General features: G+C 39.5%; 1 protein-coding gene across 1 annotated transcript; it reads left to right on the top strand.

Moving 5' to 3' along the window:
• Window positions 1–37,437: 37,437 nt before the first annotated feature.
• cntnap1 (contactin associated protein 1) lies at window positions 37,438–63,032 on the top strand (the record flags this gene model as incomplete). Its single annotated transcript, XM_053515260.1, has 24 exons — window positions 37,438–37,486; window positions 44,704–44,805; window positions 44,918–45,111; window positions 46,508–46,661; window positions 46,759–46,962; window positions 47,050–47,234; window positions 47,512–47,664; window positions 47,946–48,207; window positions 49,083–49,232; window positions 49,314–49,485; window positions 53,973–54,079; window positions 54,156–54,278; window positions 55,985–56,188; window positions 56,483–56,639; window positions 57,764–57,891; window positions 58,002–58,175; window positions 58,319–58,537; window positions 58,770–59,009; window positions 59,104–59,346; window positions 59,779–59,906; window positions 60,008–60,101; window positions 60,586–60,816; window positions 61,002–61,046; window positions 62,833–63,032. Coding segments are annotated over 24 exons (3,918 nt in total), but the record flags the coding sequence as incomplete, so codon positions are not given.
• Window positions 63,033–72,089: the final 9,057 nt, after the last annotated feature.

The following is a 72,089-nucleotide window of genomic DNA, read 5'->3' as shown; positions in this document are numbered from 1 at the left end:
CGTGAAGCACTTACCCAGGGGCATCCTGGGGGTTTGAAACTCCATATACTGAGGAGCACATTGTACGCTGTGAGGGTTAGTACAGAATATTCCAGGCCTCTTTCGAGTGAATCACCTGTACAAATAAGTGTATATATTTTTAACACATTTGGAAAATGGCATTATGCTCTGGAAACGGCTTGTTCTCAACCAGTATGCTCTACCCCTTCACTTTGCCTGAGCAAAAACCCACAATATGCCTAAAAACCACTGAACAAGAGACACAGTAAAACTAGAATAAACTCTTCCAATATGCAGTCATTTATTACTGATGAATTGCTGAAGCTGGGTGGCTGAGGCACTCATGGAGATATAAATAGTGATATAACTTTTCTTCAGCCAACATTTCTAACTTTTTTTTGTTACTGGTGTTTTTCAACCCAGGAGATCTCATTATAAAGAACAGGACACTAACAAAGGCACTCGTGAAACTCCTCATAATCATTATGAGCCTACTTGTTTATAGCGCTATAACTCAACTTTCAAGCGGCCGACCTCATCTGAAAGCCATGTCATGATGTCATCTTCACTAATGTTAACTCTAGTTAGCATGCTAACTCTAGACAAACTCTATAAGAGACACACCCTTTGAGTTCCAGGGCTGAAGCTTAAACATTAGAGTCCTAACCTTGACTAATAATTAATGATTAATAATTAATCTTACCTAATGCACATTTAACAACAAAACTAATATCACTAAATAAACAACATTTGTGAAACATTTATAATAATGATATTACACATTGATCATGAAGCAGGTTGTTTATACAGTCAGTGCAACATTATATCAAGTTAAATCACATCTTATCAGTTTTAATTTAGTTTTATTATAGCTTCTTAAAAACTATTACCGGTGCTAACTTAAGAATAACGTAGATTAATATATTTATAAGTGGTTTTACATTATCACTTATCTTACAGCAGCTGTATTCTTTCCTAAAACAGTTCCACAACACAACACTGGATTCTGGATTTTTTGGATTCTGCTCTCTCTCTCTAATCAGTACTGCAGACTGAGAGTGTAATTAGTGATTGTTAGCACCTGTGATGCTGAGTACTACAGTACCAGCCAAGAGTTTGGACACAGGATTGGATTTATCTTCTACATTCCAAAGGAGTTTTTTTTTCAAACCTTGAAATAACACACATGGAATTAGGTTATTAAGTAACAGCAACAGTAAGGTGTTATTTCAAGACATAAAGGTCGGATGTTCTGGAACAGTTGTTGCAAGAACAGTATTGTGTCGAGTGCATGTGCAGAACCCATCAAGCTCCATGATGAAACTGTCTCTCATGAAGACCTTCCCAGGAAAGCAAGACCAAAACGTTACCTCTGCTGCAGAGGAGAAGTTCATTTAGAGTTATCACCAATTAACAACCTCAGATTAGATCCGTTATGAAGGATTTACAGAGCAGAAGTAGCAGATACATCTCAATATCAACCGTTTAAAGGAGATTATTGTGTATTTTTGACCATATTATATATTATATTCAGTATTTTGTATTTTTTATATAACAGCATTGTTTTATAGTGTAAAAAGACATAAAAATCCAGAAAATTGAATTTATAGGTGTGTCCAAACCTTTTAATGGTACTGTAAATATAGTTCAACTTCCCAGTGCTGTTATGCTCTATTATCACCACTCGTCGAATCGGATTACTAGGATGCAACTGTAATATGATATGATATTATATGATATGATAAAATAAAATTGCAAAATGTTTGATACTTAGTTTCTAATGAATTTAATAGCCTAACCGATCGTTCTTCAGCTCTAAGTTAAGAAGCTAAGAGGCTACAGACACTGAAACGGCACATTTGGAAAAGAGGTGAAACAAAAAACAAATTAAGCAGCTAGACTGCAATATTTGAGCTGCAACATTAATGAAAACATTTAAGACTTATGCAAGCTTGTTTAAAAAGGAGTATAAAATGAAGTGGTATAACAAAAGGAAACAATGCCTCATACATGTCTATACTATTATTAATATACTGATATGTTTATTGCAAGTAATGCTTTATCAGTGAGGCTACTTATTACTTCCAGACAGTTTAGATATCCTTATCCAGTATGTGCACTGAAACAGACACAAACACAGTATCTATGTGTGTGTACATGTGTGTGTGTGTGCATATGTGTGACAGAGCTGAAGTCCAGACCTTACACACACTGTTCAGAGTCAGTAGGACTGCTCATTAAGGGTTAAGCGGGCGTGGGCGGCCCTCCCCAGGCCTCGCTCTATTTTTAGCCTGTAGACTGTGTGAAAGTACTCCGAACTCACAAACCGCTGCCAAACCTCTGGATCACTGTGTGTGTGGGTGTGTGTGTGCGAGTGTGTGTTTGGAAGACAGAAACAGAGCGACAGATGTTACATCACAGTTAGGATTCAGTGAAGAATTTCACTCACACTACTGGGGAGGTTTGATGGAGAATTTTGGAGCACTTTGGCAGCTGATTAAACTGTTCCATGGAACACAGTATATGAGTGTGTGTGTGTGTGTGTGTGTGTGTTTGCTCAACAAGCTCCTGATTACATTTCAGATGGCACCGGATGTCCAGCATTTCCACAAACTCCCAGCAGGCTGAGTCAAAAGTCCTTGGAGCTGCTTACTGTAAAAATCAAACATTAAGAAAATGATTCCAACTGGGAATATCCAGAATTCTCCATGAGAAAGGAGGATGTCTCTTGTGTGAGTCATTGTGCTTCTGGAATACTTGTTTTCCTCGTGTTTGAAGTGTAAATGTGGTTCTGTTTAAGTGCTTGATCTGACCGTGCTTCCTTTTTGATGAATAAGAGAACAGTTCAATCATTCATCCGTCACACATCATCAGTAAGCACTTTGTCCTGGACATAGTAGATCTGAAGTCTATAGCCGGGAATGCTGGGCGTGAAGTTGGAACAGCATATTCCATCACAGGGCATCATTCACACACTTATTCACACACTCCTCCAGACATTAACATAGCCAGCCTACTTACTGGCACTGGCATGGTTTTTCAAGAGGTGGGATGAAAGCGGAGAACTCAGAATGAACCAAAAAAGTTAAAATTGAAAAGAAAAAAATAAAGTCTGAACAAAACCTTGAGGAACGCAATTGAAGAAATTTTTTTCCCCCAATAATCACAGGGGTCATCTGAAATGTAATACGTTTGATCAATTAATTGTTGCACGTGACATCGAATTGATCTGATCACATCTGAATTAATATGATTTACATTTACCAGATGCCCTTCTCCAGAGCGACTTACTTTTGATCTCATTATACATTTGAGCAGTTGAGGGCCTTGCTCAAGGGCCCAATAGTGGCGACTTGGTGAATAGTGGAGACCATCCAAACTGTAGTCCAATGTAGTGATGGAAAGTTTGACTCATTTTAGTGAATCGGTTCTTTGAATCTCATCCATTCAAAATGAACGAATCTTTTTAAAAATCATTTAGCTTATTTCGTTTTTTTGATCAAAAATCATATATCATATAACCCCAATGTTATCATCCCTGCACTGGCTACCTGTTCAGTTTAGAATTAATTACAAAATAGTATTACTTACATACAAGGCTTTAAATGGTTTAGCTCCCACATACCTAACCAGTCTTTTGATACGCTATAATCCACCACGCTCCTTAAGATCACAAAACTATGGACTTCTGGTAATTCCAAGAATTTTAAAATCTACAAAAGGGGGTAGGGCTTTTTCATATTTAGCTCCAAAGCTTTGGAATAGCCTTCCAGACAGTGTTCGGGGCTCAGACACAGTTTCCCAGTTTAAAAGTAGACTCAAGACGCATCTCTTTAATCTGGCATACGCGTAACTCATCCCATAACTTCATACTTCAGTACATCTATTCTGAATGGCAACTACGCTAATTCTCTCCATCTGTTCTGTACTTTTCTACCCATCCCGAGGCATCTGGAGATTGTACCAGCTTCAGTAGACAAAGGCCAACCCTGTGAGGATCCTGAGGCATCCAGAGAAGGACCTGCTCCAGCTGGATTCTGCCTTATTATGGTTGGAGCTACACATCCTGCTCCTGTGCTCCCAGTGATCCAGACCCCATCTGCCCTCCGCACCTACTGACTCCCTGTGCTGAACTGGACTTCATGTTAATTTAAAGAATTTCTGTTATATTGTACTCTCAGCTGCATAACACACATGGTGTTATATCATCTCTATCTGTTATCACCCAAATGAGGATGGGTTCCCTGTTGAGTCTGGTTCCTCTCAAGGTTTCTTCCTATTGCCATCTCAGGGAGTTTTTCCTTGCCACCGTCGCCGTCACCCTTGGCTTGCTCATCAGAGACATTTCATTCATTTATCTCGTTATTATCTAGACACATTTTTGTCACACATACACAATTTATTATTATTATTAATATTTTATTATTTTATTATTTTATTATTATTATTAAATTTTTTATTTATTTATTTATTTATTTATTTATTATTTCTTTCATCTTTGTGAAGCTGTTTTGAGACAATGACCATTGTTAAAAGCGCTATATAAATAAAATTGAACTGAATTTAACTGAATTAAAAATAAATAAAATGGTGCATTTTCAATAAAAAGACCATCAATACGTCTACATAGACACATTTTGGCTATAGTTCCAGTAATGAAAATATTACAATGCAGTTAAGGACATATTATAATAAACAGAATGAGTATCTCACCTCTCATATCTTCCAGTCTGAGTCATTCGTTCTTTTGAATCTATTGCACTGCATAGCGTCTATGGAAGTCTCGTGACAAAAGAACGAACGACTCAGGACCGAAAAGACTCAAAGGTAACTACTCATTTGTGTTTCTTGTATATACTGTAACATATGGAGGTTTTGTGATGCCTTGCGCATGCGCGCTTAATAGAAAATGAACGAATCACTTTCCGAGATACCCGTTCATCTGAGTCATGTTAAGGATTCGTTCAAAAAAAGAACGAATTGTTCATCACTAGTCCACTGCCTTAACCACTGAGCTACCTCTGCCCCAGCAGGTGTATACAGGTTTATATAGCATTACAGTGTGCTGATAAAATTTTTATTAATTTCTACTATGAATAAAAAAGAAAGCCAAGATTGTAGAGCAAAGATCTTTATTCATGGAGAAAAAAAACATATCGTTCTTAAAAATTATTACATAGTAAATTGTGCCACCGGTGGTGTAATGGTTAGTACTGTGGACTCACACTTTCAGGGTGGGGCAGCGTTCATGTTCTCCCTGTGCTTAGTGGGTGTCCTTATAGGTAACCCACAATCACGACATGAATATTAGGCTAATTGGCATTTCAAAATCGTTCACAGTATGTGAATGACAATCAGGCGTCGAGCTGGCAACCCGACTCCTTAAGTAACTGCCACGGAAAAGACAGATCTCCGGGGTGGGGAGTATCAGTTACCTGAAGTGCCTTGGGCGGATCAAATTACTAAAAAACCTCCCTCTTCCAGGGTGGTCCCATCTTCAGATTTGCATGTTCTCCCCGCTGCTGATGGGTTACCTTTGGGCTAATCGGCATTTCCAAATTGTCCGTGGTGTGTGAATGAGTGTGTGAGCATGTGCATGCCTGTACCATGCCATGGATCAGCCTTTGATAAGCTCCAGGCCTCGTGTGATCCTGTACAGGATAAGCCGTATAGAAAAGAAGCGAGCGAGAGAAACTGTGCCGTTAGAATCCGCTAAAGCTGCAAGTTCGATTTCAAGGTCATTAAAAGTACCAGGTTTAAAAGAATTGATCATCATAAATAAATAAATAAAAACATACATACATACATAAAGGGATGGTGGTTATCTACGATTGTGACATTACGGCAAGTTCGTCCATGCGTGTAAAGAGCAGGTCGCTGTAGTTTGTGGTTGGTGTTTACAAGATGGATTTACATTTTTACTCCGGTGCTGTTTAGATAGAGGAGATCCCTAGCTCTGTTGGCAAAAACCGAAAGCGAACACCAAAAGCGGCAAAACATGTCACGGCAGATTTAAGAAAAACTGCATTTGTTTGATTGCTGGCTGCTGAACTCATCTTTGAAAAAAAAGAGAAAGAAAAAAAAAAGGATCTGAAGATGTGATTCAGGAGCTGTAGAGGGGATAAAGATCAGCTGGGAATGAAGCGGAAAGAAAAACTAAAAGAAGCATAAATCACGGTTGAGACAAATGAAAAGATTGGAGTTGTTATCGAGTTCGAGCATCGGAGTTACGACAATAACCAGGAAGGAGAGGGGCCCACACACACACACACACACACACACACACACACATATGCGTCCGACACAGGCACAAGTCTGATAGGCAGGAAAATGATTCAAACCAGGAAGATCCTGAACTGTTTGTGAGAACTGGCATCTCTGTTCTCTTCGCATTAGGCGGGTAAATGAGGCTCTGTTCGAAAGCTTTAGCTAGGTTTCATCCCGCGACCTTTAGTTGGAGCTCGAGGATTAAAGGAACACTGTGGTGCCTCTCTGATCCACAGCCGTATTGAGTTACTGCGCTGGCCACTAGACAAACACAACTCATCCAGAAAGCCTCAGTGTTCAAGTACACACCCACACAACCCCCCACACACACATTTATCATACTATCATTCTAAGACATCTTCAACAAACCTAATTATTAATTACCGTAACTAATTTGCACTATGCCACGCTTAATGCTAAATCTCAAAAAAGCTCAAGCTAGTCTTAACCTCAACCTCAGGAACCAAAATTTATGATTGTTCCTTCTCTCCTTGAAATAGACGGTGATGACAATGACCAGCCGAATGTCCGTCAAGACTTCCGTCCTTGCAAGGACATTTCGGTCCCCATCAGGATATGAAAACATGCCCCTCGCGCGCATATTCACAGTTCTCACGCATCCTCCGTCTACATCCAGCATCTCGATCCGCCTGCCCACATGCCAGACGAGCCGCATGAGTTTAGTCTACATGCTCGTTTTTGTTTATGTGACAGAGTATGGAACTTCACAGTGTGTGCCAGCGCCCTGTTTCTTTTACGCGCGCGTGTTTACAGATTTCATAAAGGATTATACACTCTGTCATGAAAATCTGCGTCTGGTCGCAAGCGGTCTCCTGGTTCTGTTGCGAAGGTGGAGGGAGCAGCGAGAAGAACAAACACTCAGCTGTTAAACCTGAAATAAACAGCAATTAGCGTCTGGTTTTACGTAGATGTACTATTTAATCGGACTTGACCGTTCCGGTTCTTACAGCGTTTCAAGGTGGGGATCAGCGATTCGAGGTCCTTTGCGTGAGGCACCGAAGTCGTTCGGAAACCCAGGAACTTTGCCACCAACATGGTCTCACAGTTACAAAATTCGAGCCTGTTTGAGTCTGTTGTCGTGAAACATTACGACGGTTTATAGTTAGGGTTAAGAACAAGATTGTAACATTCTCGGGGCTTCTTTTATATTTCCGCCATTAAATTCGTACCAGTTTCTCAAGAAGGTTTCGTTTCTGAAAGAAAACACAGCCAATCGCAGTTCCTGGAATGTAATTCCATGAACATTTTTAACTTGTTTTTCGCAGTGGTTCATGAGATCTGAATTCGAGTTTCTGTTTTCAATTTACTGATTTAAACTGATTCTTGATAAAAACAAGACCAGGCAAGTCTCGTTTCATCGGACTCCCATTGCCTACATAACATTCGTCACACAATATATAAACACTGCCTGGCTAAAAAAAGATGCACGCTCTAAGATTTCATTTGACCACCTTTCATGTGTGAAAATGATTCCTCATGCTCCCAGATCCACTCTTTCACAATCTGAGTCCTGGAATATGGCCGTGCAATCAGGGGAAGACAAACTACAAGGATGTGATGACCTGGTCATTCAGTACATTCAGGTTGTCAGCTGATTTCATTTTATTGTCACATGACGTTGCTGAGCCAATCTTTATACTCACTAGCTACTATTGAAGGCTTTTTTTCTGATGGGTCTCACTAACAAATGGTTTTCTTAGGGGCATAAACCTGTTTAGTTCCCATTCCAGTGAGTTCTCAACACATTCTTTGACACAACGCAAGCGTTTAAATGATCTCTGATCACTATATTTCTTCTTCGGACTTGCCAGTTCAGCACTATCCTTCCAGGTTTTAACGATTCCAGTCATTTCAACAACCTCCTTAGTTGTTTTCTTTGCTTGATGCTGCCCAATAATTTGACCCTTCTGAAACAGTGCCCCACAAGTCTCCATCCTTCATAGGAGAAGTTCTCCAGATATCATTTTGTTCAGTGCCCCGTGTTTAAAAGAGGTGCTGCGGCACTTATAGCTCAAATTTAGCTAACCTAATTTTACTCTTTATGTCTATTAGTTTTAAGGCAAAGTTGGCTTCTTGCAATAAAGCTCAAAGTCTTCTTCACTGTTAGCTAGCTAATACCACCTACACTTAGATCTGATTAACACTGTATAGCTAGCTAAATGCAGAATACCCATTAATGTAAATAAACTCTATAAAAACGTCAGTGTGTAGCTACAAAGGCATTCATGACATATTATTTAACATGACATTCAGGGTAGCTTTACTAAAATTCAATAAGCTAAACAGCAATGGAGTCATTGAGTGGAAATGCCTCTTCTAAACATAGATGCTTCCCAATTAATGATGGTGGGTGTTATGTTTTTCCGACTCTACATTGGTGCAAAAGCGATACACATTCAGTAAAAACTGTCGATCACATTTTTTATTTCCATCTTTTCCCGGACCAATGAGGTGCCATAATTTCTGGTGAGCTGCAGCCTTTTCCAGTTAAGCTATGTGGTCATACCTTTTTACACTGTTGTCAGCTTTCTGTGCATATTTTACTATTTTAAAAAGTAAGCCTTGACCCACAGATGTATTCAAAACGAAACGTTTATTACAGTTTTGCATTTCAATCTTCGAATCTGCATGCATGTTTAACATATGTGACGTTCTGTTGGTTTAGGCGTCAATCGCCAAAGTGTCAAAAAGAATAAAGACATGCTATGTTTTATTATCCGAGTGTTGCTTGAACGTTATTGAAGCTACGCTAAAGCAAACAGCGTGCTGCGACTGGTGCCCTGCAGTCATGGTTATTTGAAACTGTGAAGTGGAACCTGATGACAGCATGAGTCTGGGGTCTGTAGGACACGGAACCGGCGTGCTGTCGGGTTTCTGCTGACCGAGACATCACGCTTAGATAGGTGGAAAAAGTTGTGTTATTTTTGTGATGGCTGATATGATGACAACGGTGAAAATGGTGAATCATAGAGGAAAGTAAAGTATAATGTTGATGCATGACAATCGGCATGGACTTTTTATCCAGTTGTAGAAAGAAAAAGCGAGACGGATATTAAGAAATGAAATTTTTACAGTAGAAGGAAGATAAGTATGTTAGGTTTTGTAGATTGTCAAAAAGTATATGTAAAGAAATTAATATTTATACAAAAACATTTAAAATACTGTAATTTCACCTTATAAGTTTCTCAATGGGATATAATTATTTCCTGATCATTTGTATACAGTTTGTTTTTATTATTTTGTCATATATATATATATATATATATATATATATATATATGCCTTTTGCCTTATGTTATATGATTTTGATTGTTGTCTTGGTTTCGTAAGCTTCCCATTGTTGACAGAAAAAAGTTTTTTTAAATAGTTAAAATCTTAAAGCTAAAAATAAACTGATCACCTTTAATGTAATTATGGCAAGTATGTAAGTACTGTAAAGGTTTCATTATGTTCTGTTCAGCGGTTGATTTTATACACACCCACAGGTTGATGCATGCACCGTACGGTTTTATATAGCCTGGTTTGTAATCTGGCACATAACTGGTCAAACTTCACTTCTACTCAACATTTTGATTTCATTCATGGTGCAGGTTTAACTTCAATCAAATACTTAAGGACTGGGAAAGTTTTATTAAATTCTGTCCAGCCAGTTTTGCATGATGCTGTGACAAAATCTGACTGGACAGACATACAGACATACAGACAGACAAACTGACAGAACATTTTCTGTGGCTGGTTTCGGGTCTAAAACGTAAAGATGTCACTGAAAACGCAAGTTCTGACCAATGTACAGACACAACCTTTCCTTTATTTGAATAGATTTTTGCTAGATTAATTGTAAAATAGGGGCAAAGAATTTTGCCCATAAAAGTGAACAGCAATTTGTAGTAGTCAAACATTTTATACAGTCAGAAATTAAATAAAACTAAAAATAATAATAAATATAAAACCAATAAACAAATAAAAACCATAAAATCTCAGTTTTCTTAATTATATTAAGGTATAATAATGCTGATTGTGGAGTTTTCAGCCAGATTATAAACTGCAGGTCATGCTTAACAAGTATTTGTGGAAGTCATTGCATATTAAAGGGAACCGACATTTCGCTGAAGCCTGGGTGGTTTCTGAACGGGGAAATTTCTCTTTCAGACTCCAGCAGGGTTTTTCACCAAAGCATCAGACGACAGGCAGCTGGTCAGACCATGTGGTCTAGCTATTTATTTGTTTATTTGTCCAATAAACCCAGGGATGGGTGTGTTGTTTTAGCAGCTGTTCGGAGGGCTGAAAGATTCACGGCGGGTCTCAAAAAAATGCGCACAAAGCATATTCCATTGTGTAAGATTGTGTCGAAAGGTGTCAACTGTGTCATAACTCACACACACTTATTGTCTATACCGCTTCATCCTGTATATAACATCATGGGGGGCCTAGAGCTTATCCCAGGAGACTTAGGGCACAAGGGGGGGTACAGGGTGCCAATCTATCGCAGGGCACACACTCATTCACACACTATGGGCAATTTGGGAACATCAATTAACCTTACCTATAAGTCTTTGGACTGTGGGAGGAAACCAGAGTACCTGGAGGAACCCACCGAGCACGGGGAGAACATGCAAACTCCATGCACACAGAGACAGGAATCGACCTTGGCTGGGACTTGAACCCAGACCTTTGAGGTGCACGGCGACGGTGCTAACCAATACACCACCGTGCCACCTTTATTATAGGGTTGCAGGGCGGCCTGGAGTCTATCCCAGGAGGCTTAGGGTACGAGGCGTACCAATCCATCAAATAGGCACACACACTCTCATTCACACACTACAGGCAATTTGGGAACACCTGTGTGATAACTACATGGAAAAAATACACTGTATTGATGAGCAACTATAGAAGTATTGCAGGAAGTTATTGTGCGTAGGCTGTGCTGAAACCACTGAAGTTTCAAGTTCTTCTTTATGTTTCTTTTTTTTCATATATTTCTGTAGGATCTAGTGCTTGACTTGAAAAAGCGTTTTTTATTTATTTTCTTTTTCGTGATCTTTTCCTCTTTTTCTAACTAAACTCCTGGCCACAGACTAACTTTCTCTATCATATGACAGCCACCAACGAGGGGAGGTCAACCCGGCTAACTCGTGCTTTCACCACGACATGTGAAGCCATATTACCACATCTTTTTTTTTCTTTTAAACCTGCTGCATCATGGTGCAAACACAAAACAAACACACTGTTAGGAAACCGCTAGCCATCCTCTCACATATAAATGAGTTGTAAATGACTATGATTGGCTTCTGTTTGTGTGATTGACAGGGAGAGAGAGAGACAGTATGCCCTCCCACCCAGACAGATTTTACATTCTTGCCTCATGGATATCTGTGGCATTGTTAACATTATAATATATATATATTTTTTTGCTTGTTATTATTGAATATATTTCTTTGCCCCGTGATGGCATGGCGCCCCATAGGCTGCAGGCTTCCCACGACCCTGTATAGGATAAGCGCTATAACGAATAGATGCATCGGGAAGACATACTGTAGAAAGAAACACATGGAAAGTCCAAAGGGGTTAACATTTTCTTAACGCAAGACCCAAATATGCTTTTATCTAGATAAAACTTAACAACGGCAGTTTTAAACACAATCCATTTTTATATGCTGTAAAATGTTATATAGCTGATTCATATTTTGAGATATACACTAATGTGTTTTAGTGTCTAAAATATATTTTAAGATGAATTACCAATGTAGATCACGAGTTAAAATAGGCTTAGGCATTAAACTAATAGACATAAACCATACCATAAAATCCCATTATAGGTACTGTGCAGTATATGATGTAATGGCTATTTTAATCAGTTGCCTCAAAGCCACAAAACACACAGCATGCCTCTTGATTATTGTGTTTAAACCATGTGTAACTAATTAAATACTTTTGCATATACATTATGTATAATTATTATATATTATATATGAAAATGATGTTTTTATTTGGAGCATGACCATTATTTATTGCGGAGATTTGATTTATAACCAAAACGACTACAATCCAATCATATAGAGCAATAAAAAATGTGCAATAATAGAAAAAAAAAAGCCTGGGAAGTTTTCTCTTATGAAAATAGTATATACAGTTTGGGAAAAAAAATACCATTTCAAACAACTAGCTGGCTAATCAACTGCTTCATTTAAAGACAATTTGTATGATGTCATTGTTTTGTGATGAACCTTGAAATGTATTTAGAAGTAACCAAACTGGTCAAAATGATTTTTTTTTTCATATCTCTGTCCACTATAAGTACACATTTGAAAAAATAAAAATAATAATTAAAACACACCAGATTTTATTTGTGATATATGTAAGTGCTGAAAATGTTTGTCTTTTATTTTGAATTGTGATTTGTATTTCCGGATGTTCGGTCACATGGGTGGCGCAGGTGGATATTTATCTAATTGTGTTTGTTGTCTAAAGGTGAGAGAGGGGGTGAGTAGTGGGAGCGCTCACTTTCTGTCGACCGTCGTAAGCCGTATGCTGTATTGTTCTTGTATATGTTATACTGTGTTGTTAATAAAAAGGTGAATACAAATGAACGGGAACGCGTCACAGAGGAATTCCTTCTACTTAGCCCCTCAGCGGCTATAGGGTGTCGCTATTACAGAGTCGACAGAAAATTGCTTCGGATATTTGGATTATGGACGCAACTTGGAACGGCTTTACTGGCACAACGTATGTTCATCGCATGGAGCTGTAAAGTGGAGCGGCCGACACACGACGACACGCAGGGCGGCAGAATGAGGTATGTCCGTGGTTTTAATGGATTCTAGCTGCATTGCTGTTAAGGAAGATGCGGTGATAGCCGCTATATTTAATAGGCATTGGATTGAAATGCAGTGTGACTTGCTCTTGCGTGTTACGAGCTCACGTGTGCTGCCCTACTAAGTTCATTCATTCATTGTTGGCGCTGTGTGCGCCGATTGTGCCGTTATACGGGATTGAGTTCAGCGGATTGTTGGTTTTAAGAATGAACTCTGAGGAGACGGAGCACGCTGCTGATAGCAGCAAACGAGAGCATAAGCCCACGGCAAAGGCCATGGCAGCTAAAATTGAAGCCTTACAAAAGGATCGCAAGAGTAAAGTGAATAAAGTAAAGAATATGATTGTGTCCATGAAAGAGTTGATGAAATGCGATTATAAGGAGTCTCAAGTGTCTTCCATGTTGAAAACAATACAACTGTTGATGGATGGTGCACGTGTGTTACACAGAGATGTATTACCTTTGCTTCCTTCTGAGGAACAAACTAAACAGAATGAATGGTTTGATTCAGTTTCCAAACATTACAATGGCTTTGTGAAAGATGTTGAAGACTGGTTAACTGAAACTGGGAAAAGGCGTGATGAAAGTGTTTTAAATGCTGAAATAATGGATGCACATTCTGCTCAAGGAAATGAGAATGAAAATCTTGATGCTGCACCTTCGGATTCTCAAAATTCTAGGATTGCGGAATCAAATACAACCTCTCAGAATATTTGTGACTCTGATATTGCACCCTTTGTTGAAGCTGTGTCCACAACACAAGGTTCTCAGCCTACTGATGTAATTCTACAGAATGAAATGGAACTTGGAGATGAGGTTCAACCAACGGACAGTGTTTCAAATATAAGTAGCAAAGGATCTACTAAAACGTCGTTGTCATCTCATGGATCTCGATTCAGTCGATCTTCCATTTTGTCTACTCGTCTTAAGGCTGAGGCAGACCTGGCTGCCTTAAGGGCCTCTCACCAAATGCTGCAGATGAAACACGCCTTGGAAGAGCAAGAGGAACAGTTAAGGAGAAGGAAGGAAAGATTGGAGTTGGAAATGAAATTGGCAGAGTCAATGGCTAGGGTAAAGGTTTATCAAGATGTGGATACAGAATCGCATGCTTCTGTTAACAATATTGTTTCAAACCCTCGCCATTCTGATGTGGAACCATGTGCCCTTTCAACTAGTATGCAAGCAGCAACACCGTCCTTGCCTACACTAAGGGTTCCAAATCCTTCTCAATCCCAGTCAGTACAACAGCAACAGTCAACAGGATCTAAAACAAAGGTTTCACAGTCTGCAACACTAAACGTACCATCATTTGTTAACCAGAGCGTTGGACCCAGTGTTCAAAATGATGTGAGTAGCCAGAACATACTTAAGCTTATTGATAAGCAAAATGAAATAGCTACCTTGCTGGTAAAACAACATAATCTGTCTTCGCTTCCACCCAGAGAAATCCCCTATTTCGAAGGAGACCCATTGCGTTTTCATGAGTTCATGCGCTCATTTGAAGAAGTTGTAGAAAGGAGAGCAGGTAGTCCAAGAGATTGTCTCCACTTCTTGGAGCAATATACACGTGGACAACCAAAGGAACTTGTTATAAGTTGCCAGCACATGATCCCTTCGCAAGGTTATCTAAGGGCTAAGACCTTGCTTAAGGAAAACTTCGGCAATGAGGTAAAAATAGCTTCATCATATATGGAAAAGGCTCTTTCTTGGAAGATTATAAAATCTGAAGACGCTAGGGCTCTACAAGATTATGGTCTTTTCTTAAGGAGTTGTTGTAATGCTATGGTTGATGTTCACTATATGAATGAGTTGAATCTCACTTCTAATATGCAAGTTATCCTTTCAAAGCTTCCCTATAAATTAAAGGATAAATGGAGAGCTGTTGCATATGATCTTAAGGAGCAAGGCCACAATCAAATCACCTTCTCTGATATAGTGGATTTCGTCGAGAGACAAGTAAAAATTCTCACAGATCCGGTGTTTGGCAACATTCAGGAAACTTCACCTGCTGGAGGTAGAAAGGCGAATACTAGAACGATCTTGGCAAAACCCAGAAGCAGTTTTGCAACCACTATTACTGCTGCACCAGAGGTAAAGGATCATGGTAAGAGATCTACAAATAGAATTTGTCTCTTTTGTGATGGAGAACACTTGTTGGACGAATGTCATAAACTCGTCAAGAGGAATCATAGAGAAAAGATGAAATTCTTGAAAACAAAAGGAATTTGCTTTAGCTGTTTGAACACAGGACATATTAGTAGGAACTGCAAGAGGAGAAGTATTTGTAATGTATGTAATCTTAAACACCCAAGTCTTTTGCACATTCATCCTTATGTGAAGGAAGACTCTTTGGACAAGAAAAGGTATGAATTAAAACCAGCAGTCTCTCTTCAATCTAGTGGTGTTACTGGGGCTGGTAAAGACGTCTGTGCATTGTCTATTGTTCCAGTTTGTGTTAAATCAAAAAGGGGTACCAATGTTGTAAAGACATATGCATTTCTTGACTCTGGGAGTTCTGCTTCATTTTGTACGGAGAGCTTGATGAACAAGCTTAATCTTACTGGAAGGAAAGTGAATATTCTGCTCAGGACTATGAGTCAGGATAAATCGGTTGGTAGCTATGTTCTGAAGGATCTGGAAGTTTCTGGGCTGAAGCAAGAGTATTACTGTGCCTTGCCAGAGGTGTACACTCAAAGGAACATGCCAGTGACCACAGCAAACATTGCTTCCCAAAAAGATCTTGAACGTTGGCCACATTTGAGTCACATATGCTTGCCAACAATAAATGCCAACATTGAGCTTTTAATTGGAACTAATGTTCCAGAAGCATTGGAGCCTTGGCAGGTCATACGTAGTCAAGATAATGGCCCATACGCCATACGGACAATGCTTGGCTGGACAGTTAACGGACCTCTCAAGGGAGTGAGTATAAATGAAGATACTGATGATAATGCTGAAAGGCTTTCTGTGACTGTGAATAGGACTGCTGTACTGAAGTTGGAGGAATTATGGAAACAGCAGTTTAAGGCTGATTTTCCCGAGACTGTACATGAGGAACAGATAGCAATGTCAAAGGAAGACCATCAATTTATGGACTTCATGTCTCATTCAGCAAAACTGATCAATGGTCATTATAGCATTGGTCTACCATTTAGAAATGCTGAAGTGGTCATGCCAATGAATAGGAGAGTTGCGGAACAACGTGCCTTAAGTCTTCAAAGAAGGTTTAAGTTGAATAGTTCCTTTCATGCAAATTATACAGCCTTCATGGAGGATGTTATTCAAAAGGGTTATGCAGAAAGGGTACCCATGGCAGAATTGGAGAGATGTGATGGACGTCTGTGGTATATACCCCATCATGGGGTATATCATCCCAAAAAACAGAAAATTCGAGTTGTGTTCGATTGTGGAGCTTCTTTTCAGGGTGCAACCTTGAATAGTATGCTCCTACCAGGTCCCGACTTAACCAACTCACTCTCAAGTGTCCTTGTACGATTTAGACTTGAGCCTGTTGCCATGATGGCTGACATCGAAGCCATGTTCTATCAAGTCAGAGTTCATCCAGAAGACTCTGATGTCTTGAGATTTTTGTGGTGGCCAGAAGGTAACATAAATCACAGTCTGGAAGAATACAGAATGCTGGTCCATCTGTTTGGTGCGACATCCTCACCAAGTTGTTCAAGTTTTGCCTTGAGGAAATGTGCGACAGATCAAAGGAATCTATTTGACTCCAAGACACTGGATGTTGTCTTTGATAATTTCTATGTGGATGATTGTCTTGTTTCAGTTCCTTCAGAATCAGATGCTGTGCAGTTGTACAAAGATTTAACTAGTATGTTAGCCAATGGAGGGTTTAAATTGACCAAATGGATGAGTAACAACCGTGTTGTATTGACCGCTATACCCGAAAAGGACAGAGAGACAAAGGTAAGGGATTTGGATTTTGATTATGATGCTCTACCTCTGGAAAGAGCTTTGGGAGTGCAATGGTGTGCTGAATCCGATGCCTTTCAGTTTAAAGTTATAGTTAAAGACAGACCTCTTACTAGAAGAGGGATTCTCTCAGTGGTTAGTTCCATTTATGATCCTCTAGGATTTCTGTCACCTGTGATATTGTCTGCCAAAAGAATATTACAAGATCTCTGTAGAGAAGGAATAGGATGGGACAATGTTATTCCTTCTGTATATGTTCAACGTTGGATGAACTGGCTGGATAGTCTTCATCGTCTGGAGAGTTTTGAGGTCAAAAGATGTGTGAAGCCTGATGGGTTTGGAGAAGTAATGTCTGCTCAAATGCATCATTTCTCAGATGCCAGCGAGCAAGGATATGGTGTGGTATCCTATTTGTTGCTTTATAATGAGCAATTACTGGCACACTCTACTCTTCTGGTAAGCAAGGCAAGAGTTACACCTTTAAAGCCCATCACAATCCCTCGTCTGGAACTTACAGCCGCTACACTGGCTAGCCGCATTGACAAAATCTGGATGAAAGAACTTAAGATGCCTTTTCAGGATTCAGTTTTTTGGACGGACAGTACTTCAGTACTTAAATATATTCGAAATAAGACCTCAAGATTTAAGTGCTATGTGGCTAACAGAGTGTCCGAAATTTTAGGTGTTTCAGATGAAAAACAGTGGAGATACGTAAGTTCTTCAGAAAATCCTGCAGATTTGGCTTCTAGAGGAATAAATGTGGATACATTCTTGAAGAACGAGTTGTGGATTTCTGGTCCCAAGTTCCTTGTTCAACCAGCAGAAGAATGGCCAAAGGATCCAACAGACAGAGACTTAACGTTGTCTCACGATCCCGAGATCAAAAGGATCGCTCTGGTAAATAGGGTTCATCTTAAGGAAAAACTTGATCCGATATCACAATTTATCAATTATTTCTCCACTTGGATCCGATTAAAGAAAGCTGTAGCATGGATACTACGTTTGAGAAAAATTTTGATGGATCTTAGCAAGGAAAGGAAGAGGCTGCAGGCTGCCTTTGCTTATTGCATAGATCCATATCTACAGAAGATGACTATTGATAAGGAAATGCAGATGTTTAAATCTTCTGTGTGTAAAGACTTGCTTTCAGTGGAAGAACTGGAAAAGGCTGAAATAGAAATCATTCGATTCTGTCATAAGAAGGAATTCGCTGAGGAGCTAACAAGTCTTGGAAGGGAGGGAGTAGTTAAGCGAAACAGTCCGCTCTATAGCCTCAATCCTATATTACAATCTGATATTGTCAAGGTTGGTGGACGTCTTGGTAAAGCATTGATATCTGAAGAATCAAAACACCCGATTATATTGGCTAAAGAGTGGCATATTTCTAATTTGATTTTGCGTCAAATTCATGAAGAGGTGGGACATAATGGACGGAATTACATGCTGGCTGCCCTTCGACAACGGTATTGGATCCCTGGAGCTAGTGGAGCCATAAGGAGAATTCTTGCAAAATGTGTAGTGTGCAGAAGATTCCATGGAATTCCTGGCCATCAACAAATGGCTGATTTACCTCAAGATCGAGTTTCACCAGACAAACCACCCTTTACATGCGTTGGTGTTGATTGTTTTGGCCCCTTTGAGATCAAACGAGGGAGAACAACTATAAAGCGCTATGGAGTCATCTTTACATGTCTGGCCATTAGAGCCGTTCATATTGAAACAACTGCATCATTAGACACGGACTCATTCATTCATGCATTAAGGCGTTTCATTGCTCGACGAGGACAAGTAACTGAAATACGTTCAGATAATGGCACAAATTTTGTTGGAGGTGAACGTGTTCTACAGGAAGCAATACAAAATTGGAATCATAGGCAGATCAATGATGTTCTTCTTCAAAAGAAGATAAAATGGATCTTCAATCCTCCAACTGGTTCTCACCATGGAGGGATCTGGGAAAGGCTCATCAGGTCAATAAAGAAAATTCTGAATTCTATTTTGCGAGGACAAAACTTGGATGAAGAGGGCCTTTGTACATTCTTGTGTGAAGTAGAATCTATACTTAATAATCGACCCATAACCAGAACTTCTTTGGATCCCAATGATTTGGAGGCCTTAACACCTAATCATCTCCTCCTACTTAAGACGGAACTTGCATTGCCACCTGGGTTGTTCGTGAAAGAAGATTTGTATACCCGTCGAAGATGGCGACAAATTCAATACTTGTCTAATATATTTTGGAAAAGATGGATAGGTGAATATTTACCTCTACTACAGGAACGGCAAAAGTGGAAGGTTAAGACGCGTAATTTTCAGTTGGGAGATGTTGTACTGGTGGTGGATGATAATGCACCTAGAAATTCTTGGATCATGGGCAAGATCATTGAGACGACACAAGACAAGAAAGGTCTTGTACGACAGGTTAAAATCAAAACTAGAAGTACTTGCCTGACCAGACCAATTACAAAAATTTGTCGTCTTCTTGAAGCTGAAGAATCTACAGACTAATTTTGACAGTTACCTTTGAGAGCTCTCAACCGACTTATTTATTTATTTATTTATTTTTTTTTTTTTTGACCGTTTGACTTAGACTTGGACTTTATTGTGCACTAATGATCGATCAACTTAACTGACTTAGACTAGACTTAGACATTACCTTTACACAGCTATGAGGATGGAACATACAAAATTTGAACTTTCAGGACATTTATACATGCACACATATGTTTAATTCTTTAAAATGTATTATGAGTGAATTATTATGTGAATGTCATTGCTTGCAATTGCTTGTGTTGATTATTACAGGTTAGTGTGTAATAATCAGGGGCTGGAATGTAAGTGCTGAAAATGTTTGTCTTTTATTTTGAATTGTGATTTGTATTTCCGGATGTTCGGTCACATGGGTGGCGCAGGTGGATATTTATCTAATTGTGTTTGTTGTCTAAAGGTGAGAGAGGGGGTGAGTAGTGGGAGCGCTCACTTTCTGTCGACCGTCGTAAGCCGTATGCTGTATTGTTCTTGTATATGTTATACTGTGTTGTTAATAAAAAGGTGAATACAAATGAACGGGAACGCGTCACAGAGGAATTCCTTCTACTTAGCCCCTCAGCGGCTATAGGGTGTCGCTATTACAATATAGAAAACATTTTTTTTAATAAACCCAACATTTTAGCTTGTACGTTCTGCTCTATACTGCACATCAGGGTGCTACCTGAGTCCCTGCTATATACATCACATCACGGTGCTACCCACGTATCTCTCATCTGTTAGCTTCATGCTGTGCTCTGTGACTCTCGTTATTACATATTTGGCCATTACAGACAGACTCGGTTTCATTGTCACTTTCATGCACTCTTTGCACTGACAATCACTTTGCCACATATAAAATTGCACAGGATGGTCGCACTGCAAATAAGTTCAATTTATTGATTAGTTTCCCTTATTTAATTTGTGATTTATATACCTTATTTATAGGCTTCTTATACTGTATGTTTACGTTTTGTTCTTAGCATTGCATTATCTATCTATCTATCTATCTATCTATCTATCTATCTATCGGTCTGTCTGTCTGTCTATCTGTCTGTCTGTCTGTCTGTCTATCTATCTATCTATCTATCTATCTATCTATCTATCTGTCTGTCTGTCTGTCTGTCTGTCTGTCTGTCTATCTGTCTGTCTGTCTATCTATCTATCTATCTATCTATCTATCTATCTATCTATCGGTCTGTCTGTCTGTCTGTCTATCTATCTATCTATCTATCTATCTATCTATCGGTCTGTCTGTCTGTCTGTCTGTCTACACAGCATTTCCCGAACTCTAAATACTTTTATTCATATTTAGCATTTTCATATTTCACAAGTCACATTTTCAACAGAAGGTTGCATAATTGGGATTTTCTGGAGAACACAGGAAGCAGAAAACACGTTCTATCATGCCGCTGATGAACTCAATCTAAACGTACAACCCTGTTACTCAAATTATAGACAGAAAGTTACAAAATTAATTACATAATATATAATAAAAATATATATATAATATGTATACGCTGCATATGCTCCCTATTTAAGAGCGAAATGCAGCATTGCCGGCAACGACAGCCTATGAGATAATGCTCCATGAAATGAGAAAAGCATTATTTTTAACAGTTTAATTCAGGTTTGCTTGGATTCGGTCGATTTTGAACTTGAACTAGAAAGAATTATGAGTTAATTGGTGTGGTAGAGATAATCCAGAACACTCCATGCAATGTTCATTTGCAGCTGTCAGGATTAAAACAAAGTGTGAATTCTCTCTCGTTTCCCAAAAAAAAAAAAAAAAAACATGTTTACGTTGTTGAAAAAAAATATTTGTCCCAAATATTACTTCATCTAATCAGAACCAGCCATTCAGTGGGTGTTTAGCGATCTGGCTCGAGGGTCCAGCTGTGGTTTTTTAGTGGTTCTGGGAAGTAAAGCAGGCACAAGCGCAGAGTCGATTATAAATTAACCAAATCCAGGCTCTTGTTTGTGAAATCTCGACTGCGTATCTTTAAAAACATCTCCAGCCCTTAATAAGTTATTGCAGGTGTAGCCACAAGCTTCAGCACCGTTCCCGAGGCTCAGCCTGCGTCTGCTTGGGTTTGTTTACGTTTAGCTCTCGATACACGCCATTAACCGAGAAGCCACGTCATTAGGCGTGCGTTTCACACAGTGACCCGGTTTTCCTTGACGTTCTCACAGAAATGTGGTGGGTTGTTGTGTAGCAGAGCAACCCTTCATCTGTGAGACTCTTTGCTTTGGAGACTGAGCGGTAAGTGATGACTCAGTGATGCGCCGTAATGTTTTTCTCCCCCTCGCGCACGCACGTGCCTTTTTACGGAAAATACTCAGACAGGATCGTATGATACACGCTCATCCGCACTGAGACGTGCTGATAAGGACCTGAGACGGAGAGATAAATCCACACAATGGACAATTGAGTTAGGGACAAGCGTCCATGGAAGTTGGAATTCCAGGAGAATAATGTGTACAGTAAGAATTCCAACGCAAGGAGGAGTTGTACAGTGACTTACGAAGCACTTTGTAAAATGCATGGCTGTTGATGTGATGCTTTTTGTTAGGAGACATTAAAGGACGGAACCTCATGTGTTGGAACTTTGCAGAGGTGGAAAAAGTGCACAAAGTGTTTAGTTAAGTAAAAGTAGAGGCACCCTAGGTACAATATTGCCATATCATTTCTGTGATAAGTGGAATAAAACGCTCCAGAGCGTGCACTCACTCGCTTTATCCTGTATTCAGGGTCACAGGGGGCCTTGAGCCTATCCCAGGAGACTTAGGGCATGGCGCAGGGTACACCCTGGACAGGGTGCCAATCCATCACAGGGCACACACACATACACTCGCTCATTCACACACTATGGGAAATGTGGGAACGCCAACTAATCTGCAAGTCTTTGGACGGTGGGAGGAAACCAGAGTACCAGGAGGAAACCCACCAAGTACAGGGAGAACATGCAAACTCCATGCACACAGAGACGGGAATCGAACCGGAACCCTGGAGGTGCACGGCGACAGTGCTAACCACTGCATCTGCCATGAGGTGTTCCTTCCTTGTTGCGCTGATGATAAAACGACACATTAACAGCAATCTGAATAAAATCGTATATAACAATTAATAATTCATTTCAATATAGACTTGGTCTGGAGAAAAAAGTGGCTTTAATACATCCCAGTCATGAACCCACCGTCTGTTTCAACAACTCGCAATACCCATAATTCATCACAGCCTTTAAACATTTCTAACATGAACTCTAAGTTCCTTCAATACTATTGATTGCTCTCACTTACTTCTCATCAGTTCAGAAGTGTATACAGAGACTCTTCATGTTAGTTGAGTGTGAAATTTTTTATATATATATTTACACCTAGTCTTGCTGGTAGTTATGCTTATTGCCCTTTACTTTGATTTGAGTTTTTACATTGACCTTGACCTCTGATATCGTGTTTGACCCCATGCCTATGCCTGACTTTGATTTTGTCCAGTTTTGTCTGAACATTTCTTTATTATACTGACAATCATTAGTTTAATTTTCTGTAGAACTGTATATTGAGCCAGGGGATGTTTTTTTTTTATTTTCTCTTTGATGTTTGTAAATTTGTAAACACTTTAACCATGAAATAACATCACAACCTTTTGGAAGAGGTATATATACAGTATATATATATATATATATATATATATATATATATATATATATATATATATATATATATATTTTATTTTTTTTCTTAGTGCATTAAAGGGTTAATGTACTTGAAGTTTTATGTACCTGTATGTTTTAATCACAAATTTTAACAACTGCCCCTAGACTTCCATTACAATTACTTTATAGACCATCTGTTTGTTTGTTTTTTAACTCAGAAATGGAATGGAAACCTGGTGATTTCTGCCAAGTAAGAGATGGATGGACAAAAAAAAAAGAAAAAAAAGATGAAAAAGATTTTATAGTAATGGTGACTCTAGGAACATCTGCACATTTATGTGATTATCTTGATCCTGGGAAATTAATAGATAGCATGAAGTGAACTGATAAACCAGCATGTGCTTGAAGTTAACTCAATCTGTCTCTGTTGATCATTCAAAAAGACCCATTAGTCATTTCTGCTGTGAGTCAGGGCTGCCACCTAGTGGCTGGTTTTCCTGAGAAGTGCAAAGATCAACATAGAGAAACCAAATATACTGGGTGTCCCAAGCTGAAAAAACCCCCAACCCTTTTCAATTTCTGTACCACCTGTCACTCATGCCTTTTGAAATTATCCTCACTTACCTCTCTTTAAATCACCAGTGACCATACAGTATGTGTGAGGCAGGAACATGTCCCTGAAAGAATGCCAGGTCTTCACAAGACACACAACACAAACTAATTTAGCATAGCCAGTGCACCTACTACCATGTGTTTGGAGATCAAAGGATAAAAAGAAAAAACTTGACATACGGTGTGACCCAGGCTTAGAATAATACCAGGTTAATATCCTTGTCTTTGGGAGGAAACCAGAGTACACGGAGAGAACCCACCAAGCATGAGGAGAACATGCAAACTTCATGGACACAGACCCTTGGGAGGAATCCAACCCAGATCTTGGAGGTGCAAGGCGTCAGTGCTAACCACTAGATTGAAATATTTACAAATAATTTGTAAAACAAACAAACAAACAAAATCCTTTTGTTAATGCTTGTGGATTGTTTTTTGCCTTCACTTGTCCTCTTGGACAGGAGAGCACATCAATGCTGATGATCACCTTCAACCTGTGTTAAAAAGTCTTAAATCTTGATGGGTGTGGTCTCTTCTTAGATAGCCCCGCCCCCAGGCCATGAGGGCTAAGATCGAAATGCTATGACCTTAAAAGCCACTAAATCTCATAAACAACATTTTTTTGTTTGTTTTGATTGAATTGTTTTGCTTTGGTTGAGTCTTGATGTAGCCATAGTTGTGAAATAAAATGATAAATAAAGTCTTGAATTCATAGAGCTGATTCATAAATCCAAGAAGGAGGCTTAATAGCCTGCGAGTTTGGCTGCAGGGTCGGATATGACTCTGCCTTCTGGCCAACTGTTGTGATAAATAGGTGAAAAATGCGCTGAACGTTTGAAAGCCTGTGTGCTGGACCGAACATCAAAGGACTGTAAAGGCGACAGAGTGTTTCAGTGCCAGGCTTGAGCTTTGATTACAAAAAGAAAAAACGACACACGACACAGGGCCAGGAATCGGTTATGCTCCGACGTGACGTAAATCAACTCACTGGCTTCTTTACATCCGCTTATGTTCCTCTCACAAGCTGACATTTTCAGTGTGGCTAACAGGACATAAATCACATAATCGTTTCTTCGGAAAATAAAAGACTAGAATCCTGACACGAATTGACGTCAGTGTGACAGAAACCATGCAAGTTTCAGTTCCTCTTAAAAGTTTTTAATGTATCAAATTTCACACCAGTGGATGGATGGAGAACCGTGTAATTGCTTCTTATTATAATGCCAGAGACAGGTGGTGTGTGTGTGTGTGTGTGTGTGTGTGTGTGTCTGGCCTGGAGTAAAGCCATGCATCAAATAAATACTATGTGTTTTAGTCATGCTGTAGCATTGAGCTCATTTCAGTGAAGTTGTGGAAATATGTTGAATATAATCACAGCGTCATTTGTACAGTTAAAGACGTATTCGGCTTGTTTTTAACCTTAAAGAATTACATTTGATAGCTGTGTTTTTAAACCATCACCCTCTCACTCATTCTCCATACCCTCTACAGGAATGCAGGAGGCCTGGGCCCGTATTCACAAAGCTTCTTAAGCTTAAAAGTTGCTCCCAATGATGAAATTCTAAGAAAATTCTAAGAATTATGACATTTTCTTAAAATTTCCCCTAAATTTAGGACTAAATCTTATTAAAAATAAAAATGATTTTAGCCCTAAAAACAGCTCCTAAGGTAAAAATGGTTAAAAGTAGAGAGGACGACTTTTAAGAGGCTTAAGAGTTTCTATAGTAGAGGACCAAATGGTGGAAAGAAGAAATATTCTCCAAACACTGAATATAAAGCTAAAAGTAAACACACCTCCTTACTAAGATAAAGGTTTTAGTACTTTCCCTCTTCACAGTTGCTCTAAGAAGTTTCCTAACTCACTTTTAGTCTAGGACTCCCAGCTAGGACCTTTTAAGCTGAGAACCTTAGGAGCTCTCTGAGAGAATTCTAAGAAGCTTTGGGAATACGGGCCCAGGAGTCTGTCCCACACCAGGAACAGGGTGACAGTCCATCGCAGAGCACAAGTACACACCATGGGCAATTAAAAAACCCAAATTAGACTCAAGCACAGGGAGAACATGCAAACTCCACACACAGACCTGAGACAGGAATTGAACCCTCAACCTCGGAGGTGCAAGGCCACAGGGTTAACCACTACACCACTGTGCTGCTGTTTATTCAGGAATAGTGTCTATGAATAAAACATTTATTTAGTTAAAACAATTTGTGTGACAAGTCACCCACAATGTGTTAAAATTACTATATACAGTATACAGAATGGCTACTGAGCCATTTTGCTTGAAACCATCATGCGATCTCTATACATGATGATGTATTGGGTAGCACTGTTGACTTGCACCTCTGGGGTCCGGGTTCGATTCCTTCCTCGGGGTCTGAGTGTGGGGGGGGTCAGAAACGTGCAGATTAGACTAATTGGCGTTCCCAAATTTCCCATAGTGTGTGTGCCTTGGAATGGGATGGCACCCTGTCCAGGGTGTACCCTGCCTCGTTCCCTAAGTCTCCTGGGATAGACTTCTGGCCCCCCTGACCCTGAATACAGGATAAAGCGGTATAGACAGTGAGTCCCTCTAATCTGGAACTTCTAAATAAAATATAGAACCATGTTTTCTATGAAATTACTAAATTTATTTATATAAGCAGGGAAAAATAATACTTAACTATAGTAATTTAGGACTAATAGATTTATCATGTATATAAACAAAGCCGTACTCTGATGCTGTAAATTTTAGGTACCTTGATGCCAGAATGGAGAAGAAGCGGTGATCATATTCATATCTTACTATTAATTAATTCAAACCACCTTCTAACATCAAGTGAGCTATTCCGCACATGAAACAAAAGTCTTTTAGAACAAAAGAGAACACGCACGATTCTGATTGGTTCATCCTGTTCCTCATAAAAACTGTCTGGCGGTCGATAAAATGTACAGTGGTGTGAAAAACTATTTGCCCCTTCCTGATTTCTTATTCTTTTGCATTTTTGCCACACTTAAATGTTTCTGCTCATCAAAAACCGTTAACTATTAGTCAAAGATAACATAATTGAACACAAAATGCATTTTTTAAATGAAGGTTTATGTTATTAAAGGGAGAAAAAAAACTCCAAATCTACATGGCCCTGTGTGAAAAAGTGATTGCCCCCCTTGTTAAAAAATAACTTAACTGTGGTTTATCACACCTGAGTTCAATTTCTGTAGTCACCCCCAGGCCTGATTACTGCCACACCTGTTTCAATCAAGAAATCACTTAAATAGGAGCTACCTGACACAGAGAAGTAGACCAAAAGCACCTCAAAAGCTAGACATCATGCCAAGATCCAAAGAAATTCAGGAACAAATGAGAACGAGTCTGGTACAGGTTATAAAGCCATTGCTAAAGCTTTGGGACTTCAGCGAACCACAGTGAGAGCCATTATCCACAAATGGCAAAAACATGGAACAGTGGTGAACCTTCCCAGGAGTGGCCGGCCGACCAAAATTACCCCAAGAGCGCAGAGACAACTCATCCGAGAGGCCACAAAAGACCCCAGGAAAACATCTAAATAACTGCAGGCCTCACTTGCCTCAATTAAGGTCAGTGTTCACGACTCCACCATAAGAAAGAGACTGGGCAAAAACGGCCTGCATGGCAGATTTCCAAGGCGCAAACCACTTTTAAGCAAAAATAACATTAAGGCTCGTCTCAATTTTGCTAAAAAACATCTCAATGATTGCCAAGACTTTTGGGAAAATACCTTGTGGACCGACGAGACAAAAGTTGAACTTTTTGGATGGTGCGTGTCCCGTTACATCTGGCGTGAAAGTAACACAGCATTTCAGAAAAAGAACATCATACCAACAGTAAAATATGGTGGTGGTAGTGTGATGGTCTGGGGTTGTTTTGCTGCTTCAGGACCTGGAAGGCTTGCTGTGATAGATGGAACCATGAATTCTACTGTCTACCAAAAAATCCTGAAGGAGAATGTCCGGCCATCTGTTCGTCAACTCAAGCTGAAGCGATCTTGGGTGCTGCAGCAGGACAATGACCCAAAACTCACCAGCAAATCCACCTCTGAATGGCTGAAGAAAAACAAAATAAAGACTTTGGAGTGGCCTAGTCAAAGCCCTGACCTGAATCCTATTGAGATGTTGTGGCATGACCTTAAAAAGGCAGTTCATGCTAGAAAACCCTCAAATAAAGCTGAATTACAACAATTCTGCAAAGATGAGTGGGCCAAAATTCCTCCAGGGCGCTGTAAAAGACTCGTTGTAAGTTATCGCAAACGCTTGATTGCGGTTATTGCTGCTAAGGGTGGCCCAACCAGTTATTAGGTTCAGGGGGCAATTACTTTTTCACACAGAGCCATGTAGGTTTGAATTTGTTTTCTCCCTTAATAATAAAAACCATCATTTAAAAACTGCATTTTGTGTTTACTTTTGTTATCTTTGACTAATAGTTAAATGTGTTTGATGATCAGAAACATTTTGTGTGACAAACATGCAAAAGAATAAGAAATCAGGAAGGGAGCAAATAGTTTTTCACACCACTGTAGGTAAGAAAAGCGTTTGTTTGACATTGAGGTGGTTGAAGTGGTGGAACTTTTGCAATGATGCCTGTGTCGAACTAATATGAATGTCATTATAATGCAGTTAAGGTTACCTGCCACATCATCATCCGGGTTGCATGTGTGTTAGGTTTACCATCGAACAAATAAATAATCCTTTAGAACTGTCAAAAAATATTCCACAAGGTTTTAAACCTGAACATCTTGATGGCTGAGCTAGACAAGCATCTTTTTGCTAGTCTGTTCGAAACCGTGATAAAATGCCTGTGTTCCCCCGAAGAATAAAACCCTTGTGCTGGATTCTGAATGCAGTAATACGCTACTAGATTTCTTCATTGTTTCATCATGCCATGGAGATCATTTGTGCAACTAATTGTAAAGGGAAGCGAGGTAGCCATAAAGCTGGTTTAATCAGGAGGAGATATTGCTCTTTTGAATGCAGCAAACCATGACTTCTTCTTCTTCGTCTTCTTCTTTCTCTATCAGCCATGTGGCAGCGGTGCAGCACATGTAAGCGTGTAGATCCTGATGAGCAGCTCACCACCAGTCTGTGAAAGAAAATGTGTAATTCCTTGATTTTTTAAACCTGGAATGATTGTTGGTGGCAGGTGGGCTGGTGTGAGTATTTCTCCAAAAGCTGGTCTGAGATTTTTACATAGAAATGTGTAATAATAAAGAAATACCAGTGCTCCTTCTGACGGAAATTATGGTCGTTACTTCTGCTCAGGGAGAAAGTCAGTAGCAGCATGCAGTGCATACATACATACTGGACGTATACTGTACACAGGCTGGTTAAAAAAAAGTTGCTTTCATTTAAGATTTAATTTGATCACTTTTAGCTTCACTTAATGCTATTATGTGGCAGTCAGTGGATGTGTGGAAATGGTTCCTCATACTCCCAGAACCACTCTTTCACCACCTGAGTCCTGGAATATGTCCGTACCATCAGGGAAGAAAAACTCCATAGCTGTGATAACCTGGTGATTCAGTACATTCAGGTCATCAGCTGACTTTACTTTTTTGCCACATGACGTTGCTGAGTCTAGACCTGAGCGACTGAAGCAACCCCAGATCATAACACTGTCTCCAGAGGTTTGTACAGTGGACACTATGCATGATTCAGGGTTCCTGAATGTTCCTGCCCTTCCTGCCCTGACAGGGCTTTCAGGGCTGAAATTCCCACAAACAGTTTTGCACCTGAGTCTCCAATGATGAAAGTGGACTTCATATTAACTTTGTAGGTCTGTATGAGGATGGGTTACCTTCCTGTTGAGTTTGTTTCATTTCTTCCTATTGTCATTTTAGCAATTTTTCCTTGCCACTGTCACCCTTGGCTTGCTCATCAGGACACAGTGGCAGTTAGCACTGTTGCCTTGCAGCTCCAGGTCCTGGGTTTGATTCTTGGCCAGGCTCGATTCCCGTCTCTGTGTGTATGGAGTTTGCATGTTCTCCCCGTGCTTGGTGGGTTTCCTCTGGGTACTCTGTTTTCCTCCTACAGTCCAAAGATATGCAGGTTAGGCATTCCCAATTGGGAATTGGCATTTCCAAATTGCCCATAGTGTGTGAGTGAGTGTCTGTGTGTTTGTGCCCTGCAATGGATGGGTATACCATGCCTGGGATAGGCTTCAGGCCCCAGGATGAAGCGTTATAGACATTTACATTTACATTTACATTTAGGCATTTGGCAGACGATCTTATCCAGAGCGACTTACAAAAAGTGCTTTAAAGTCTACATCATTGGATACATACTTACACTGGGTTAACTAGGTTAATAACTAAGTGCCATTAGTCCAATACAACTGGGAAGAGTTTTTTTTTTTTTTTTGGGGGGGGGGGGGGGGGTTAGTTCAAGTACTGGAGAAACAGATGAGTCTTGAGACGTCGTTTAAAGATAGTCAAAGTCTCAGCTGTACGGACATCTAGAGGAAGTTCATTCCACCACCTAGGTGCCAGAACAGAAAAGAGCCTGGATGAATGCCGCCCTCGATCCCTGAGAGATGGTGGAATGAGGCGAGCAGTGCTGGAGGATCGGAGGGAACGTGGTGCAGTGCGTGGTGTGATTAGAGCAGAGAGGTAAGTGGGTGCTGGGCCATTTTTAGCTTTGTAGGCAAGCATCAGCGTTTTGAATTTAATGCGGGCAGCTTTAGGTTAAAAACTACGTGCTGCTGCATTCTGGATCAGTTGCAGAGGACGGATCGTGGACAGAGGCAGGCCTGCCAGGAGTGAGTTGCAGTAGTCCAGTCTTGAAATAACAAGGGACTGAACAAGCACCTGAGTAGCCTGTGAAGAAAGAAATGGGCGAATTCTTCTGATATTGTAAAGAAGAAATCTACAAGAGCGAGTAAGGTTAGCGATGTGTGGGGAAAATGACAAATGATTGTCCGCGGTTACCCCAAGATTGCGGGCAGTGGTTGAAGGAGTGATTTGGTTGTTGTCCAGGGATATCACAAGGTCTTGACATGGGGATGAGTCACAAGGGATAAACAACAGTTTTGTTTTACTGAGATTGAGCTTCAGCTGATGAACAGCCATCCAGGATGAGATGTTTGCCTGACATGCTGAGATCCGGGTGGAAACCTGAGTGTCAGAGGGAGGAAAGGAGAGAGTAAGTTGGGTGTCATCTGCATAACAATGGTATGACAATCCATGCGATTATATGACCTTACCAAGAGACCGGGTCTAGAGGGAGAACAGAAGAGGACCAAGTACTGAGCCCTGCGGGACACCAGTAGAGAGTCTACGTGGGGCAGACGATGAGTGTGTGAGTGAGAATTTATATATGAAAATATTGAATGATTTTGTACATAATTATGCAGATATGATAAACATATATAACAAAATTGGTACAGCATATAATATGGTTCCTAAGACTTTTGCACAGTATTATATATATATATATATATATATATATATATATATATATATATATATATATATATACAGTGTATATGTGTATATAACAAATAAAAAGTTGGCAGATAAAAGCAGGAAAGAGAGAATGCAGAACTTGTATATAAGATTAAAACCATAAATCATGTGATTGCATTCAGAATTTTATTTATTGAATTTATAGAATTATTTTTTTTTCAAAGAAGTGACAATGTCTTTATGAAATAAGATAAATCCCTTAAACCCAACCCACTCTCTCTTTATTGGAATATGGAGGAATATATGAGCTGTGGCTTATGAAGCTTAAAAAGCTTCAACTTGAACTGATTAAAACGCTGTACAAATCCAAGCTGGATGCCAAGTCTCGCCCTGCGCCCATGCCACACACTCTGTCTGCCCTACAAACCCACTTCTTAAAGCCAAATCTGTTTATATAATATGGTCATGGACAAACTAAACACTTTCTGCTGCTCTTTTTATGCAACGTTGGAACACAGTCGGAGATGCCGTCATAAGAAAATTCAGGTCTACTACTACTACTACTACTATAATCATGTGCATAGGTCAAGTAGGTTCTAATCCTGATTCTGGTTGAACAGATGGAGGTCATTACTGCTATTATTATACAGTCTAATATTAGTTGTAAGAATTCCTAGGATTCCTGTGATGCTACTTAGTCCAGCAGGTGTACCAATCTGTCACTGAATCTGATTTTTCTTTCCAGCCAGTATGTGATGTATAGAGTGAAGGTTCATATCCACAATGGATTGTTTATTGTTCATGCAGCCTTTTTTGCAACCCTTTGCACTGATGTCATCTCCACAGCACACACACACACAGCATTAGCTGATAAAACACCCACACAGAAGTGATGTGCACACATTAAACACCACAGCCTCTTCGGGAAACAGAGATGACTTTGGCCCTTCTTATAAGCAGTGTCAGCACTTACAGTCCAATCTACTCTGCCAAGCACAAATTATATGTAGATTTCTTATAACTTTACATTCTTTCTATTAATTGTGACAGGAAATAGGTGGGAGTGGACCTCCTGAAATTCACCATGAAGTTGTAGAAACAATGGTATGCCAGTCTATTATCCATGAAATGACGGATTTAAACACCTTTCCTCAGTGCTTCATCATGCAGTCTGGGCAGCTGATGGATTCGGACACCTCCGTCAACTGTATGATAAAGCACTGATGGAATTAAATCAGTCCCCTTGTCCTCAGTTGAGGGCAATCTTAATGCTTCATCATACCAAGACATCTTGGACAATGCTATGCTCCCAACTATATGGCAACAGTTTGGGGAAGACCCTTTTCTAATCCAACATGACTGTGCTCCAGTGCACAAAGCAAATACTATAAAGACAGGGTTTGAGGGGTTCCATGGTGTGGAAGAACTTGACAGGCCCCCACAGACTCCTGACCTCAACTCGACCGAGCACCTTTTGGATAAACTGGAAATGAGATTGAGAGCCAGGCCTTCTCGTGACCTCATAAATGCTCTACAGAACGAATGAGCACGAATTCCCACAGAAACACTCCAAAATATTGTGGACAGTCTTCCAAGAACAGTGGAAGCTGTTATAGCTGCAAAAAGGGGACAAACTGCATATTGCAGTATATGTATTTGGATTCAATGTCATAACATGTAGGTTTGGCTAAATACTTTTGTCCAGATAGACAGACAGACAGATATATACCATACATGCATACAGTACATACATACATACATACATACACTAAACAAAAATATAAATGCAACACTTTTATTTTTGCTTTCATTTTTCATGAGCAGATATGTAACATTTTCTACATACACAAAAGACCCATTACTCTCAAATATTGTTCACAGGTAAATCTGTGTTAGTGAGCACTTCTCCTCTGCCGAGATAAAACATCTCACATTACAGGTGTGGCATATCAAGGTGCTGATACCTAACATGCAAACTCTGATACAGGAGCTGTGCTATAGATAGATAGTAAGATAGATAGACATACAGACAGACAGACAGACATACAGATAGATAGATAGATAGATAGATAGATAGATAGATAGATAGATGTTTAGATAGATATATAGATAGATAGATAGTTTACTTTGTGTGAAATTTTACTGAAGACTAACACTTAATTCAGCACACAGACAGACAGATAGATAGATTGATAGATAGATAGATAGATAGATATATAGATAGATATAGCTAGATAGATAGATGGATAAATAGATGGATAAATAGATAGATAGATAGATAGATAGATAGATGGATAAATAGATAGATAGATAGATAGACAGATAGATAGATGGATAGATAGATGGATAAATAGATAGATAGATAGATAGATAGACAGGCAGACAGATAGATAGATAGATAGACAGATGTATAGATAGATATATAAATAAATAGATAGATAGTTTACTTTGTGTGAAATTTTACTGAAGACTAACAGTTAATTCAGCACACAGACAGAAAGACAGACAGACAGATAGATAGATATATAGATAGATAGATAGATAGATAGATAGAAAGATATACATACATAGGTAAACTTTATGTTAAAGTTCACTGAAGACTAACAGTTAATTCAGCAGACAGACAGACAGATAAATAAATGTATATTATTTTATTCTCTGTGTGTGTGTGTGTGTGTGTGTGTGTGTTTTAACACAGCTCCGGGTTTGCACAGCTCTGTGCTCTGCTCGGTTCCCTCCACTTCCCCAGCCCTGGTGTTACACTGTACAGTGTACTGTATTACAGTGTGACTGTGCGCGCGCTCCCGCTAAGTCGCAGCATCAGCAGCGTGGACGCGGCCGGCCGGCGCAGCACCTGGAGGAGCGCGAGGTGAAGTAACTTCCCGAGAAAGCGGAGCGGCGTGAAGAGACCCGACCCCCGCTCCGGACCCGCTGTCATCCCCCGGGGAGGTGTGGGCACACTGATGATCTGATCGGCGGGGAACCCGACCCCCAGTGCAGCAGGAGAGGAAGAAGAAGAAGAAGAAGATGATGATGATGATGATGGAGCTCAGAAACCTGCGGTTCCTCCTTCCTGGCCTTCTGCTGTTAGTCGCGCTGCATCGCTGCTCAGCACGTAAGATTATCTTAAAGCTTTCTAAACGCGGGGCACGGCTTAGAGGAGAGGAAGATGCTTGAAAAAAGAAATGCTTGACAAGAATTACATAATTATATATAAATACAAGTGGAATATTCATTTTCATTAATGCAAAAAAAGTTAATGTCTTTTATTTTAATATATGATAATGGTTTTGCTAAAAAGTATATATAGGGAGAGAGAGCGCGCGCGAGAGAACTGTCCTGCGGTGGGGCGCGCGCGGTGCTCTTTTCTGCATTGCGGTGCTTCCTCGCGACCGCACGCAACTTTACTCAGAGCGCATCCTACACCAGGAAGGACACTGTGCATTCATGCAAACAAATAAACAGCTACCTCCAGCCCTAAAACATGCAAAATCACAAATATGGTCCGTTTTATATATTTTTCAAGCTTTTATATAATTGCGTGTTAATGCCGAGCGCGCGGCATCACCTGTCCTCTGTCCGCTCGTGCGTGTGCATGACGTGCAATGCAGAGGGATATGCTCACTGCAAACTTTGCATGCACAGTAATGCTAGAAACGGTGCAGATAGCTGTAATTTAGCACTGACATCATGATGGCAGTGTCATTTTTTAAGTGCGTGTGTGTGTCAGTGTGAGGTGTGTAGGGGAGTGGCGTTATGACATACATCACAGCAGTGCCTGGTCAATGTCAGAATGTCATTTACTGTCATTCACATTTTCATAACGCCTATCACAAGACCTGGAAACACCCTGGGTTTGATGCCAACCCATTGCATTTTACACACACACACACACACACACACACAGAGCCCATCCATCCATCCATCCATCCATCTAGGAACCTCTGTAGTCCAAATAGGAACCATTATATTTTTTCTCATTTTTATGGCCGTTGTAATCAAACTCCAATCACTTACTCATCATCTATACAGCTTAATCCTGTTTACAGGATTCCAGGGGGCCTGGAGCCTAATCCAGGGGACTTAGGGCACAAGGCGGGGTACACCCTCGGGTGCATGGGGTGCGAATCCATTGCAGATCCCAAACACACGCTCATCCACATACTAATTTGTGATTACCAGAGTTGCCTAATCTGCATGTCTTTGGACTGTGGGAGAAAACCAAAGTACCCAGAGGAAACCCACCAAGCACCGGGGAAAACATGCAAACTCCATACACACAGACCCTGAAGCAGGAATTGAACCCAGACCCTGGAGGTGCAAGGCAACAGTGCTTACCACCAAGCCACTGTGCCACCATACACAATGAGCAATTTTGAAATGTCATTAAGCGTACAGTTCATGTCTGTGGAAACCTGGAGGAAACACAATACAAAGAGGGGGAACAAGTTAATTTGTTCATGTCTCATTCATTCCATTCATCAAAAAGAGGACTTTATCCTGTTCCTGTTTGTGATGAATCTCAGGGAACACTGGGCAAACTCATTTACAACATAGGGGCCATTTAGAGCAGACAGTCTACCTGAAAATACAGTTTGTTTTTGGAAGGAAACCTAAAAACCCAGGAAAGAACATGCAAAAAGTAACCCAAGCTCAGGAATGAACCATTGACTCTGGAGCTTAGTGAAGGTTTTTTTTCTTCTTCTCATAAATATCCATAATTTTATTGTGAATGAATACTTAAATAATTTCTATTCACTAGTTGTTGAAATTTTGTTTATAACTCTTCTCTCTTTCTTAACCTGAACTTAAGAAATATAAATAGTCATAAAGATAATAAACATTATATATGAAAGAGTCATGTGGGTTTAGATTAATCTGGATTCTTAACTATAGACTTTATCAGAAACATAATAAACGTCTACATAACAAACTCTTGCGCAGCAATATTTGAACTGTGTACAGCACCACTTGTTTAGGGTTAATATAATCATCATTGATTTCTTATAGCTGTTTGCCTGTCTAGCTGATCATTCAAACTGAATGAGGCAAAAACTAGTCAGCCTGTAAATAAGATCAGCTTGGACCTAATGTGTCCTGTAAGTGGAAAGTTCAGTAATAAGAATCGATATGGCTCTAATCCATCCATGCAGGAACCTCTGTAGTCCAACTAGGGATCGTGGAGGCCAATGGTGGCAGTTGTATTTATTCCCATTTCTGTGACTATGGTAGGATATCCGCTCAATATGGCTCTAATAAGTAGTAAAAGTACACTACTGGAAATATCATTCCTGAAATGAATTTAGGTAGAAGTGGGTTAATGAAAAGCATTTACAATTAAAGGGATTCCTGGCTACAAAATGTTGTAAAGAGTAAAATGTGAACATAAAGTGACTTATGTATGTGGAGTTACATTTTTTCGGTCGGGTTGAGTAGATCATCTAACGGAGTGAAATGAGATGAAAGAAATGGACATCTGCAGCTGTGTTTTGAAGTCTAATGACCTTGGGACAAAATCTGGTAGATTCGGCCTGGAGGTTTTGCAGTACATACTGTATCTGTATAGCGCTTCAAATATCCTGACATACTGTATATATGTGTGGCTAAATTGTCCTGTTGTGAACCCTATTTATTTGCCCCTGAAGACCATTAATAGTAGAAAACACCTATATGTAGAAACGACAGCACTGCCAACGTGCCATGTCAATCCTGGTTCTGACAGTTCCTCAGCCTCAGCTACATCACTCCAGATCATAATAATAATCATAATTATAATCAACTGCAGATGTTCACAGGACTGAACCATCCCAGAAAACCAAGATCAAAACTGACCTCAGATTAGAGGCGTTATGAAGGATTTACAGAGCAGAAGTAGCAGATACATCTCAATATCAATATCTGTTCAAAGGAGATTATTGTACTGTATGTTTTGCAAGCCTTCAAGTAATGTTTTATGTTTAAAATGTAGAAAGAATTGAAAATCAGGTAATATCAAGGAATTAGAAGGTGTATCCAAACGACAAAATGACAAAATTAAGCACTTATCATGCACACTTACCTAATTGTAAGAAAGCAAAGAAGTTAACAAAATAACACACTTATGCTAAAGATAACAGGTGCAACACACACCTCTAGATATTAGATACCATGTGAAATATTCAGACCGGAAAAAATAATATTTTGTAATTTATACAAAATTTGTTGTCCGTTTCATTTCAGTATGTCATTCCATTACATCATAACTCTGCAAGTTCTTCTATATTGTCCTTTGTATGTTGCATGGTTATACACACTATTGTGGCGTCCCTGCATCCATCATTTTTACTACTATGTTCTGCTATGTTCATGTACTAATATGGTGATTGATCATATGTGAAGACATATCTTTGAAGACAAATATTAGATGATTAAGGTACATGCTTTGCATGAAGCTTAACTAAAGCTTATCATCCTTATGAATTTCTTAGCTTCAGTTCAAAAATAAAAAGGCCATCGTTTCAGACTTATTATAGTTGCTAACATTTGAAAGTGTCGTTCAGTGGAAATAGGAAACCAGTAATGAGATCCATCCATCCAGGGTCCTCTGTATTCCAAGTAGGTACTGCGAAGGCTAATGGTAATTACTATTGTATTTATCTCCATTTTATGTCTATGGTAGGACATTTACATGCGCAGTCACACAACTACGGGCAATTTGGGAACACCGATTAACCTAATCTGCATGTCTTTGGACTGTGGGAGGAAACCCCTCAATCCATTGTAGAGGGATGACACAATATGCTCTCACAGATAAGGTTTCAATCCTGTCATGATTTGTGAAGTTGTAAATCAGGTCAAGTAGCTGTCATTCAAGCACTAGAACATTTCGGGCATTTTGGGTTTTATCTCTTAGATATAACATAAACTTTATGGGCAAATCTACAGGTATGTGGACATCTGACCATTACACCTATATGGGACTGTTTTTGAAACACAAAGAATGTATTTGAATGCTATAGCATTATACAGAACATTGGAACCCAAATTTACAGGTACACCCAGGTATTTGGCAGACGCCCTTATCGAGAGCGACTTTTGTACATTTTTATCTCAGAGGGTTAAGGGCCCTGCTGAAGGGCCCAACAGCAGTAACTTGGTGGTCATGCGGTTTGGACCTGCGACCTTCCAAACCATAGTCCAATGACTTAACCACTGAGCTACCCCTGATCTCTAACGTGGTCCAGCATTACAATGCGCTAGTACACAAAGCGAGTTAAATGAATAAAATAAAAAAAAGTAATTTGTACAGAACACATTATCTATTTCATTCGAGTAACTTAATCCATTACATCATTGCATTGTTGCGAGTTCCTCCGTTTTCATTCACATGTTATGTGTTTACACACAATATTGTGGCATCCAACACTCCACCAGTTATTACACTATTACAGTATGATAATGTTCCCACAATGTTGTACTATAAACCTTTCAAAAGTTTGCATTATAATATAGTTTCCTATACAGCATTATCATCATTTCTGCTGCATTTATTCTCCTTGGTTCATGTGGAAACATCCAAGCAGTCTAATAGCTAAGCAATAGGTTTGGAGGCCTCAACCCTACTGAAGATCTTTGGGATGAACTGGAACCGGAGTCTCCTGTACTGTACAGTACATCTTAACTTTAGTGCCTGGGCTCAGTAATGCTGTTGTAACTGAATGATCATAAATCCCCACAGTCACTATCCAAGATTTAGTGCAAAGCCTTTCTAGAAGAGTGAAGGCTAAAATGGGAACTAAATGGGTGTGGGTGTGATGATGATGATGATGATGATGATGAAGATGAGGTGTCCGCAAACATTTGGCTATGTATTAGTCTACCTTTTATCAAATGTCATGACATTTAATGCTTTCTGCCTTTTATGTTATGGTTTTTATCAGTAGGTAAATCTCAAAAACAAAAAAAAAAACCTCACCAGAACCAACATGGATGATGGTGTTTTTGTTGGTAACAGAGCTGCATCTATTATACGCTCCGTCAGAGGGAAGAAAGGTGTTGGGCCGTGGTGGGAATTAGGGATGTGTTAGTGTGCTGGTCTGTTTGTGTGTGTGTATGTGTTTCTGAGAGATAAAGACCTAAGCAGGGTGTGACATATGAATACATCCGAAGAATGGGTGAGAATCATGGCGTGTGTGTCTGTGCACATGTGTGAAAGGTGATATTTATATATATATATTCATAGATAGAGCCGTTTTTGTCTTTCTATACAGTACACTTCATTCTGGCTGATGCCCTTCTGAATTATTCATAATCATGTCCCAGAAAAAATCCTGATGCAACTGCTAACCTGGCTCACCCATGTGATACTTCCAAAGAAACCATACACCTCTTACATCCTGCCCGTGATAAGCACGCTCGCCTTAAAGAAGCTCTTCTGCGAGTTCATGTGAGGAAGCTAATGTGCTCTGCAGACGCACACTCAAAGAGCAAAAGTGCTGCATCAGCCTGGAACAGCGAGGGTGTGTGCTTGTGTATGTGTGTGTGTGTGTGTGTGTGTGTGTGTGTGTGGTATGTGTGAGCTTGCACATGCTCTGTCAGCACAGTGTAGGATGCAGGATTCTCCTTCACACCAGCTGTTATCCAATCCCCTTGGCTTTGACTGTGAGAGCCGAAGAAATCATGAAGGCAGGACGCATACACAGACACACACACTCACACACACACACACACACACACAGGGAGGGAATGAGATAAGACAGGGAGGCAGGGAGGATGGGAGGGTGAATAATTTTAGAAGCTGAAAAAAAGACGACGCCCTTCTGTGAACTAGGAGAGGCAGAGAAAGGGAGAAAGTGGGGGAGCTTTCTTTTAGTATGCAATTTGTGTGTGTGTGTGTGTGTGTGTGTGTGCGCGCCATACATATTGGTTTGCATAGCATGATAGCTAATATGCTTACAGATCAAGTTACTCCTTCTTGTTTCATGTGCATTTTAAATAGAGTAACGATTCATCCAGCCATCCATAAAGCCACCCGTTCATAAAGTCCTTGAGTCATCTATCCATTCATCCATCCATAAGCCTATCATCCATCCAATTCATTCAGCCATCTATAAAAGCCATCCATTCATAATATCCCTGAGCCAGCCATCTATCCATCCATAAGCCTATCTATCCATCCATCCATAAACCTATGATACATCCCATTCATCCAGCCGTTCATAAAGCCACCCCTTCTTAAAGTCATTGAGCCAGACATTTATCCATCCATTCATCCATCCCTAAGCCTATCCGTCCATCCCATCCATCCATTTAGCCACCCATTTATAAAGGCTTCTGTCAATCCCCCTATCCATCCATCCATCCATCCATCCATCCATCCATCCATCCATCCGTAAAGCTGTCTATAAAGTCACTGATGCATTCATCCACCTATCTATCTGTCTCTCCATAAAGCCATAAATTGGCCCATCCATCCATCCATCCATCCATCCATCCATCCATCCATCCATCTATCCATCCATCCATCCATAAAGTCACCCATACATCTATCCACCCATAAAGCCATCCAGTCCTCCATTCATCTATCTGTCCCTCCATAAATCCATCTATTTGTCTCTTCATCCAACCATCTATCCATATCAACAGTAACAAATTTTTCAATCTGTAGTCTATATGTGATATCCTTCTAAAATGGGCACCTCAATATAACATACATCTGTAATTTGTCTTGCTGCCAGATTCGCTGATTTAGATCACATTTATACCAATCGTAACCAAGAATTTAACAACACTGTGACATGAATAGTGTTATACAAAAATGCCGTGAGATCTGCTTTTCCTGATTTCATGTATGACTTCTGATATCATCTGTAGATTCTAAACTGTGATAAATGAAAGGTTATCAATTAAAAAATCTAAAGCCTTCAAAGAGCCAGTTGGACCACTGAGAAAGACCTGAGAAACGATTCTGCCTTGTAAGCAATGTAGGATAAAAGATGCATATTAATATTCACAAGGTCACCAAGAGTTATTCCATTTTTCAGGTTTAATTAATGATGCTGAGATGATTCCTAAGGACAGACTCCCCATAAATAATTGATTTAGTTTAATACAACAGTAAGTCAACAGCGTGAAGAATTGGTTACCATGGATCAGCTGTGATTCAGCACACATACACATACACACACACACACTCACACACACTGCTGTCCTTTCAGACTGCTGCTGAAGGACATACTCTGGCCTCTCAGGCCTCTGTCATTGTTATATTATTATAATGACACTCGAATATGCATCAGTGGTATTAGGTGGAGATATTTTATGTACAGAGAGCAGATGTTTATAAGTATGCTTGTTCCATTTACTGTTGGTCATTCCATTCATTCAGATTATTTATAGATTGGATCCATCCATCCATCTATCCATTCATCCTACTGATTTTTCGGCTACTTACAAGGAATGTTTTCTGTTTCTCCTCCCACTGCCTCAACTCATTACCTCATTACCACAAAGTGTTGAAGCGTTTCATGTTGTCATGTTGTCACTTTGTTGCTCACATTTGCAAATGCATTTTATGTTGTCTCTTTTGTATAGGACTTAGAATAGGATAGTTTTTAGGATACATCCATTCCATCCATATGTCTGTTTATCCTTTTTCAGTATCCAACATCACATATCCACCTGTCTAGTCAGACATCTTATCCATCTTAGCCAGAACCTGTCCACCCATCCATGTCTCCACCTGTCAGCCATTTTTGTTTGACCCATCCATCATCCATACATCCATTTATTTATATGTCCAGCCACTTTTTCACCACCTGTTTATACTTTGCTATGTATTGCAAACAACTAATGAGCCAGCCATCCATTTATCCATGTCATCCATCCATCCATCCATCCATCCATCCATCCATCCATCCATCCATCCATCCAACCATCCATCAAACTACAAAAAGAATACATATTTCCTTTTCTTTTTTTTACCCATGCATCCATCTATCAGCCATCCATCCATCCATCCATGCATTTGTCTATGTGTCTATTTCTTATTAATCCGTTCCCATGCTTTTCAGCTTTATATGCTTCAGCAGATATACACTTTTCTAGTCACCCATCATTTTTCTGGAAATTTCTTTGCCATCCATCCATCCATCCATCCATTCATCCATCCATCCATCATTTCCTACTTTAATGACTTATTCCCTCTTCGTTTGCAGTTTGTCTGCCAATTTTTACATTTATTCATCAACCCATCCACTCATCCATGTCTCCATCTGTCAGTTCATTTTTCTATTTGATTCCTCTCTGTTCATTCATGAATCGAACCATTCAACCATTCATCCATCCATTCATCCAGTTACTCACCTGCCCATCCATCCATCCATCCATCCATCCATACAGCACCTTAAGCCTTCTTCTGTCTATCCTTTTATTTAATCGATTCCTTTGTCTGTTTTCAGTTGGTCTTCCTTTATCTCTTTATTTAAATTCTCTACCATATTGAGAATAAGGCTGCTAATCAGATATTATGCTGGTTATTCATACATAATAAACGAGTACTGTGGAGTGATGGAAATGAGGGTTGAGTTTATCAGACTCGTCTGCTAAGATTATGTTGAATTGTTGCTGCTTCTAATTGAAACAGGGATTTATACACAGTACAATAAGTTAGGAGAGGATTATACCCTACAGAAATGGCAAAAGGAACAGTTCCTAAATTACTGCACACACATACACAGGCTCCTGTACTGTAATACAGACAAGGGCAGGACATTTGGGTGTTAACATTATTGTCTGTAATACAGATGGATGAAAATGGGGTGAAATGAAAATGGGAATTTGACTGCCTTAGACAAACTTACTAGGGTCCCTGTGTGAGGTGAGGAGTGATTTGTGGTGGAAGTTAGATTCATTTCGGCATGTTATGACAAAAAGTAGGTCGTTTACTTGATGTGGTAATAGCAACATTTCATCACGTCCAGCTTTAATCCTAAGAAGGGTGTGCCACAGCCTGTCTGGATTTATCTTCCTCCATTACTGTCCAGTAAAGGGAAAAGCATTAGCATTCAGTCAGCATTACAGAGCAGTGCAGCTAATGCAGCTCAGGCATCCTAACCAGCAAATAGTCCAACATTCAATTCAATTTTCAATTCAATTCAATTCAATTTTATTTATATAGCGCTTTTAACAATGGTCATTGTCCCAAAGCAGCTTCACAAAAAAAAAATTTAAAGATTTTTTTTTTTTTTTAGAAAAGAAAAGAAAATATTTGGAAGTGTGTATGTGTGAGAAAAATGTGTCTAGATAATGAAATGAATGAATGATGAATGAAACATCATCAAAAGCATTTGTGCAAGACAATCTATGCAAGCAACAGTAAATTGCAAATGAACTCTTATACGTAATAATAATGATCATCTTATTCAGACTATCTGACGGACATAACTGGACCCTTTCTGGACCCCTGGCAGTTTGCTTATAGAGCAAACAGGTCTCTGGATGATGCAGTCAACATGGGACTGCACTTCATCCGGCAACAAGTCACAGACTTCAGTTTGGCTTTAAATATAATAATAACCCCCAGCACTGCTCCAGACCAAACTAAATCAGCTCTTTGTTCCTATCTCTATCTGTCAGTGGATCACCAGCTTTCTGACAGAAAGGCAACAACTTCAAACAGTCACACCATCAACACTGCTGGCCCCAGGGATACGTTTATTCCCCATTGCCCTTCTCCTGCTATAACAATAACTGCACCTCTACAGAGCCCACTTTCAAGCTCCTGAAATTTGCGGACAACACTACAGTCATCAGCCTCATCCAGAATGGTGCCAAGTCTGCATATAGATGTCATTCTGGTTCCTGGGCACCACCATTCCTCATGACCTGAAGTGGGACAATACCATTGACTCCATTGTTAAAAAGGCCCAACAGAGGTTATATTGCTATCGTTGAATATTGTCCTGTGCACGTCAATAACTGTCTGGTTTGGCTCAGCTACAAAATCAGACATCAGAAGGTTATAAAATGGTTTGCACTGCTGAAAGGATTATTGGTGCTCCCCTGCCCATCCGTTAAGAACTGTATATAACCAGAGAGTGAGAAAAAAGTGCTCATAATATCACTTTGGACCCCTCACATCCAAGCCATCTTCTTCTTGAACTTTTGCTGATTGATCGGCGCTATAGAGCACCAGGACATTCAGGCACAAGAACAGTTTCATCCACCAGGGAATCTACCTCATGAACAGTTAAATGTTTTCCCCACTGTGCATCAAAAATATGTGCAATATCCATCCATCCATCCATCCATCCATCCATCCATTCATCTATCCATATTTATCCACTATAATGTGGATATAATTATCCACTAATGTTATCAAGTTTATTTTTCAATTCAGCAATTGATGTCTAATGCCATGTCAATGTTTTAATCTCTTGTAATATTTTCTATCTCTCTCTCTCTTTCTCTCTCTCTCTCTCTTTTCAGGACCATGTTTAGACCCAATTATTTCACCACTCTATGCCTCCTCTTTTTGGGCCTCCTCCAGATACAATTTTCTGTACTCTGCTCATTTTGCCAAACTCCATGGTAAGTTGCCACATTAGAAGCTAATTACATTATGTACCCCACATCTTGCCAATAGCATGTGTGAGCCAAAAAGTGAAATAGCATGATACATTTAACCTATATGTGTCTTTAGGGAGCAGTGGCTGGTCTCCAGCCCCTGGGGATGCACAGCCATGGCTACAAATTAATCTGGGTAGAAAGTATCGCATTGTCGCGATTGCTACACAGGGTACCTTCAACTCTCACGACTGGGTGACCAAGTACATGCTCCTCTATGGAGACCGGTTTGATGCATGGACTCCTTACACAATGAAAGGAGGAAACATGGTAAGTCAAAATTTGTTAATGTTCATTTTTTTGTGTGTAACAGAGTTGGAGACTTTTGTCATCTTAAATGGTATTATAGGGTGCAGTGGGCCTGAAGGTTTTCCTTACAACTATATACAGTAGTTGCTCATAGCTATTTGGCTTTGCTTAAGATTAGACCCAAGGCACTACACAAAATTTGTTGTGGTGCCTTTGTAATTGTTACAAATGGACCCTTAGGTTAAGATAATGATTTCCCCCCTATTATGTTCAAGCTTATAATTAACATATCATAATCAGTTTGCATTGTGATTTTACACCAAAATATAACAGTTTCCCTTCACTTGAACTAGGGGGCTTAGGATAAAACTGTTTCAGCATAACAGTGCTCCTATGCATAAAGCAAACTCCACGAAGACGTGATGTGTTACGTTTGGAGTGGACAAACTTGAGAGCACAAAACCCTAACTAAACTAAACCCCACTGAACACCTTTGGGATGAACTGGAACTTCACCCCAGACCTCCTTCCCTAACATCTGTGCTTTCTGGAAAGCCTTCTCAGAACAGTGGTGGTTATAACACCAATAGAGGAACACACCTGAAATGGGATGTTTAAAAAAAACATATGAGTGTGATGGCTAGGTGTTGGTCAACATTTGGCCATATAGTGTATCTACTATAAACTGGTATTTACAGTGAAGACCTCTACATGGGCCCTCAGTTGCTTTTCTCAAAGGCTGGAACTGAGAGGATAAGAGTTAGGATTAGAGTATACTACAAGTCAAAAGTTTGGACTTGCTTTCCAGAGATGGTCTTCATGAGAGCCAGCTTCTTCATGGCCAGGGATAGCTCAGTGCCTTGGGCATTGGTCTACTGAACAGAAGTATCAGGTTCAAAGCCCCGCATCACCAAGTTGCCTCTGTTGGGCCCTTAAGGTTAAATTTATTGTAAGTTGCTCTCTTTAAGGGCGTCTGCCGTAAATGCTTGAAGCGTTTTGCAAATGCACTTGACAATACTGCTTTTGCAAGAACTACTGTATTCCAAAACAGCTGACCCCTGTGTCTTATAAGATTATCAGACTGTCGTTGTTACTTAATTACATAATGCCATATGTGTTATTTAATAGTTTTGAAAAATCCAGTATTGTTCTAGAAGGTAGAAAATAAATCCTAAAAACTTTTAACTGATGTGTCCCAACTTTGGAACTGGTACAGTACTGAACAGTAAGTTTTGATATATAGTCCATTTGGACCCAGATCTCTTTTGCAGACAAACTATTCTTCACCTTTATATTTGATGTCTTTCATTCGATGAAATACAAATGCATCACCAACAATACATGCAATGCATCACCAGGTTTGTTGTAAACCATATGTTTGTTCAAGAAATAAGCAGTCCTCCCTTTTTCTCTCTCAGACATTGCCTGGAAACTGGAACTACTACCAGGTGAAGAGAAATGTCTTTCATTATGCTTTTACCGCTAAACACCTTCGCCTCCTACCTATGGGCTGGAACACAGAAAATGGTGGAAAGATTGGTGTACGGCTCGAGGTCTATGGCTGTCCTTATGGTAAAGGGGGCTACATGGCTACAAAAGATGACATTCAGTGATTCAATGTAGTTTTTGATATTGATTTCTTCTATCTGATTGCCTTTCTGGCTTCTAGACTCATACGTGATGTATTTTGAGGGAGACGACATGGTGGCATATTCGTTCCCTGGCGGGAGTGTAAGAACCTTGCAAGACCACTATGCTTTGAACTTTAAGACGCTTGAGAAAGATGGTGTGCTACTGTACAGCGAGGGCATCCAGGGAGATTCAATCATGCTTGAGCTGAAAACTGGACGACTCTACCTGCATATCAGTCTGGGTAAATAAAGAGACGATGGCAACAGGCATATGTACTGTATATGAGTTTTATAATCTTTTGTGATGATTTTACTGCCTGCTCTTACAGGAGGCAGCACAGTGCACAAAGTGGACGGCATGACCACATTGAGGCTGGGGAATCTTCTAGACACACAGCACTGGCACTATGTGACCATAAAACGGTACGGCCGAGAGCTCAACTTCACTCTGGACAGCCAGACTGAGAGAGTCATCCTCAATGGAGAGTTTAAATACCTGGACCTAGACAAGCAGGTGGGTTCACAGCCACATCAATAGGAAAACAAAACAGAAGTACATTATCGGAACCTTGAAAAACCAGACACAATATGTAAACTAGCTAACTAAGAGGCCTAGTTAGCTGGCTAGCAGGGACAAGACAGGACAGATTGACCTAACATAAATTACAACATAAATGAACAAAAACTAACTAGCTAAGGAAAGACTATCTACAGGGTTTTTTCAGGGTTTGTTTAAATAAGTGTCACTAGTACTTGAACTAGGCTAATTTTTTTATCCATTTTGTCTTCAGATATATGTTGGCGGTGTGATCGAAAAAGACTCACCTCATCTCCCAGGTAAATTCAACTTCCGCGGCTGCTTGGAGAACGTCTTCATCAATGGAGTCAACGTCATTTACAAGACCCAGTACCAAGATCCTGATGTACGCTTCGCTCCCAAAAAGGTACTATTCTATACCAGTATGTACTTATCTCAAAGTCATTAATGATACAATTGAGCTACCTTAGATGGTGATTTATCCTCCCAAACTGGCAGGATATGGATTTTTATGTCATTTAGAAGACTACCTTATCCAGAGCGACTAACATTTTGTCTCATTAAACCCCTGAGAAGTTGAGGGTTAAGGGCTTTTCCCAACGGGCCCAACAGTGGCAACTTGGTGGTGCTGGGGTGACTAACTGTTAAATCATGTCCCATGTTTTAAACACATTTCTTTATTCATAGAAAAAGATGCATTACACATGCCGTGACCTCCTTTGGAGACCCATGTCCTTCGCGGGGCCCAACAACTACCTCCAGGTGCATGGGTTCTTCCGAAAGAGCCGACTGGCGGTCAAGTTCAAGTTCCGGTCTTGGGATTACACTGGATTGTTAATGTTCACCAGGTTTGCGGATGATCTGGGCTCTCTGGAGCTTGGATTGAGTGAGGGACAGGTTAACATCACTCTCACACAGCCAGGGAACAAGAGACTCCGCTTTGCTGCAGGTAACATTCACATTTGACCACTGATCGTTCAAACATGCGAGGCCCCAGTTTCCAATTAACTGTCATAATTTAAAGCCTCTAAGGAGACTCTTTATGAGACAAATCATGCTAGTTGTTTTTGTCAGTGTGTAAACTTTAGTAGGTTACATATTTTATAATTGTTGGAGGTTTTTGGCTTTGTGTTTGCGGTTTGTGTGGGACTAAAAAAAAAGACTTGAGAATGCACCTAGAGGTTGGATTTCTCTACAGAACATTCGGGGTTGAGAAGCATTGGTATAAAAAAAGGTATTTCTTTGGCTGAGCTGTGAGCTATCCAAGATTAACAGCAGGTCTACTCAGGATGGGTTATACCGCCTAAGGATATACTTATATCAAAGCTGAACTATTTAGGGCATTAAAGCAAGACACTAAAGTTTATCTACTACTTGCCAGACACTGTAAATACAGTAGAATAAGACTGGAGTAATGTACTTTGACATTATTTTTCTGGTAAGGATATTGACAGTAAGGCAGTCAGCTAGCAAGTGTCTCATCAGGTTAGCAAGTTATTATTTTCTTTTTTCTGTTGGAGATGCTCCTAACTAGGTTCCTAAATGCAGTTTTTTGGTTTTAAAGTTCTAGGCTCAAATGCTAATCAGAATATTTTGATAAAAAAGAATCCATTAAAAAAAGATTCACATTGCTATGGTACCAAAGTTATGCTTGCAAACTATATGTCTAAAGAATTGTATGGACCTAACAGAGAACCTTGTTGGACGTTTAGGGAAAAAAAAATCTCTAAAAGTTAAAATCAAATAAAATGGGTGTGTCCATCACCAACCACTAATAAACCGTCACTCCACTGTCAACACTCATTCAGTGTTGTTTCTCCTTAGGATATCGTTTAAACGATGGCTTCTGGCACACAGTGGATCTTGCTGCCAGAGACAACTTGCTCTCGGTCACCATTGACGAGGATGAGAGCTCGCCTTTGAAGATCACCAACCCGTTCGCGATTCGCACTGGAAACACCTACTTCTTTGGCGGTAAGTCATGACAGTAACATATATGCATTTTAATGAGCTAGCAGCGCATAAGTCAAATGACTGGTCTTGATTTTGGCTTAGGCTGTCCTAAGACCAACAATACGGCACGCTGCGTGACCAAGCTGGCACGCTTTCACGGATGCATGCAGCAGATCTTCATCGATGACGAGCCTGTGGACATAGACGTGATGCTGCAGAGAAAATGGGGCCGATACACGGAACTACTTCTGGGGACATGCTCGATCACTGACAGGTTTGTGTGTGTGCAGACTAAGAACAATGTACTATCTGAACAATGTACTTTCAGCTATGCGTTTCTGAAAGCTGCTGGCAGAGGTGCTGGCTCACTTCAGAGAGCAATAATAACGAAAGTAATAGCATCCATCACTTAGAAGCAACACCTTTAGGACAAAACACATTTATATTCTGTGTAAACAACAAAGAGCTCCAAGTCTGTTCCTGATATTATGTGTAGGCTATGACTAAATGGCATCTAAGAAAAAGTAATAATCTTGTAGATGTTTGCCACACACTGGGGATTATACCAAAAAAAAAAATCATGTGAGAATGCATGTGATAAAACATACACTACCCTGCCAAAAAAAAGTGGCAGACATTAATATTTCATTGGACCACCTTTAGCTTTGATTACGGTCTATATTTATTATGGCATTGTGTTAACAACCTCGTCCAATAACAGATAGCAAGAATTTTTGTGCAGTCATACTGTAAATTTGATATCTTTAAGTTAATACGAATTAATAGAATTATCGAGTGACTGATGTCACAAGTCCTTAAAGAACAACTATCTGCACCAGTCGAGGCCAGAACCATCAAGTCAAGTGGATCAATCTCCAGTCACCACATGCATCCCAAGCAGACCACATGAAGCCTCCATGCATCGAGATCTTTAGTCAGAAGTCCAGTGGAGCACCGGGACCCTCAGTTTTACTGGATTACTGGCACCTCAGGTGTGTGTTGTGTGGCTCAACAGAAAGAAAGACAGAGAGAGAGAGAAGAGGAAAGAAGAGAAGAGAAGGAGAGATAACGGTTATGTATTGTCACAGTCACATAATGCATAAGGTGCAGAGTGCAAGCAGGGACTAACTATGACAGCATAAATAAAAGGGAGAGCCAGACGGAAACACAGACATGAGGGCTGCCTGAGATGTAAAGCAACCAGTCACTCTACCATAAACAAACCTGAGTGGCCAATGAGAGTGGGAAAGACGTCCATGAACCTGGTCTTTTACCCAAGGCAAATGCCTAAATAAGTAGGTTTTTAGCCTAGACGTGAACACGGAGTCTGTGTCAGAGTTCCGAATATTAATTGGAAGGCTATTCCATAACCTTGGGCTTTGTTAGAAAAAGCTCTGCCCCCTGCGGTGGTTTTCGTAATACACAATGCTAACAAGCAGGATGCATCCTAGCAGTTTACCTAGATGCTGCGGAGTGAGATCATTTAATGCTTTATAGGTCAAAGGTAGTGTTTTAAAATCGATGTGAAATTTCACTGGGAACCAATACAGTATGGATAAGATAGGAGTAATGTGCTTATATCTTGTGGTTCTAGTGAGGTCTCCCGCTGCTGTGACTGGACTAACTGGAGGTTGTTTATACACAGAGATACTGTGTGATCAAAAATCTTACTTCTAGCTACATGGTGACCAAGTACCAGAACTTCTGTTTTGTCAGGATTAATTAGAAGGAAGTTAACAAACATCCAGTCTATTATGCCACTGAACCATTGTTTAACTTTTTTAAGTTGGCTTTTCTTATCTGGTTTTGCTGAGACATACAATTGTGGGTCAACAGAATAACAACACAAAAAAGAATACCATGCTTACTAATTATGTTGACTAGAGGAAGCAGGTAAGAAAAAAATAGCAGTGGACCTAAAACTGAACCCTGTGGAACACCAAACTCCTATTGAGAACATGCAGAATAGTCCCTATTTAAATCTACAAACAGATAATGATCAGTCAAATAGGTAATAAAATTGTCAAATCTAAGCCAGGATAGGGCTGTTCCCTTCCTACTACAGTTTCTAACCTACAGTACGAAGAAAAATATTATGATCAATCATGTCAAAAGCTGCACTAAGGTCAAGTAACACAAGCCTTTTATTTTTAGAAAAATACCTACTGCTGAGTGAGGAGTTAACTATTTTTAACAGGGGGTTCCGTTAGGGGTTCTGTTATTGCTGGTACCATTTGCTCGAGAAAATGTGTAGGTATAGGATCTAATACACAGGTTAATGACTTTGCAAAAGAGATAAGTGAAATTAGGATAAATTCAGTACATTCAGGTCATCAGCTAACTTTATTTTTTGATACATAATGTTGTTAAGCCTATACCAGAGCAACCCCAGATCATAACACTGCCTTCAGAGGCTTGTACAGTGACCACTAGGCATGATGGATGCATCGCTTTATGTGCTTCCCTTCTTTGACACATACTGTACAGTACATTGACACACACATTGCTCTGAATAGGGTCAATCTGGACTCATCAGGTTATATGACCCTTTTCCATTATTTCAAAAGTCCAGTCTTTATGCTCCCAGCAAACCAAAGTCTTTTTTTCTGATGACTCTTACTAACAAGTGGCTTTCTTATGGACACACAGCAGTTTATTCCCAAATCCAGTTCTCATCACATGGTTGGAAATGCTCTCACTTTCACTAATAAACATAGCTCTGATTTATACTGTGCATTTTACCCAAGCAATTTCCCTCTGGGATTAATAAAGTTATTTGAATCTTGAATCTTGAATTTTTCCTTGATTAGGCAACTTCACCAAGCGTTTAAGTGATCTCTGTTGATGATGTTCATTCATGATTCTTTTCTGACCGCACATGAAGTCGCTGGTTCAGCACTATCCTTCTCAGTTTTAATAATGTGTTGGACAGTTCTTAACTTAATTTCTAGTCATTTCAGGTGAAAAATACTCTGTCGGTTTCTTTGCTTGATTCAGCACAAGAAAAACTGTCCCTTTTAAAACAGTAACATCTTTTCCATGACCACGGGATAAGTATGTTTTCTGACAAAATTGTCTAAGAAATGAGAACCTACTCAATGCATCAGTTATGATTAAAGGTTTGTTGCCAGCTGGAACATATTAATCATTGCACTAGTTATGCAATCAAAGGATCTTACATATTTGCTTGATTTGCTTAAATCCGGTAAAAAAGTCACTATATCAATTCTGTTTTCTCTGTATGTACTATATAAGCTATAAAATTACTCATATGTACTGTATGGCTCTTAGACAGGGTCATTCTAACTGTTTGTTGAGTCAGATCATCTGGCTCTCCAATAGGCTCATCTGACTTCAGTTGAATAATTTGGCTTCCAAAATGCAAATCGTTGTTATTTTTCTTAAATAATTATTTGACCCTGTGATTCTTTTCCTTCTTTAAGTCATAATTGAACATATTCTAGTAAACCAAACATTACACCGAATGTTTTCAAAACATGTTTTTAATCATTGTTAAATAAACATGGAACGATACAGTGAACGTACATACAGTACAGTAAGCATCCCTGCATTTTGTCTCCTTTATGGAGCTATTTATATGGACAATTATTTCTAATGATACACTGAAGATGTCTTCAGCAAGCACAGTGTAGCAGATCCATCCTTTTTAATTTAAACAGCTGTGATCCTGACACACACACACACACACATGAACACCCATTCATGCAGACGTTAAAAGACGGTTTTCATGAAAGCAGCTTGATTAAATGCCACTGCAAGAAGGAAAGTATTTGCCTACACACACACACACACACACACACACACACACACACACACCACAGCTGATTTGAACATGCCTAATTGAGCTGACTCATTCCTGAACATCTCTAGAGGCACATTCTCAGCATAACAGTGTCACTGACGTGGTGGTGGTACTGATTGTGGAAATTCCACAATGCACAGGATATAAGTAATCCTCACCTCATTAACTCACTTTATATCCATATTAATCACCTGGATATATAAAATATACAGCATAATTAGTTTCTTATGTTTTTTCCTACTTACAGGTGCATGTATTGGTGAGATAAACAGTTTCCTTTTTTTTTTGTGAACTGCTGACAATATTTCTCTTAAATTTATAATATAAAACTATTGTTACTTAAAGTGCATATTTAAAGGAAATGACATCATCACAACACATCAAACGAACCCAAGATCATGCAGTATTTGCAGAGCTTTGATGAGTCCAAAAAACAAACAAAATGCAAATAATTTGTAAACAAATTATGTTAATGCTTTGGCTAAATAAAAGTAAGAAATCAGTGTTTGGTGGAAAAACCCCAATTTGCAATTATAGCTTTCATGCGTTTTGGCTCTCCACCAGTTTTTCACATTGCTGTTGGGTAATTTTATATCACTCAAAGCCAACAGCTCAGCTTTGCTCGATGGTTTGTGACCATCCATCTTCCTCTTGATGATATTCCAGAAATTTTCTAGAGTAAATTGCAGTGGTCTCTTATTAGAATTTTTTTTTTAAAGATAGATCAGTAATTCTTGTTGTGCTTCATAGTAATTAAAGAAAACTCTCCAGCGTCCTTCGTTCACCTTACGGAGGACTGTATATCAGTTTTCATGCTGCTTAAAAGCATCGATGTGCAAATATAGCCTCGGGACACAGCTCCGGATATAAATCATTGACTTTCCGTTCTGTCCCGAGCGCGCTGCCGTGTGGTTGATTTACGAGTTGGTGTTTTACAGGTGCTCTCCAAACCCATGTGAACACGAGGGCAGGTGTATTCAGTCCTGGAATGACTTCCTGTGTGTTTGCAACAACACCGGCTACAAAGGGGAGGTGTGCCATAACTGTAAGTGTTCCAGTCAAAACATGAAAATGCTCTCGTATTCTATTTGTCTGTCCTCATGATGTCCTCCTGTTCTCAGCCGTCTATAGGGAGTCGTGTGAGGCATACAGACTGAACGGAAAGTACTGGTCAGGCAACTACACCATAGATCCGGACCTGAGTGGGCCACTCAAACCTTTCACCGTTTACTGCAAGATGAAGTGTAAGACCACTTTTTTTTTGAGTTGCATTCCATTTAGTTGCTAAAAAGTGACAAACCTTGGAGTATTTAGGATACCAACAAGTAGAGCATAATACTAATCACATCAGGTCAGATCAACTGGACAATGCTAGACTATGAAGTGTACAGAATGAACAATGCAATACTGGCTTTAAGAGCTTGATGTGCAGCACAGCTTTTGGGTCCAGTGGTTGATTCTGCACTATGGTTACAGCCTAAGCCAAGTTTCTCCAGTGGGTTTCCTTTGGGTTTTCTCCCTCCTCATACAAATGTGCCAATCTGAATGACTTAATGTGGTTGTGAATGAGTGTGTAAGATATTTTATGGTGGACCATGCTCAAGCCAGTTTTTTCTGGGATTGGCTCCAGATCCATCATGGCCTTGTAAAGGAGAAAGCAGTTGCTAAAGATAAATGGATGAATGAATAATACACAAGGGTCAGAACTGAGATGCAGGTAGTCTAAATTTAGGATGGGTGGACCAGTGAGTAGCATTAGGAGCAGATCATTGCATTACAGTAGATCAGACTCTCAAAGTTAGACTAAATCCCACATATGTGTATCTTTATAGGTATTATACTGAATATTCTCGTTACACGTGGTGCAACATAATACCGTCGAAGAACCTTGCTAATATTTGTTGTTCATTTTGAAGATAAAAAAATTTAATATTGTTTTAATAGTTGATGTCATAAATACATTTAGTAGGTTCTTTCTCTATTATTAACCTATATGAGCCCAGACCCATTTCTTTCTTAATGTACATTATGGGCCATATAACACAGATCACATGGAACCCATTTTGAAAGACGTCACATGGCATTTTCTGCTGACAATTTTAGGGTTGTTTTACATCAATTTGTTCAGGAAATGCATCCAGAATATAAAACATGAGATGTTATTAAATCATCAGAATCGTTAAATAGGATGTACCACACTTTAAGCAACAAAACCAACCTTTTTTGCCACACAGAGAGTGGTTGCTCAGGTGGCTCAGACTCTAGGGTGTTGATTTGAGGATCTGGGTTTGAGCCCTGCTGTCGGTGGGTTGCGACACCCCTTACTACCCAGCCCCTGCATGCAGTGCCAGTCCCCAAGCCTGTTTAAAAAAAAATGGGTTAGGAAGGACATATGGCATAAAACCTGTGCCAAGTTGTGTGCAGATCAGGTAGTCTGTGTACCTTGATTAGGCGATTAAAAGACGTTTTTGTCAATTGTGCTACTCCAGCACACCACCATTATCTTTCAATACTACAGTATTTGATTTAATATCCATTTTGCATAAACAATTTATTCCCACTTAATTGATGTTCTAAAGATGTCCGTGCACTCAGTCTATTTTACGTGTGAAGTGTATTTTGCGATGCTGTTGTTAGCTAAATGAGACAGCTCAAGCAATTAAGCAAACTCATTTTCTATGGAAGGCTGTGTAATGAGCTAATCAAGTGCTCGAAGACTAAACACGTGTCGGTTTGCTCACGCCATTCAAAGGAGTCATGCTTAGTCATTTTTCAAATGCTTATCTGTTTCATTTCATGCACTATTTCATATTTTAATGTTGGTCACATTATTAAAATGTCTTTATGAAAAAAGTCTCAGCAGACTTATCTTTATTTAATATCTATATGCAGTATGTGGATTTTTTTGAAAGACATTCCTTCGCTTATTTATTACGTTTTTGTTCGTCAGTAAATAGAGCCTGGACGATTATCGAGCACAACCGCCTGGAGAGAACCAAAGTGACCGGCTCCAGCTTGGAACGGCCTTATATAGGGGATGTCCAGTACGTGAACGCCTCATGGGACGAGGTCACAGCTTTAGCCAACACGTCACTATATTGCGAACAGTGGATCGAGTTTTCTTGTTACAAGTCCCGCCTTCTAAACACTCCATGTAAGTATGTGAAAGTATACATCAACAAAGCAAGTGTTTAGTTGCAGGGTTAGGGTTAGGGTTAATGTTCCTAATGTGATTTTAACTGACCAAACAAATTTGTGCTGTAGTTAGTTATAGTTGTTTAAAATTATACTATGATGGTTATCTATGTAGTCTCTTAAACCAACGTTGTGAAAACGGCTAACATTATTTTAAAAAAACAAATTAGATAAGAATTTTAACATACGGGGCGGATAAAATACTGCTCCATTAGTACCACTCTGCTTCCTAACATCCCGTGTCCTGTTTCAGATGGAAGGCCTTACACATTTTGGATTGGTCGGCATAACCAGAGTCATGAATACTGGGGTGGCTCTTTCGCCGAGAGTGGGAAATGCGGCTGCGCTATCAATCAAACCTGCACCGACTCCAAGTTCTGGTGCAACTGTGATGCGGATTATCGGCAATGGTGAGAGACAGAAAGAGGTAGAGGCATGAGTGATGATATGAATGAATAAGTGAGTGTAACAATACAGAAGAATCATCATACATTAGCAAAACATGCATGATGAAGATTAAGGACTTGTACTTTGATAACACACCATTTAAGGGAAGCTAATGTAAAAACATTTTTTTTGTCAATTTTAAATATGCAGATGGATCCCCAGTATGTGTGTGTGTGTGTGCTGTTTTTCCTTTTTTCCTTTTTCTTCTGGTTGGGTCTTAAACAAGCCAAATAGATCCCCCCCAAACTCCCACCCCCCACCCCATGTGACCATATTTATCAAGACTCTGATCAGCTCCACCCAGCTTTGCCATCCCTCTGGGCAGCATTATTAAGGGCCTACAAAAGGCAAGATTGGTCAGCTAAGAAAGGCTAGGTTACACATTAGCCATTAATGGCTAACTGCTAATACATAAATAAGCCTTCTTAAGCTCTTAGCTGGGCTTAAACCTATATACCGCACAAGGTACAGTAGGATATAGCCTGGACAGGTTGCCAATCCACAGCAGGGCACACACACAAACACAAGCTCAGTCACACAGTACAGGCAATTTGGGAACGCCAATTAGCCTAATCTGCATGTCTTTGGACTGTGGGAGAAAACCAGAGAAACCCACCAAGCACGGGGAGAATGTGCATGAACAAATCATAAGCAGCCTCCGAGGTGGAAATCAAACGACAGTGTTAACCACTAAGCCACCATGCACTGTCATCATACAGTATACTGACACTCTTATATGCACACAATAGACCAAAATCTTTTACCCCCCTTGTATTGGGGAAAAAGCCTAAAAATGGCTGAAAATAAATTGGGGGTCACTATGTTCTGATTGGCTAGTAAAATACCCCTCCACAAAGATGCATACAGGGGCAGATTTAGCGACAGCTGAAGAAAATCAGGCATGCCAGAATGATGGATCCGTGTTGGAACAATAACCTGGAACAATAACAATCATAGCCATATTTTGGAAACGTTTGTATACTATATGCATTATAGTTCCACTTAAATTGTATTTTGGGATGAAGAGTATTTGCAAGGGCTTGTTGGTCATCACACATGCTAATTACCCGGTTTGTTTGTTAAACAGGTATGCAGATAAGGGGTACTTGATGTTCCGGGACCATCTGCCTGTCAGGAGAGTTGTAGTCGGGGACACAATCCGCCCCGGCTCAGAGGCTCAGTTCAGCCTCGGACCACTGCGTTGTTCCGGAGACAGTGAGTAACAAGTGGTGTATAATTATGTATTATGTTTCTTGCCAGATTATTTCAAATGACTTTGCCGGCATTTCTGAAGACTATTTAGTGCTCGTGTCTTTCTCTTACAGGGAGCATCTGGAATACGGTAGCCATTACCAAGCCCACTTATATGGCATTCCCCACCTTTAAACCTGGCACCAGTGCTGACATCACCTTCCACTTTAGGACCTACCGCACCAACGGGGTTTTCCTGGAAAACTCTGATGACCATTTACGCAACTTCATCAGGATTGAGCTAAACTGTGAGGTTTAAAATATGAAAAACAATTAAACATTTTTTTGAAAATAATTATAACGATATAAAAATGCATATCTGTAGGAGCTTCATATCCAAGAGCACAGATTCACAGCTCTTAATCTTCATCTCTTATTCTTTTTCTTTCAGCCACTACTGAGGTGGTGTTCATCTTCATGGTAGGTGACGGGATTAGGAATGTGACCCTGCGCACCACCAAACCTCTCAACGATAATGAGTGGCACTACGTGGAGGCTGAGATTAATGTCAAAATGGCACGACTCAAAGTGGACTTCTATCCTCCGGCTATTCACAAGTTCCCTGGCCAAACCTACATCACCATGCAGTTCACTCAACCCCTGCTCGTAGGTACGAATGCACGTTATTTAGTTTAACAGAGGTACATTTAGAAAAGCATTAGTTCGCCCACTGTGATGCGGTTTGTGCAGAAGATTCTATTCCAGAGTGAACTGTAATCAAAACTGAATAAAAAACTTGAAATGCAGTAACATTCAGAACTGCAGAGGTGGTCAGGATATTTCAAATGGTTTCCAGGCATTTAGTCTCCAAAGACTTATTTTGATTTATGCAATGTTTGCAGGTGCTGCAAATCACACTCTCAGGCCCTTCTTGGGTTGCATGCGTGGCCTGAGAATGAACGGTGTCCCCGTGGATCTGGAGGGGAAGGTAGACGAGCGAACTGGGATTCGGAGAAACTGCACTGGAGCGTGTCTTAACGCCTCCATCCCCTGCAGAAATGGAGGGCAGTGCATCGACGGCTACGCCTCGTACTCCTGCGACTGCAACAACACAGCCTTCGATGGATACTACTGCCAATTAGGTGAGTCCTTCACTTTTTTCCACAGCTTGTCGTCACAGAGGAACCCATCTAAGAACAAACTCACTTGTATACTGTAACTCTTGTCTGGTCTCAGATATAGGAGCATTCTTTGACGTGGGTGCTTGGCTGCGCTACGACATCCGTACAGAGCCCATTTCAGAGGATGCCTGGTGGGCAAACTTCTGGATTGAGCCGCACTGGCACAACTTCACGCTGGGCTACAACACCACCACTGATGACATCGAGTTCAGCTTCAGCACTCAGCAGACTCCGGCCGTGCTGCTCTACATCAGCTCCTTCCACAAAGACTACATCGCTGTACTGCTCAAGAAAGATGGTACACACTCTCCTATCCAAATTCCAAAAACTACGACCAAAATAATATTGACGGACAGGACTACACCTTCAGGGTCTGGGTTAGGTTCCCGTTTCAGGGTTTGTGTCCATGCATGTTCTCCTTCTGGTTGGAGGTTTTCCTTCAGGTCCTCAGGGTACTCCGGATATATTAAGCTAATTGGCGTTAACAAATTGCCTGTAATGTGTGAATGCATGGTGCATCCCACCACGGTTGTAAAATGGAAATGGAGATAAAGTCACCTTTGGCCTTCATGGTCCCGAGTTGGACTACAGAGGTTGCTAGATGGATGAATAGACAGAACTAATTCAGGCTTGAAATCACACCATCCAACAAGCTCTTAAAATCATTTAACCAATTATCATTTTGATGGGTAAAAGATATTGTCTGTTGATAATGTTGTTTCCTGTCCAGGTACCCTCTCTCTAAGGTATCGTCTGGGTTTGTTAACGCACAAATTTCAGCTGACCACCAGAAACCTGGCTGATGGCTTCCCCCACTTTGTCAACATCACCAGACACAACTACACCGTATGGACCCAGGTATGATTTATGATGCATGGCAAGTATTTAAAAAATGTGTCAGTTTACAGTAAGTCTGTAGCGTCCATATACATGTATGATAAAATGTGGGTGTCTGTCAGGTGGATTACATGGAGCCATGGGTGGAGAGATTAACTCTCGGGGAGATTCCCAGATTTGACTCACCGAAAAGTATATTTCTTGGACGTGTTATGGGTAAGATAACGATTGCTTGTCATATTGTGTTCTTTAAAAGCACTAACACATTTAATCATTAAAGGTGCAATATGGAAAGTGAGAAAACTGTTGGAATAACTATCTCTTAGTACAACAGAGCAACTCTGCATTCTGGAATTTGCTTTTATCTGAAGTGTTCTATCTGAACACACCCCCTCCACCCAAACAGATCACCTACCGTGAAGATGAACACCCCCTCGGTAGTGGCTAAAAGAAAAAGAATAAGGGATGAAGATTAAGAGCTGTGAATCTGTGCTATGTTTAGTACTCTTGGATATGAGCCCCCTACAGATATGCATTTTTATATAATTATAATTATATTCATAATTATTTTTTTACATAATATAAACCTCACAGTGTGTTTCGTCTCAGTCGGGTTGTGCTTAAGGTTAAGGTTTGGGTGTCCACATAAATCATATGATTTACACTCCTAATGATGATTCTTTCCGCTGATTTTTTTTAGAGGTTGGTGATATCGACTATGACATTCAGAGACACAACAGTCCGGGTTTGGTAGGATGCATATCGGGGGTCCGCTATAACATCTTTGCACCACTTAAGGCGTATTTCCGACCCAACGTCACCAACCCACCCGTCACCACCCAGGGCTATGTGGTGGAGTCGAACTGTGGTGCGTTTCCTCCTGTCTTAGGCTACGTACCTTGGGAGGACGACCCCTGGTTCACTGGATTGTGTAAGATTTTACATACTGTATTCACTATACATAATGAACATCAATTAGAATTTTTCATTTTGACTTTTTGTAAATTTTTACAGTTTAAATGTAAATTTTGTGTTCAGCTAATTTCCACAAGAATCACAATTGCTAGGTAAGCAGGATATGAATACATACATATCTTTATTTTTGTTTTCTTTCAGTTTTCTATTATATTCATGATGACGTGACTCCACCCTGGATGACGTGTAAGTGTTCACAAGTTCCAAAATGTTTACTGTATATTCATACTATATACTACAGTATATGTACAGTATGATTAATGAAATGTCTCTGCCCTTCTTGGGTTAGGGTTAGGGTTAGGGCTTAGAGAAAGCGTACAACAGGGTGCCTGAGAGAGGAGCTGTGGTGTTGTATGAGGAAGTCCGGAGTGGCAGAGAAGTATGTTAGAGTGGTGCAGGACATGTATGAGAGCTGTAAGACAGTGGTGAGATGTGCTGTAGGTGTGACGGAAGAGTTTAAGATGGAGGTGAAGATGTTGAGGTTTTCGATGGGAGTGACAAGGATCGATAGGATCAAGAATGAGTTCATTAGAGGGACAACCCATGTTAGATGTTTTGGAGATAAAGTCAGAGAGGCCAGATTGAGGTGGTTTGGACATGTTCAGAGGAGAGAGGGTGAATATATCGGTAAAAGGATGCTGAGGTTGGAACTGACAGGCAGGAGGTCTAGAGGAAGACCAAAGAGGAGATTTATGGATGCAGTGAGAGAGGACATGATGTGAAAGAAGAGGATGCAGAGGATAGGGTTAGATGGAGGCAGATGATTCGCTGGTGCCACCCCTGAAAGGGAACAGTCAAAAGACAAAGAAGATTTTTACTTCTGTACACCATCATTAATCGTAGCATCAAAAAAAATCATCAAACCTAGTGGAGCCAGTGATGCAGCATAAGCATGTATGGCTGCCAATATTACTGGCTCACTCGAGGTTATTGATGATGTGACTGCAGCTTAAAGTAGCAGAATCAATTCTGAAATGTATAGAGCTCGACTTTCTGCTTAAATTCATTCAAAACGTACAGCACACTGCTTCAGAGTAGAGTTGAATAATGACCCTAAAGACACCATAGAACATCATGTGAAAGAAACGCAAATTCTTCAATGGAAAATGGAATGTTCTTAAATGACCCCAACTAAACAGAGCTGTTTTTTACTTACCTAAGACAAAACTGAAGGCAAAAAGAACTCAAACAAGCAGAAACCGAAGGCATCTGCTTGGTGATGTCCACAGGGTCCAAACCCTAAGACTATCACTTCGAACTACGTGACACTAGCCGATCGCATCTTTTCGAACTGCTTACTCATGCAACATTGGGAGCAGCGTGACACACTCGGAGGACAGCACTATCTGTTGCTTTGCTTTCACGAGCTCAAAGACAATCATGATTGGCTTAGATTGATGAAAGCACTAAGTGGCCACCCCACCCCTCTGACAGAGCTTAGCCAATCAGCTCTCTATAGGCCTCCCCGTCTGTGGGAGGCTACCGGGGAATCAAACTCGCAAACTCAGGATGATAGGGCAAGAGGCCCCCAAGTTTTACCACTTGGGGTCCTCTAACCCTCTCATTTTGCTAAACGAGATTGGGATTAGCATTGCATGCAGTGGCTGGGTAGTATTGAGTGTGGCAACCCACCTATGGCTGGACTCGAACCCTGATCCTAAGAGACCCAAACTAACAACCTGGTATTTTTGTTAAAATTCTTGAATTAAAGTGAAATTGTACACATCAACCACATTAGGATTTCTGCCTGCCTCACCAAGCATTGCCTGTGGTGGAAAATTTACTGATCCTGGAGACTCCTAAATAAATGTTAAATAAAGGCCTTCCCAAAGAGAAGGTATCATATCATATAATGATTTTTCAGTCTCTTATTATTCTTAGAACATCTGAAAGGTCTGGCATCCACGTTCCTATAAATTTTTAACTATAGAAATCGTAACTGTTTAAATAATTTATGTTTGTGTCTCCACAGTGATCGTCACCGTGTCTCTGATGCTGCTCTTCCTCATGCTGTACTGCATGTACATTTACTTGTACAGGTATAAAGGCAGCTATCACACGAACGAGCCAAAGAACTTGGAGTCGCCCAGTTCTGCTCGGCCCCTCACCGAAACACTGCGCAAGGAGAAGAAGAACCTGCCGGAAATCCAGGAGGAGGGGATGGGTGAATAACGTCTAGAGAGAAACAGGGTTTGGGGGGCATGGGGTTGGGAAAAGGGGTGGGACACACAAGGTAAGCGAATTGTAAGGAAACAGGGAACGATGAATTGGATGGATAAAACGGGTTATGTTATGATAATAGAACATGCCTATATTTTTTCAGTTAGTTTGTGCATTAGGTTTTTTTTTTTCTGCCCTGCTGTTAATTGGTGGTAATTGGGTGTTAATCTGACATCTGGTGCTTTCTGGCTAAACATTTGCAGGGTTCAGGGTTGCTGTGTCCCACAATGCAATGCTGGCTGAAGTTAGTGCCTCAGGAACCAAACAACAGGCTTGTGCGTGTGTCAGAGGTGTTTGGGTTATACAGGATTTAAGAAAAAAAAAAAAAAATTCTTTAAAAAAAAAAAAAAAAAAAAGATGATAGGATCCTAAAATGGACAATACAGAACAACAACAACAACAACAACAAAAAATGGAATTTTACTAATGTACAGAACATGTTTACAAAATAAAAAAATATCTATTTCTGGTAACCTACATACAGTTGTGTGCAAAAATTTTGGCACCTCAACAAAGGTTCATATTAGCATCAGAGTATGAATGAAAAGAATGTAAAAACAACCTCTGCAGCAAAACCCCTTCTACAAACCCTGGATACATAGCTACTTAAAACAAAATTTTTCTTCATTATATTTTAATTTAATTGTGTTATTTGATGAACGCTTTTAATGGCAAGCTAGGAGTTTATTCTTAGTTAGAATAAATAAATGTGTAAAGACCATTTGAAAAGCATATCTTTAAGTAGTTCATGCTGGGTTATACTATAAAGTATGCTTTGGATCATTGTGCTTTTGTAGAAGCCGAGCTGTTTTCAGTTTTGGATTCATGACTGAGTGCATCACGTTGATTTGCCTCCAAGATTGCTTTCTGTACCACTCAATCCCAAAGCATAGGCGATCCACAGATAAGCTTAACAGTCTGCTACGTAAATTGTCAAGGTGGTGTTTTTTTATCCTATTTTTCATTAAACAAACTTTTTTACATTATAGCCCATACGAGGCCATATTTGCTTATTAAACCCCTTTGGCTTATATAGATATTTCTTTTGCATATACATGCAATGTTTTACGTACCTGTATATATCTATATCTATATGGACACACACAGTATATACTCTACCGTTCAAAAGTTTTAGAACACCTTCTAACTCCATGATGGTTCCTGATTTTTATTTCTTTCTACATTGTAAAGGAATGCTGAAGGCGTCCAAAAAATGCATTAATCTCCTTTAAACAGTTGATATTGAGATGTTTCTGCTACTTCTGCTCTGTAAAGACTTCATAACGCCTCTAATCTGAGGTGCTGTTAATTGGTCATTTTTCAGGCTGATAACTCTACAGTACATGAACTTCTGGTCTGCGGCAGAGGTAGGTTTTTGTCTCGCCCTCCTGGGACGGCCTTCATAAGAGCCAGTTTCATTATGGTGCTTGACGGATTTTGCAAATGCACTTGACAATACTGTTCTGGCAAGAACTATTACAGAAAGGCTGACCTCTGTGTCTTAAAATAACAACTAACTGTTGTTTTTCGTGTTGTTACGTAATTACCTAATTCCATATGTGTTATTTTATAGGTTTTAAATCCCCAGTATTGTCGTAGAATGTAGAAAATAAATCACTAAACAAAAACAAAGAATTTTGCAAGTTACCCCAAAAAACTTTTGAACGGTAGTGTTTATATATATTATTATTATTTATAAACCATGCTGCAAAATGCCCCACTTTCCCTGTGTCAGCTAAACCATCTTTCCTGTCCATCCTTCCTTCATATTTCCAAAAGTGAAAAGCGCTTTGTTATTCGTAATAACCTTTCTCTGCTTTCTCCGGCATCAAGTTAACTACTTGAAAGTTTCCACGATTCACACGTTTAGAGTGACGTTAAGACACCCAGGGATTGTTACTAGTTCTTTACAGATTACCAATTACTAAGTAGCTGTGAACTATAATTTGCAGAAACGTGGTATTTTCTATTTTTGTATGCTGTAAAGGTTGTGATTACGTCCCTTTTCACTTTAAAAGTCCAGAAACGTTGTAATTTGACCATACTCCGAACACAAATGTTTGGCTTTTAGTGGACATACAGTATATTTGAAACATTTCACAAAAGCTAATGGGTTAGAAATCTATATTTGTTATATTACTGCCTTCATCGATAATTAGTGCTTGCATATACAGCAGGATCGATGAAACACTCTTTGAGCTTTGTTCAGTGTGCTTAGCACTTATGATCTCTGTAACTGATCTCTGTAAATTATATTTAGAATGAAAAAGAAAATAGTTATATAGCGTAAATACACATTCCCATACCGGCCACAGAATAATAGCAGGTGTTTTTTTTCCTTATATGGAGAAGAGCCATAGTGAGTGTGGTCATGCCCATGTTAAGGCTAAACATCATCTAGTATGTCTTCCCAATTTGACAAATGTTAACTTTTACGAATCCTGCCCTGTGAAACGAGTACGGGAAAACTGTTACGTGTTTTATCTTGACTCAGGGTTGAAAGGTTCCTCTCACTGTTTCTACTCAAACATTTCATATAGTCAAGTCTAAAAGTTTCATTCCATTATTCCTTATGATCCAGCACTGAACATGAATAATTCCTGTTTTTTTCAACAATATTAATGCTTTTTATATTACTTTTGGAAATAAATTTTGACTGTCAGAGAAATCACACACACTGCAAAAATTCCAGAATTTTGGCAAGTTAGATATTCTTGAATTTAGCTTATTAATAATTAATTAAAGTTTACAACAAGACAAATTTAAGAATATTAAGGTTATTTCTAATTAAATGTTACTAAAATTGTAAACGAATATTTGTTGTTCTAGTGACTGATAATTTATCGTTACAAAAAAAATAGAAAACATGTTTTGCTTAAAATTATTTGTAAAAATTTTATTAGAAATAATCTTAATAATCTCATATTTTGGTCAGTTGTAATAAAGTCCAGATAAATGTAACTAATAAAGATATTTTTATTTGCTTACCTTTTATCATGCATTTACGTTGCGAAAAGTTTGTACCCCCCCTTTTTTTTCTTGCCACTATCATAATCTATATTTAGATTATTATTAGAAGATGGTAAAAGTAAACACAGAAATTAAACTGAAATTAATGAATTGAGTTTGGGCTTCAGATGTAACGTCGCTTCTCACTTCTTCTAGTCATTCTGTTTCTTTAAAAAAACAACACACATACCTGGCAAAAATGAAACTGAATGTTTACATATATTTGAATAACTTTCGGACTTGACTGTAAACACACAAGCCGTGATTTTACTAAAGATGATTTTTTTCTAAAGCAACCTTCCTGAGTCTCATGACATAAGTGGAAGCTCTGAGAGGAATTTCTTATGATTAGTCACTGATGTTTTTCGTGCGAGTTTGTGTGTTCGGATCTGAGATCAAGCTGGAATCTGATATGCATACATGGTCAAGCAATTATTATATATATGTATAAAAAAGCCAACGTAAGCATGCACACACATATACACAGATGCACACACAACTTTGTCCAGTTATCAGGATGGTTTCAAATCGAAGTATCATTTCCTCTCTCTCGCAAAGCTCGCAAAGTTATAATGCTTATTTAAATTCATGTGGCGTATCATATCTTCGATCATATTAGTCATTTCTTTTTATCTTTTTCTTTTCCACTAAATATGTAAATGAATGTAAGTGATGGTCTGTTTAGGGTTCAGCCTGATTAAAAATAGGTTTAAAGGAAAACTCCACCCTGAACCTCTCGCTCTTTAGTCATGTGAACTTCAGTTACGATTTATTCTGTAATGAAATTCTTTCGAAATGAAAGTTTTTTGCTTTAGTGCTATAATTTCTCTCGCTTTCACATCTACTGTACTTACTGTATCTATACACTCTCTTTTCGAAAAGCTTCCCGAAATACAACTTTCACGTTAACAGCAATCTCTAATTAATTGGCCAAACTGAGTCACCGCCATAACTCAGCGTTGTATAACTGCAATGCATTCTGGGACTCAGAATGCACTATTTCTATTTTGGATTTCTAATTAACGCCTATGAGGTCACAGTTTTTTTTCTTTCTCTTATCTAACTAATCTTCTTTAACAACCATGCAGTATCTTCCAGTAAATGTTTTACAAAAATAATTAATAATAATAATAATAAAAAAAACATCCAGCACCAACCCCTGGAATCACTAAACAAATAAGAAGTATTTGAATATAATGACAGTTAAAATGCATTTCACGGTGGAGTTCTTCTTTAATCTTTGCGGTAGTACAGTATTTTGGCTTTTTGCACTGAATTTGATGTCAATGTCGTACAATAGAAAGTGGAAAGGCTGCTACAATCCAGAACAAAAAAAAAGTAAATAGTAAATATTTCCCAAGTAAATAATTTGACGATGTGACATGCTTTAACATAAAAGTATTATAATTTATGGTAAAAATGTAGTTTTCTCCGACATTTGAGACAACATTTTTGTAATGGACAAACCAAGATTCAAACAAGTTTTTATTATGAGTTTAATAATATTAGTCCAACATTTTAAAACATTTTAGCTTCAAGTATGTTCACAAGTTTATCTTCAGTCGATAACCGAATAAGAATTCACAAACCATGTGGGAAAAAAATAAATGTAAAATCTTGTGGTGGTAATTTGGTAATTAATCCATTGGCCCTTTGATACAATGGTTATGAGCTCAAATCCCAGCATCACCAATGTGCTACTTGTTCTTGAGGTATATTTACCTAACCAGAAAACAATGTTTACAGAAACGGCACTGAAACTCGAGGTACTGTATATCTAGAGACCTGCATTTGTGACAATGTTACCAGGAAAATTATTTATATGAAGAACAAGACTGAACTTAAGAACAGAGCTGCACCTAAAAAGATTTCTGGAGCATTTCTGAAGTGGAAAAAAACCCCACCACAAAATAGGCCATCAAACATTGAATATCACTGGATACCTTGCATGAGATCATCATGGTGAAGGAGAAAGAGCTTTCACTGATGGATGATCTGCAAGCTTGAGAAACTTTGAAGATTGCAAGTTAATTGGCTTCGGGAAGGAAACATTGTTTTAAACCCAGTGCATGAGCATGTTGGTGGAAGTTAATTGAAAAATTCAACACATCTTACACACATTCATTTCAGGTGCTTCTTCTAGACGTTGGTGCGGGATACAACTGGAAGGGAGATTTAGACTTCAGTTAAAAGACTTGCAAAGAATCTTCACTTAATTGTGAATTCTTGATTTTACTGACAAGGACAAAAACTGTGGATTTCTGTCTTTCGGTCATGCAGAAGTGATGTGATTTTAGGGACAAGTGAAAATCTAATGGTCTTTAGATCTTTTAGTCTTTAGATAAGTCACTAGAATGGTCTAATGCACACTTTACTGTATAATACAGGGTGGGTGAGAAGTAACTAGACATTACGAATTAGTAATAAAATCCATATTTCTAATATAAATATAATGAAACAAACTGTATATGTACTTTATTACATAGGAAAATGTGAGTAAATCTTAAATTTCAGCGAAGGCACCGATCACACATTCTTCTTGCATCATTAACCGAGCCTGTGCTCATCAGCTTAGACAATTTTTCAGCGTCTCCAAACGTAGTATTGCGTTCCTCCCTTTCACTGAACGCCACCATCTTTAGCTCGCTCCCGAACAGGCAAGCGGTCGGCCATCTTTGTTACCGTCGCACACTTGATGTGTACTATCGATGCTGGAGATATGAAATCCTATTTACTTATCGTCCATATGGAGATGTTCCATCATGACTCCAAGGATGCTACAAATTCTACAGCCATTTAATACTGCCTGGTTCATTTTCATCCACCCTATAGTTATGCTAAAGAAAATTCTTTTGATGTAGGTGTTAAGGAGGCTTCATGTTGCTCGTTAGATGAGTGGTTTGCATCGAAACCACACTTAGATCCTTTCTTGGTTCTGAAAGAAAGCTGTTCATAATTAAACCCCTTGAAATCTCAAGAAACTGAAACAATGAACCTAATTTATCGTTTTCTTGTAGATTAAACAAGAAACATTAAAATTCTTGGCAGATTTACAAAGGTTTTGAGAATTCCTTTTGGACTCCTTTTGGACTGCTTTCTTTCAAGTCATTAACATGAAACAACTCGACTCGAGTTATTTGTGGAAAAACGATCAGTTTTTATTACCAATCAAATTGTTTTGATTAAGTAAAAATAACTCCGTCGGGCAAGTACAAATAATTACAGTATGCAGCAGTCAGTTCTTATCTCTTTTTCCAAAGAAAACCTTCAATTCTTTCGCGAAGAGTTTTTTTTTTCCAATGTTAAATATTTAATAATCAAAAGTTTTTCCCAACTAGATGACTTTTCATGAATGCGTCAATTCTTGTGTACATTCTCTTGACAATTTCTGAATAAATATGTTTAAATCCTGTTTAATAATTGAGGCTCAGAGTGGCCAAAAGTCTTTATATACTCACTCACTCATTATCTATATCGCTTTATCTTGTATTCAGGGTCGCGGGGAACGGGAGCCTATCCCAGGAGACTTAGGGCACGAGGCGCGGTACACCCTGGACAGGGTGCCAATACATTACACACATTCACACACTGCGGGCAATTTGGGAACGCCTATTAGCCTAACCTGCATATCTTTGGACTGTGGGAGGAAACCGGAGTACCCGGAGGAAACCCACCAAGCACGGGGAGAACATGTAAACTCCATGCACACAGAGACGGGAATGCCTTTATATACTTAATACATATTAATATATTATATTATATTATTATTATATACTTAATATATATTTAATACCTATAAATGAAACAAACAGCGTAAAATGCCTTCTTAAATGATCATCTGGTGCGCAGAATTTTTCCCACATGGTTTCATCAAGCTGATCAACAAAGGACCAAATTATCTTTTGTTACGTCATGAATTCTGATATACTGTATAGAATTGAACTATATGTATTATAGAATTATAGAATTTAGTTTCCTCAGTTACTAAATAAGCCAGTATTTGAGCTGCTAAGAGATTGGTTCCTCGTGTTGTCCGTATGAGAACTACAGTGTGTGTAAATGTACATTTTAGATCAGATTCGCTCTAGTCATCACTGCCGCTGCTGCTCTTCCGGCTGCTTCCTAGCTGCTTCCGATGACGATCGAGTTGAGTTTTAGATGATCGCCACCTTCCCGTCGCCATCCAGTCCTCTGCCGAGGTCTCACTAGGAGCAGTGCTTTAAAGAAGAAAAAACGTAAATAATAAAAAGTAGAACACATTAAAGCTATGCATTCTGCATGAAGGCACTTTTTCATTAAAATGCAATAAGAATAATACAAAAGCAACAAAAAAATGTAATAAATCAGCTGCTTCCAATGCTAGTGCTAGTTTCATCGCTAAAGTAGCGATAATATACACACATACTGTACATACATGTCTAAATAAATGTTCAAATGCTCTTTGGTTATTCGTGGAATTTGTATTAAAATAGGCAAGTGCATCTATTTTGATTAGAATGAGTGTGAGAGTGTGTGTGTGTGAGAGCGAGAGGAAAGCTGTGATTGTCATTCTCTCAGCTTTGAAGTGCAGACAAGATGAGTTGTCGTCGTCGTCGTACCGTTCACCCGTTTCCTCATCGTTCACGTTCTCGCTTATACTCACTCAGGATGGAATGACAGCCAACTGTATAGTTTAGAATGAAGAAAATCTAAAAGGGTGCGTGAAGCTTTTTTCGGATGTGAAAGAGTGGCGTATGAAGTACTGCGCTGGTCAGCAGAAGGGGTTTTAGTTCGAATGCCAAAAACAAGAGCTGCCTAGGTGGTCGCTGTGTTTATGACTAGATGAGAAACGGGAAGTTGGAAGGAATCCATTTGTACCACGGAATAAGTCGGAATTCCGAATCGGTAAGCATGCACGAGGTGTTTATTTGAGCACGATATTATTCATGATATCATTAGAATTTTACAGTGTTTTGCAAGAACACAGCAAAATCAATAGAGTGTTCAAATAGATACAGTTAAAATCATGTCGACTCGAGTCAAATCAACACTCGGGAGTTTACTGTGTGCATCCATTTAACCGATTAAATCCGCACAGACTTTCTCCAAATTTACAGCAATAACAAAAACACGTTTTTTTTGGGGCGATATTTTTCTAGTTGTTGTAAAACAACTGTAAACTTGCCAAACGATGTACATCACATCCATCTATGTCGTGTAAACATAACAACTGTAGCTGGTGTAACTTTGTATATTAGAAAATATGACATCAGGATTGTAGCTTAATGTAAATCAGTTCATGATACAATATCATGATCAGGTCACTGTGGCTTGCAAACAAACTGCAAAAGATTGTATAAGGATGCAAGAGATGTATTATACAGTACGAGGGGCGTTCAAGTCAACCCGTGACTTTTAAATGTGCAGAATAATACAGTAGAACACAGTTATGAGAGTAGAAACTTCCATTATTTCTTTATATAATCCGCGGCTACAGTACACTAATGCACTTATGCCAGTGTTTCTCTAGTGCTTGGATACCACCAATGTAGAAGGTTTTCTCAGTACGCCAGAGCCATGATTGAACTGCCTGCTTTATGTCCGAAACCCTGGCCTCCCAGGAACTCCATGGAGCGAGGTCAGGACTGTACAGATGCGTCTCTTACGCCAGTTGGTGATAAATTATCCATCGATTTTCAAGGATCAAGGCGTTCCACTGAACTCGCTGAAAGTTCACGGGAATGATTGCAGTGGGGTCTGAGCCACCTCGGCCGTGATCATCATTCATGTTTGCACTGTTCACATTTTTACTGCGTACTGTGCTCGAAGGTTCTGTAAATGCCAATCGCTTTTACGCATTCCTTCAGGAGAAATTGAACTTGAACGCTCCTCATATACAATTTTTTTAGGGTCTTAGATATGGAGTTATGATTACTAAGGCCACTCCTAGTGAGTGAGGGAAAGAGAACAGGAAGGTACAGTACAGTAGGAGGAGGAGGAAAAGAGAGGGGTTTAAATTAA

The sequence above is a fragment of the Clarias gariepinus genome, chromosome 16 (genome assembly GCF_024256425.1).
Source record: "Clarias gariepinus isolate MV-2021 ecotype Netherlands chromosome 16, CGAR_prim_01v2, whole genome shotgun sequence".
NCBI lineage: Eukaryota > Metazoa > Chordata > Actinopteri > Siluriformes > Clariidae > Clarias > Clarias gariepinus.
The sequence above is the reverse complement of the archived record's forward strand: the minus strand, read 5'-3'. Positions and strand labels throughout refer to the sequence as shown.